The sequence below is a fragment of the Musca domestica genome, unplaced genomic scaffold, assembly GCF_030504385.1.
Source record: "Musca domestica strain aabys unplaced genomic scaffold, Musca_domestica.polishedcontigs.V.1.1 43, whole genome shotgun sequence".
Lineage (NCBI taxonomy): Eukaryota > Metazoa > Arthropoda > Insecta > Diptera > Muscidae > Musca > Musca domestica.
Window position 1 is genome coordinate 6,178,478 of NW_026712332.1, and position 72,089 is coordinate 6,250,566.

The 72,089-nt window shown below is 34.2% G+C and overlaps 2 protein-coding genes across 2 annotated transcripts; both read right to left on the reverse strand.

Moving 5' to 3' along the window:
- Positions 1 to 6,435: 6,435 nt before the first annotated feature.
- Positions 6,436 to 20,795, reverse strand: LOC131804423 (uncharacterized). The gene is given in 13 exon segments (XM_059127279.1): positions 6,436 to 7,006; positions 7,070 to 8,302; positions 8,360 to 8,475; positions 8,538 to 10,976; positions 10,979 to 11,041; positions 11,044 to 11,076; positions 11,132 to 12,403; positions 12,463 to 13,603; positions 15,612 to 16,859; positions 16,931 to 17,049; positions 17,113 to 18,366; positions 19,235 to 20,369; positions 20,432 to 20,795. Coding segments are annotated over 13 exon segments (10,650 nt in total). The 5' UTR covers positions 20,705 to 20,795; the 3' UTR covers positions 6,436 to 6,682.
- On the reverse strand, positions 20,743 to 42,006 carry LOC131804369 (uncharacterized). Its single transcript, XM_059127201.1, has 3 exons — positions 41,667 to 42,006; positions 20,795 to 21,465; positions 20,743 to 20,748 (listed from the first exon to the last, which is right to left on the reverse strand). The coding sequence occupies exons 1-3, from the start codon at positions 41,734 to 41,736 to the stop codon at positions 20,743 to 20,745; spliced, it is 747 nt and encodes a 248-aa protein (XP_058983184.1). The 5' UTR covers positions 41,737 to 42,006.
- Between the last annotated feature and the right edge of the window lie 30,083 nt (positions 42,007 to 72,089).

Below are 72,089 nucleotides of genomic sequence, written 5' to 3' on the forward strand. Positions count from 1 at the left end.
ATCTCAGAAATTTTTTCGAATTCGAAAAAAATTTCGGCACAATTGAGCACAAACCTAGCACAATTCAGCACAACTTCTTTTTTCGAAATTCGAAAATTGCAATTCCAACGGACACCACATTGTTCCACGATATCGAAAGAAAATTTTGTGCGAACGAAAAGCTAGTCATTCACTTCGTATCAGAATGCGTTCAAATAACATCCGTTCGTTCTTTCGCATAGACTTACTTGACTCAGTGTTGCTAAATATACCTTTGAAAAAATTAATCGCGAAATTATGAAAAGCGCCAAAATGACAGATTTAAACGCGAAAAAGCTGCAAAAATGCAACCATACGTAAGCTGGCTCTGCCTGAACTGACAGTTCAGTTGTAAACAAAAAATTGTAAAAAAAAAAACAAACAAAATAACTTTCCGAGATTCCAGTAATTGGTTAATTTATTTGTGTTTAAAAAAAACTATTTCTGTTGCCCTATATTTTATGGATGATGTGAAAAAGCCTCCTGCTTCCAAATATTGACAGGGTTATAAAAACCCATATCATATTCGAGATTCGCCTTCCATTAGTAGAACTTCAGCAGAATGATTATTCAACTTGATTCCCGTACCCATGCTGCTATCCGGTCGATTTATTCCATATCATTGAAACCACCTATATTGGCAGCCAACCTCCATCGGGAGCAGTTCATATTGCTAACAGCAGAAGCAATGCAGATGCATATATACCACAACTGACATTTTTAATGGTAATAACCACGCGAAGTTTAGCAAGGGCGATCGGTCACATGAATGCCAAGTGAGCTCCCTATTGAATAAAATATCAGAAGCTTGTGACTTGCAGTCAACCATCCATCACAAAACTTGAAGACAAATGACCCAAAAGAATCAATGGATGTTTACTTTAGCCAATTTAACTGAATTGTCGTTTGTTTGTGGCACAAAATTACACACCTGGAAGTGCAAGGGGCTGCAACGTTAGAGATTGGGCCAGATTACAAAAACAAAACAATAATGTCTACACCATATCTCAGACTTATGCCACTGGATTACATAATATTATCCAATAGCCTGGTCTGGTTCACAACCAGCTGCGTAAAACCAGTGAAATCGGAAGCTTTCAACAACTAATGAAATCGACAGCCATTTACCATCATACCACCAGCTATCTAGCTCTTTATGTTGGATTTGGAATAGCCATATAAATCACAGTCAAGTCTTCGCCACTACCACAGCTTCCAAAAACATCAACCCAACATCTAAACCCCGGCAGTCAGTATCATTATCATACGTCATTGACCAGACAGTTTCTGAACGTTCGCCGTTCAACGTGGGGGAGAATATTCAAACGAACATATTTTTTGCATATACATTTTCTGCTTTTGTTGAATAGTTTTATTCTTTTTTAATATGTAACTGACCTATATAATTATTGTTTATTTTAAGCAGGTCAATAACCTAAACAAAGAAACACCTCGATTGGTTTCACATTGCATGGGTTATTGGCTGAAGTAAATTAAGCGTTTATTTACATTTACCAGCGACCCAATGGATTTTTGTGTATGTTCGTATCGGCTATTCTTTTCAGACATCCTGCAGCAAGATGTGGGGCGAACGTCGTACCATATGTTAACATATTCAACATGTTATATTCGAGTTCTTGTATGGGTGTTTCTCATACGATTAGCTGATATTTGCGATCCTTTTGTAGGTAGTCTAAAACGCAACAACATTGCAAACAGATCTCCTTGAATTCTGGGACCTAATTGCAAATATCATTGAGTGACCACCCATGTAATGACTTGCAAGACGCGTCGACACAAACCTAAGCTTTGTTGTTCTGCTATTTGTGTTCTGGATGTAGTAATGATCACCACGCACCTCTCTTGGTTGTATTTTCGTCATATGTCCAAGATCGTCGTACTCCTTCATAAATTGAGCATATGAAGACTTGCATTCTTAGATAAGCGACGCTCCAATGCAAAGAATCTGGAGGCTGCAAAAATTTAAGGATTCGGATATTGTTCATAAAAGATGCTATATTTTTGCGCAACAGTGTTGTTTGGTTACATTACCGGTGGCTGCATAAATAACATCATAAAAAATGATGTACATATTAGACACATATGCACACACACATGCACATATATGCAGCCACTGGTAAATTCCCTTTAGAAAAAAAGAGTAGTACCGCAGTGCTGCTCGAGTACTCGCCAAGCGATACCGACCACTCGCTCTTCATTTCCCCGTTAACGGTAAGAGCTGCTGACTTTTACACTGGACTGTCGTGTGAAAATCAGTACTCGCGTTTGCAGCGCTTTGTGAGGGGTGAGCGACTGCTGAATTTTGCATCAGTCGCCATTGAAAAAAGTAACTGAACATACTGCACGAACGTAATTATTCGCATTGCCATTGCGAATAATTAAAAGAACGAAAGACAGATTTGTTTTCATTCAGCTATTTTATTTCAAAACAATATTAAATTACAAAATAGAATTTAAGTAAAATATATAATTTCAAAAAAAGGCAGGAGACACGTATTTTGTTAGCGCCCTTTTTTGTCTTCCCAGTAACGTTTCTAACTTAGAGGTACGTCAAGTCCTTCTTCTTTTAGAATTGTCAACAGTTTTTCAACACAATTTTTAGTGGTTTGGTATCGATGTACCACATTTTAAGTTTATCTGTAAACTTGGAAGTTTGCACAATATTTAAAAAATCTTCTGCTGTATTATTTTCGCAGGTGACGCTGCTTTCACAAATATTTTTTTCCACTCTTCTACTTTTTCCACATTAAATAGTATTTGTTCATAAATAGCTTTTTATTTTAATACTCTGCGTTCAAAGGTACGCTTTTTAATTTTTTACATACACTTTCTTTTCTTTTTCACTTAAAACAAATATTTTACTTGCAAGTCCACACAATGCACAAAACACAAATCACAAATAAGCATAATCAGATGCTGACAGTGTTACCAATATATGCGATTATAAAAAAACTGTGCAGCACTTGCGAGTAGTCAAGCAGTACTCGCCGCCTACAACCATTGATACTACTGACTTTTACATAAGTGTAGCACCACTCGCAGTTCATCAATACCTCCACTGTTTTCTGCAGGGTCCAATGCTGAATTCAAATAAATAAGCATCGTCACCAGCCAAACAGGTTGCTGTGACGATGCAAATTGGAGTTAGAACAGTTCAGTCTCGAATTTAAAAGCGCGTACGCAAGTTTCCCCCCCGAGTGAACAGTGCCCAAAAACAGAGAAAAAAAAAACAAAGTGTCAAAAAAAACATCATACAAAAAACATAAAACATTGTACAAAAAAAGTAAAAATTAATTGAACAAAAAAAAAAACCTAAAACTAAACAAAAATTGTGAACGAAACAAATTGATTTTTAAAAATAGAAATAAAACAATACGAAAAAACATAAATAAAAACAACATCTTTAATTAAAGAAAAAATAAAAAAAAGTGAAATACGAAACAGATATCTTCTCAGGACCGTCTGAAAACGGTAATCGCACCACAAACGACCATACTCATTCACTGTTGTATTTTGGTTGAAACGATTTTCACACTGTTCTTCAGCTATTGTCAACTTCTGATCCACCCTAGCTAAGAAATCTTCAATATAGGAAGCTCTTTGCATATTCGAATTTCTTGTGATGGAATAAGATTAAAGCAGGACTCTGCTCCAAGTAGTACGTCAATTCTTGTCGTTTGATTAAAGCGGGGATCTGCTAGCTTGATGTTTTCAGGAATTGGTCATAATGTAATGTCGATGCCAGTGCTTATTTGCGGTGACACTATTTTTGGTAACACAAAAGCTTCTAGACGTGTTCTGAATTTGCTTGTCAGCGACTGAAGTTCCACGCTGACTCTATTGTTTGTTCTTGATCTTCCGCCAACGCCATCGATACAGGAAGATACTTGAATGGGTTCGATACCCAACCTCTGCACAAGTCGTTCTGACACAAGATAAATCTGTGAGTCGGAATCCAGAATTGCCTTGAACTCATAGGTTCTTCCATTATTGGCCTTGAAAGCACCCGTGCGGTAGCAGTATGTCAATTCGCCGATGCCACTATTAGGGGTCTCTTAGCTGACACTACTGCTGACTGGTTTTCAGCTTGTGACCTCGTGGAAATATAAAAAAGTGTATTGTGTTTTTGTTGATACTTTCTGCACATCCCATTTGTACATGTTTTGCTTTATCCTTAAAGCAATTCAAACACATCTTTTTTCTAGAAACCCATTTCTGTCTTTCGGACTCTGTCATTGCCAAGGACTGCTTGCAATAATATAGGGGGTGATTACCGTTGCACATACGGTTCGTTGTTGAATCAACCGAAGCTGCTGGTATATCGTTGGAGTTCTTTGATATCCACAATCGACTGCTCATAGTCTTGTCCATCCTCTTTGTTAGGATGTGGGTTAAGGGTGAATCCTATTCTTTCGGTTTTATTCCAGGACCCCCAGTGCCAATAACGATTCATGAACACTGTCGTAATTCGCCTCAGTTAACTCGAGGTGCCTCATGAACTTCTCGGCTTCCCCAGTCACGTTGGACTTGAGATACCACATTTTTTGCTATTGTGGCAAGATCTGCTCGTTGATCATGTTCCAGATTATTCTGGCTCTTGAAATTTGCTGCTTTTTTTGCGAAAGTAGTTTCCTCCTTTCACCAGTAAAAGTGTCAAATACCTTACCACTGGTGGGGAAGTTTGATTGATTCTGGCCAGGATTACGTCGGGGTCACTAAAATAAATGTTTATTAATGTAAAGAAAGGTAGATATACACAACACTTGAATTGTGTATGTTTACAAGTTCTTGCAATCTACAAAGAATATTATTTTTGCTTGCTATTTACACATTTTGGATGTCACTAAAACTAGCATTAAATGTAAAGTAAGCATAATTTACTTGAGCCAATAATGTATGCAATGTGAAACCAAACATTTCTTTTTTATTTAGGTTATTGGCCTGCTTAAAATAAACAATAATTGTATATGCTGTTATATGCTGGCATATAATAAAACTATTAAATAAAATACTAAAAAAGGATACTTGAAACGGTTTTAAAATGTCAATAAACTGAATCAAACTGACATACGCAAAAAATAAGAATTAAGACCTTTCTGTAATCTAATATTTCTTAACGAAATATTTCAATAAACACAAAATCTACGTGTGAAATTAGTAGTTACTTTCTTCAATATGCCCATTTTGGCGACTGCCTTTATATCGAAGTATTCTAATTAATTGACCGATACTACAAATGTTTCGCAGGTAACGTTTGCTTCTAGAGTAATATTCTAACAAGAATTTGCAGCGTTTATATTAAAGAAATATTTTTAAAGAAAGCAAATGCTTTTATTATTACAGTTTGTTTTTTTTTTGTGAAATTCAATTGTCAGAATGTCTTTATAGTTTCTATAACAACAACGTTGTTATTATAAAATGTCAGTTGTTGTAGCTGGTGTATACTCCTTATAAATACACCTTGGGTGTATATATAGGAAAGGCAACACATTCTTTAAACTTTCTGCAAGATTTTGACATTGAATTTTTTATCTATTGCTGTCAACCAGACTACTGACGCTTATGATACAATAGGTTTAATTACGCTTCTATACAGCCAGAAAGCATTTTTAAATTCAGTGTCACAAATGGGTCCGAACTACCATAAATCCGCTAGGAAATCGTTAACATACCGAATATCCAAAAATACCATCCGCGGTAGACCTCGTTACGAACTCTTAACATCAAATTGTAAAAAAATGAGCTATTCGAAAAAATGGATCGATAAACCTCATTTTCCATACTAACCGACCTATCGTGATTTTAACAGACAGATGGACATCTTTAAGTCGACTAAAAATTCAAACTGGTTATGAATATATATACTTGGTGAGCTCTACGATGAATATTTAGAGGTGTTTCAAACTGAATGACCAATTTATATGGTGGAGATATAGAAAATATTCAACTGTGTTGATAATGTTAAAATTTTCAGATAAAGCAGAAAACATTAATGAATAGTATACAATTTATAAAGCCAAATTAAATAAAGGAAATGCAATTAGTTCTTTTGCTTATATCAATACACAGTAATGTGATTTGGTTCAAATCTATTCAAAAATAAAAAAAAGTATAAATGTATCATGAATAAAGCTGTGTGATCGGGTTGATTTGTGTTCGTAATTCTGAGAACAAATAAAGATGTTCGAAACTATCGGATAAGTCATGTTTCCATTTAAACTCTTCCAAGTGTGGAGAAGAGCATCGCATTTTTTATAATACTTCATCTTAACATGTTCAAATGTTATGAAAAAGGTTGTTTCAAGATTTATTTGAACTCGTGCAAAAGAACCAGTGAAATAATTACCTACGTGTAACCACTTCCAAATGTATTTATCAGGTATATATTCCTATGCGTGCTTTTATGGTTTATACCGAATGAATTATATAGGCATAACTTCAGATTTATTGACTTTTTAGTAGGATTCGTTATTAAAGTTCGTGCAAACTTTTAAAATTTTACTTTCGTTTCGAATTAAAATATTATATTTGTTATGGTAGAAAAGTTGTAAAAACATGAGTAAAACATTTTCAAAACTCTGGAATTAACACTTAAGATTTAATATTTAAATTTAGTATCGATTTTGCATCAATACGCGTTTAGTTATTTCCTGTTCACTATTAAAGACACAACTGCTAAGAGCAGCGTTAGAGGTAAGCTTTGAGTGACCAGCGATCCCGAACCCTTTAATTCTCCAGTATTACAATTGTTAGAATTGCAAGATTCACAGTAGTCACTATCATCTTTTTCACATGTAACTTGAGATGCGCAGCCACGAGTGACTATGCCATCATCCGAGAGCGTCGATACACAACTATCGTTTACTACATAGATAGGACATATAAGAGGATTATTTGGATTGGAAATACAATCCTTGTCAGCGACTGAATTGCAGATATGACAGGATCGTCTATTGGTTGGGAAAATCTATGTAAAGAAATTGCAATTTATGAGAATGAATTGGAAAGTGTATTTTAAGAATGTTATTACCTCATTGTTACATTTGGAGCCAGAGCAGACTACACACGTACCAGCAGCCACGCATGACTGTTCATCTTCGCTTAAACTGCTGAGACAACCTCTGATAGTATGCCCATCAGAATTGATGTGAGTCATGCACTGGCTTTTTGGTGCCAAGCAAGTTTGAGTGGTATTTATGTGTGTAGGGTTCTGACTGCAGCTTGGAGTCTTGCTGGAGTCGCAGACAAGACACTCACTTTCAGTGGGTAAACGTGATAATTCATTACATTCTAGACCTTCGCATTTATGCAGTTTGTTTTGAGCCTCCCATTGTGCCAAATCACTCGCATTTTGTGCAGAGGCGCAGCCTAGCAAATCAACCTTGCCGCTTTCATATTTAGCAAAACAGTAGTCCTGTTTGCTATAAATTTCACAATATTGTCCTGTACTACTGGTGCATGAAGTTCCGGTGCATGTGTGACACTTCAAGCGATCAAGAGGGAACACAAATTTGTTGCAATTGGCATTTGAGCAACTGACGCACTCACTGTTTTCGGATTCATTGCATTCGTTTTGAACCCTCAATTCTTTATCATCTAAGCATGAGCGTATAACACGTTGATCTAGCATTGCAACCATACACTTTTTGTAACATATTCTTGAAGCAAAACCAGAACCACTTGGATTTATTGTGCAGAGCGAATCTTTGAAGGAATCGCAGAATGCACATTCAACATAATCTTCTATACTCCATGCCACATTGCACTCGTTCGACTTGCACTTGAAACATAAATCTGGATTCTGACGACAGTATAAGTCTCTGTAATCTTCAACATCATCCGAACATCCACGTCGATCAACTTCCCCATTGGATTTGAAAACAGTCATACAGTCTTGATTATAATTTCGACTGGAGCACGTTTTCGTTGAACCAAGAGAATTAAGACATTGTTGCCCTTCACATGTAAAACAGCGAAGAGGGAGAGATTGCCAAACGCCATGGTAGCCGTCGTCCACTTGGTTAACTAAATCAATTGAATTACATTCAGAGCTGAAGCATGATCGACAGGTGGAACTATCTCCCGAGTCACAATAGAGATTACTACTGCAACCACGAACTGTTACATTTCCCTTTAGAGCTGTTATGCAGGATTCGGACTCACTCACTATTGGACAAGGTGATTTTGACGTTGGGAATGATTCACAATTGGATTCTTCCTCTGATGTGCACGTGAAGCATTGTTGACGATTGACGGGGAATATCTTTAGGTACAAAATATTATTAATAAACGGTGACTTTTTGTTTAAACGTACACTTACATCTCGATTACACCCATCCCCACTGCAAACTCCGCAGTTTTCATCGTTACCTAAAACACAAGCAGTAAACTCATCATCTGGTAAATCCGCCAAACAACCTCTCTCCGTGTGGCCACCTGCGTTTTTAAAAGATAATAAAATCAATGCGTACATAAAGGTAACCCACCACCATACTTACTTTCAGTTAATATCGAGAAACATCCAGTATAGGGCAGCATGTTGCATGACTTGAAGGATGCAATTTCTACTGGGTTGACAGCACAGGATATGTCTTCACCTGAATCGCATATAGCACATTTTTGTGCTTTCGAAATAGTGTCGAGTGAATTGCAATTGGGGCCATTGCACACGGAAACTCGTTTAGTTTTAATTATATTTTCCAACGGCTGGTTGCGGAATGAGCTCACGCATCCCATTTCAGATATGCTGTTTGTGTTGTCAAATTTAATAAAGCATTGATCAAATTCTTTGTATAGTGGACATAATTGAATAACTGGTTCCACGCAGTTCTCTCCCTCGCAAGTGTAACATGTAAAACGTTTTTCTGGAACATTGTCCACATTGCATTTTTCCCCAGTACAAGCTTTGCATGTTGCATCGTTGCCAGATGAGCATTCAAGTTGATCGGAAAGTTCTTTGTCGTTCAAACACGTCCGTATTAAATCGTAAGATGGGTTATGAGAACTATCCGAAGGATACAGGGCTGTCATGCAGCCATCTTGGCATTTTCTAACTTTATGGTCTGGGCTTAAGGGTTTAAATATGCAATCGAGATTTTTGTTAGAGTCGCAATAAATACATTCGGTGAATTCTGATTGGGACTTCGCAGAATTACATTCATTTGATTTGCAACTTAAACATTTGTCTTCATTTGCATCACAGTATGTTCCGTATTCACTTTCGACTATATCTGCGCAACCACGTCGAACAACTTTACCACTGTTATCGAAAACAGTCATACAGTCCTGTTCATTATTTAAATCGCAGAAAAGAGACTTTGTGGTTTCAGAAGAATTACATTCTGATCCTGTGCATTCAAGGCAAGTCAATGGAAGGTCTTGCCACTTTCCATAATTGTCGTCTTGTTTCTTAGCCAAATTTATTGTATTACATCCTTCACCGGAACATTTGATACATTTTCTGGGGTTTGTTGCGTCACATACCAAGGAAGAACTACATCCGCGATAAGTAAAACCGTTGCGGAATACAGTCACGCAAGTGTCATCGTTATTATGTAGTGGACATAAGCCAAGGTTATCGGGGGCATTCTCGCAACTAGGATCAATTGAGGAATCACAAATGTGGCACTTAAGTCGGTCTTCGGGGAAGATCTTGCTATTGCATTTATCTCCAATGCACTTTTCGCAGACCTTCGATGTACCATCTAAGCAGGTCATGAATTCTTCATCATATAAATTAGACAAGCAACCGCGTTCGGTTTCACCATCTGGTAAAACACGAGAGTAGCATTCCGTGAAAGGCAAGGCTGCGCATGTCGTATAGCCTGTAATTTCAGATGGATTGACAGCGCAGTTTTTATCAGTACGCGAGTTGCATAGATTACAAACATGAGCAGTAGGCAAGCTATTGATGTGGTTACAAGTCGGACCCTCACAAATGTGAAGACGCTTTTGTTTCAGCAAATTATCTGCATCTTCATTGCTAAATTCACTGCGACAACCTAGAGCAACAATGGATTGTTTTTCGTCAAAGAGAACGTAACACTTGTCATCAGGGCGATATGTTGGACATTGCTGGATTTTAGGATCCTGACAAGAATCGCCTTCACAGATGTAGCAACTATATCTCGTCTGAGGCATATCGATGGTATTGCATTTTTCAGTTTCACATACTTGACAGTAGTCCTTGTTGCCAGCTGCACAACTATCCCTGTCGTCAATATCCATATCATCGTAGCAAGATCTTACTAGACCATACGATGGATTGGCCTCCTGATATAGTGGATACAGAGCTGACATACAATATTTGTAGCATTTTCGGGTTTTTTCTATACTACCGATATTATTAGAACAGTCTGGACCAGAGTCGGTATCACAGACCAAGCATTCGATGTACTCGTCCAAACTATTAGCAACGTTGCAGCCATTCGAATTACAAGCCATACAATTGCCTGGATTGGCTTCGCAATATGATCCCTGATCTTCTTCCACCACGTCACTGCAACCTCTCTGAATGACTTTGCCATCATTGCTGAATACTGTCATACAATTTTGGAAGGGATTGTTTAAACATGATCGGAAATCTCCCTTACTGAAACATTCCTCTTCTCCTTTGCAGGAGTAGCAGGTGATTGGCAAGTCTTGCCACCGCCCAGGTTCACCATTCTCACTGTTTCTTTCTAAATTTACGGTATTGCAACCGTCGGTGTCACAAGTTCGACATGTGCGTTTATTCTCGGGATCATCACATTTCATTGTAGATGAGCATCCTCTAGTAGTAATACCATTTCGGAAATTCGTTACACAAGAGTCGTTTTCGTCATATAGAGGACAAACTTTATTGTTATCCGGGGATGAAGCACAAAGTGGATCTATAGCCGAACTACATTGTTGACATTTCCTGCGATTTGTGGGATATATATCAATTTCATTGCATTGTCTCCCACACAAGTTTCACACAAATTATCAGTGCCCATTAGACAGCCGAAAAATATATCATTTGAAGCGATCCCAAACAACCACGTTCGGTATGACCATCTAAAAATTGTTTTGTTAACTTTTTTTAAGCACTACGTATTACAATTACACTTACAGTTATTAACACGAGTTACGCATTCGGTGTATGGTAATGAAGAGCAGCGTTCCATATTTCCAACCAAATTGGGATTAGTAGCACAGAGGGAATTATTTTCTGAAGAACATACGGAACAATACTTAGGCGAAGGAATGGAATGTGGGGAGTTGCATCCCTTTTCGTTGCATAGTAACATTTTCTTTTGTTTTAGCAGTTCAGTCACAACTTCCGCTTCAAATTCACTACGACATCCCATGCTAATAATAGAGTTTTCTTCGTTGAAAAGAATATAGCATTGATCGTTAGGGTGATACGCATTACATTGTTTAATGTCCATATCTTCGCAATCATTATCGAGACATGTATAGCATTCGAAGCGATCCTCGGGAAAACTCATTGTATTACATCGTGATCCGCTGCAAGCTTTGCAGAACTGTTTTTGATCATTGGAGCAAGCATCTCTATCATCTAAATCCAAATCATCCAAACATGTACGAGCTAATTCATAAGCAGGATCACTACTACTTGATCGGGGGTACAATGCTACCATGCAATCGCCGTGACACTTACGTGTCCTAATCTTTTTCTCGTCGAATGCTGTAGAACAATTTGCATCTAATGCAGAATCACAAAAGTAACAATCTGTGAAGTCATCCAAAGAATTACCGGTGTTACACCCATTCGATTTACAGTTTAAGCAGCGGTCTGGATATTGATCGCAGAAATCACCGTGGGAAATACTGATTGTGTCACTACATCCACGCTTTTCTACGGAGCCATTAAGTCCGAAGACAGTGGTACAAGTTTGTAAATTGTTGCCTTCGCATACGTTTATTATACCATTTCCATCAGCACATTCCAGCCCTTCGCAGGCATAGCAATTAAGTGGCAATCCTTGCCATTTTCCTGGTGTTCCCACGGACAATCCCAACAAATTAACTGTGTTGCAATTATCGGTCGCATTACATATTCGACAAGTTTCCCGACTGCTAGTGTCACAAGTGAAATCTGATGCGCAACCTCGTAGAGTACGATCCCCTTCTAGTTTAGTAACACAGCTGTCATTCTCCCGGTATAGCACACATGTTTGAGCGAATTGGATGGCGTTGTCCTCGCAAGCAGAAAAAAGTGAGGAGTCACACTGAATACAACTTCGGCGCTCTTCGGGGAAGATTGCGCTGTTACAATCATTTGAACTGCAAATTTTACATTTTGTGCTGACGCCACTGGTGCAATCGTTAAATAATTCTTCATCCACATCTGAGAGACATCCTCGACGTGTAACACCGTCTGCGAAAGAGATGTTAAACAGATTATTATTAGCGATATCCACAATTTATTAATATTACCTTCGTCAACAGCCATATAACATTCTGTGTTAGGGTATAAATGACAGACGGTGGCTGTTGTCGTTGAAGGACTTGAGGCACAGTCCGGGTCATTGTCGGAACTGCACCATCTGCACGATGGAGGTTGTGGTAAGTTAAGAACATCGTTACAATTATCTCCTTCACACAATAATAAATTGCGACGATTCGACGATATGAATGAGTTATCCAAGTCGCTAGCGCATCCCATACCTTGTATATTGCTTTCCTCATCGAACAACGTAAAGCATTTATCGTTTTCACGATAAGATGTGCATTGAGCGGAAATGTATTCCTCACATTCATTTCCGTGGCATACGTTGCATTTAAGCCGCGTCTCTGGAACGTTATTGCACTTGTCTTCGCTGCAAGATTTACAATTGGCTCTAATGCCCGACTGACATTGTTCACGGTCATCCAAATCGAGATCATCTAGACAACTTCTAGACAATTCATACGCTGGGTTATCTTCGTTGGTACGTGGATATAATGCTGTCATACAGTTCTTGTGACAAGAACGAGTATGTGTTTTAGTTTCAGGATAGAAAATACAGTCGGAATCTACGCTGCCGTCACAGAAAATACAGTCGACATAATCGTTGATGCTGATGGCTGTATTGCATCCACTGGATTTGCAGAACTTGCACAGTGAAGGATTTTTGTCGCAGTAACTAAGTCTTTCGCTATTGTAAATAACATCGGAGCAACCGCGTTGTATCACTGTACCATTAGCAGCGAATACAGTTGCGCAATTTTGTTTGTTGTTATTTTCGCACTTTCCAATTACTCCTAAACTTAAAGTTTGGCATTCCCAACCTTCACAGCTATAACAGTTAATTGGGACACCTTGCCATTTTCCGGGATATCCGATGTTGCTGCTAGCCAAATCAACCACGTTGCAATTGTCCGATTCAAAGCATTGGCGACAATATTGTTTGTCGTCATCATTACATTGAAATTCTGTGCTGCAACCCCGGTATGTATGACCATTTACTAATTTTGTTGTGCAAAATTGATCACTATCATAAATAGGGCAGACTGATGCAGAATCCGGCAAACTTTCACATTCTGGGTCATCTTTGGTGTTACAACGGTGGCAACGACGACGGTCTGGAGGGAAAACCTAAATGAACCACAAGTACTATGAGATATATGCTTCAATATTGTAGGATTTGCAAATAATTTTTTACTAATTGACCAGTTCAGTCCAATAAATATATGTTAACGAAAATGATTAGCAGAGTAAGCAATCCTAGTTAATTTTAAGATACCTAAAAGTAAAATTAAATAAACTAATATTTTTGTCCTGGGGAGATTTATTTCACAAGCAGGCATTTCAAATAACTTTGAATATAATTAATTTTAACCAGTAAGGAAAAGTCAAAAGTCGGTCGTGCCGACTATACGATACCCTACACCATTATGCCTATTTAGTAGAATTCCCGTAACAAAATAATTTATTTAAAGTAGATCATACCAGCTATCAACATTTGGATTTAGAGCAGTTATAGTTTGGTTTCAGGGAGTCATATCCAATTCTGAATCGATTTTCGCTAAATTTGACGGAGACATATCAAAATCTTAGCCGATCTCGATAAAATTCGGCGAATGCATTTCCAAGCTCTATAAGATATCTGGTATTAAATATCATTGTTGTCGAATGCATATTACGAATGTGAGGGACTTAAATGCCAAATAGGATGAAACATATATATGGAAGCTATAACTATATCTGAACCGATTTTCTCCAAATTTGATGCACTTGCTTCTAGACTTAATTCAGTCGCATGTACTAAAATTCAGGATTTTTACACAGATTTTGGCCATTTGGTGCACAATTGATTTAAGTATATATGGGACCTATATCCAAATTTGAACTGATCTTGATAAAATTTGGCAGAGGTATTTCTGGGCTGTATCTGATATATTGTACCAAATAACATTGTTATCGAATTCATATTACGAATGTGAGGGACGTAAACACCAAATCGGATGAAACATATATATGGGAGCTATGGATATATCTGAACCAATTTACACCAAACTTAAGCAGTGCATTTGTTCACAAGAATACATGGATGGACGGTCGGTTGGACTGACATGCATAAATCGAATCAGAAAGTGATTCTATGACGATATGGGTCTATCTCGCTTCCTTCTCCATGTTACAAGCAAATGCACAAAGATATAATACCTTTACCACTATGTGGGTTAGGGTATAAAAAGTACAAAATTTGGTTTAAAACGGCATTGACAACGTACAGTGCTTTGCTAGACATAGTCAATTGTAAGCAATTTTTATAAAATAAACCTTCAACAAAGCATAACTTGTAGAACTTTAAGACATATACAATTCCTGGTACTAGAAAAACTACAATTGTGCGCAAATGCAAAGCTGTATTGAATATGTTACATGTATGGGAGCTTTACCTATATCTGAATCGATTTGGTCCACACTAGGTAGACTCGAAAAAGGATAGGATATATTATACATATTGTGTCCATGGGGCCTTAAATATCAAATCGGATGAAACTTCAATTTCAATAGGATTAGCCATTGAGACGAAGAAGTAAAATATGCAAGATTTTCAATATGAAATAAATAAAAATAAATTAAATGGAATAATGGCCTAAATCGACTCAGAATTCGATTTTATGGATATCACTATAACGAACCATGGGACTATCGCGTATCGTAAAAAAACAAGTTAAGTCCTTTAAATAACCTCCATAATTTGGAAAGCAACACTTTTGAATATAAAATTATCAGTTCCGAGATCTAGTATCATAATGAACTATTTTTGGCTTATAAAAATAAATGGATAGACATGCCTAATGCGGCTCAGAATGCGATTTTATGGAGATCACTAAAAGGAACCATGGGTTTATCACGTGCCCATTGTCATATTAAAAAAAAACTAGTTAAATCCCTTAAATAGCCCCCACCATGTGGAAAGTACCTTTTTTCCTACCTCCCGTTATTCTAATTTTAATAATTTGAGTCGCAGTTTTGAATGGAATTGTTTAAAATTTTGGTAATAGAAGATTGTGATGTATACCACTTTTTATGACAGAACATTAGCTATACAGCGTTAAATTTAGCGGAACATAGAAAATCCTTGGAAAATTACCTGTATATTACACCGATCACTCTCACAGGTACTGCATTTGTTGTAATTTCCGCTGAGACAACTAATCATGTCAGAATAGCTAAGACTGGTTACACACCCACGTTCCGTTGAACCATCGTTATTAATTTTAGTATAGCATTGAGTATTTGGTCTAGAAGTACATTGAGTAATTGATGGCACATTTTGTGGCATTAAAGCACAATCGGGGTCATCATTTGAATTACATTCGGCACACATGGTTGTTTTGGGTATATTTTCGTAACCATTGCAGTTATTTGAGTTGCAAGTATATAAACGATGAATGTTGTTTGATACAAAACTATCGTCTAAATCACTGACACAACCCATTTGTACGACGTCACTTTTATCATCAAAGAGAATAAAACACTGGTCTTTTGGTTTATATTTGGGGCAATAACCGACATTCGCATCTACACAATTCTCACCAATACAAGCGTAGCAGGAAAGTCGAGACTCGGGAATAATTTCAACATTGCAAGCGGAGCCAGAACAAGATTTGCACTCGCTATCTAACCCAGATGCGCAAACATCCTGGTCGGATATGTCTTTGTCGTCCAAACATGATCGTACAACTCCATAAACTGAGCTATTTGCAATTGGATACAAAGCTGTCATACAGGCACCATTGCATTTTCGTCGTCTTGCCACAACTTCGGGATTGAGGGCGCATTTGTTATTGCTTTCTGAATCACAATAAATGCAATCGTTATATTCGAATAGAGAGGTGGCGTTATTACATAAATTAGAATTGCAGTTAAAGCAGTTTTCGTGGTTGACGTCGCAATAAGGACCTTGTTCTTCTTCAACAGAGCCGCTACATCCTCGTTTAATAACTTCACCGTTGTTGTTGAAAACCGTCATACAATGTTCTTTGCCATTGCAAATCTCTTGAGAATACCCCGTTTTACATTCGTCCACATTGGAACATGTCAAGCAAGTCAGTGGTAGATTTTGCCATACTCCAGGTTTCGCGTCAGACTTGCGCATTAAGTTGACCGTATTACAATCGTTTCCATCACATTTCTGGCAATTAGTCGGATCAGACTCGTCGCATGGAATTTGAGAACTACAACCACGTACCGTGAATCCATTATCATCAATAATGGTTACACAGCTGTCATTTGGAATGTATCTCAAACACACTTCCGACGAGTCTGGCATAGTTTCACATGTCGTGGAGTCAGCTGACGAACAAATATGGCAAGTTGTGCGACCATTGGGATATATCTAAATAAAATACAGTTATAAATTAATGGCTTGAGGAAATAATTATCAGGAATATGGCAACGTTTTTCTACCATGTTATTGCACTTGTCGCCAACGCAGGACAGGCATTCCACATCGTTTTTGTTGTACAAACAGTTGTAAAACTCTTCGTTTTCCAAATTTGAGAGACATCCACGTTCAGTGTGACCGCCTGCAGGGCAAGAAAAAATAAACATATTACAAATAATTGTGTCATATGGGTAGACGAACTTACTCTGTAAAATGCGGGAGTAACAGTGGGAATAAGGCAGTGAATTGCATGTCGTATACGACACAACATGTTCTGGATTGGTTGAACATTCGGTATCTGACAAGGAATTGCACAAAGTACAGGACTGCGACTGTGGTAAATTATCAATGTGGTTACAATTATCATCGTCACACAACCATAAAAGTTTTGCTGTCACAAGAGTCACTACTTCTGAAGGATCGTATTTGCTCTTACAGCCTAGTTCGATAACGGAACCACTCTCATCGAACTGCACGAAGCACTGATCGTTGTTCATAACCGATCGGCATAACTGAGCTTGAGCATTTTGGCATTCATTTCCTATACATTGATAGCAAGACTTATGCAAACCCACTTGGTCTTTGTTGCAGTTTTCCTCTGAACAAGATTTACATTGGGGATCCTCTTTGGCCTCACAGCTTAGGCGGTCATCTAAATTTTTATCATCCAGGCAAGTTCGCATAAGCTCATATACTGGGACGTCGTCTTTGGTGCGCGGATAAAGTGCTGTCATACAACCCCCTTGGCATTTCCGTGTACGTGTTATGTTATTTGCATTAAAAGTACATTCAACATCACTCTGGCTATCACAAAAAATGCAATTTATATAATCAAGTTCTTTCTTTGCAGTGTTACAACCCGTAGATTTACAGTCGTAACATACATTTCCAGCCTCCGTACAAACATGATCAACAATGTCGCTACATCCACGTTGAATTACATTACCTTCGGTGTTGAAAACCACAGTGCATGTTTGATGAATGTTATTTGTGCAAACGTTCAAGTTTCCGATGGATTGTTGACATTCTTCGGTGCCGTTGCAGTGATAACATGTTAACGGGAGGTCAGCGAATACTCCTACTTTTCCAATGTCCTCATTGGCTAAATTTATATCATTGCATCCAAATTCAGAACACTGTCGACAGTTCTTTCTATTGAGTCCATCGCAATTTAGTTCTGTAGCACAATCGCGGCGTGTTACGCCATCAACCCATTGTGTGACACAGGCATCATTCTTAACAAAAAGTGGACACGGTTGAACGGAATTAGGCTCACCTTCACAATTGACATCGATTAACGAATTACAACGGTGGCATTGTTGTCTGCTGGATGGATATATGTTTTTGTTGCATTCATTTTCAGCACAGATTCTGCAATTGGAATCGGGATCGCCAGTGTTACAGGCAACGAATATTTCAGTGGGCAAGTTGTAAATGCACCCACGTTCAGTATGACCATCTGTAAAAAAGCAAATAAAGAAGGGCTATAGGCGGCTGAACCGACCTTGCAATATCCAACACCAATACATACAAAGAAAGATTTTGATATACCACATGTAAGGAGTAACTATGTTTACTAACCATCAACGGCCGGACTGTGGTATATACGCCGACCCTCTCGCTTTTGGGCGGGATTTCAATAGTTTTTCTTTTAACTGGTTACAGTTAAATATCTATTGGCTACTAACATAAAGGACTCTTTATTCAGCGAAAATAATGTTGTAATTAGTTTAAGGCTTTTGGTGAGATTTTCTCATCTCATATCTGGGGACGTGTCAAAAAAAATTAAAAAATATACCCATACAAATACTTTTGTATAACATTTTGATAGAGGAAGATATACTGTGACACATATTATGAAATTTCATAGTTCAAAATTATTATTTATCTACGTATATCCCAGTGTACACTTGATTTAACTTTTAGAATGATTTTTAAAATATGATATACACACAATAATACCCTGTAATAAACATAACTTTTCCAGCATTCGACGACTGAGTTTAATAACATCTCTTACATTTTTCGAGATATAGTCACATTATTGTTGTAAAGATAATAAAGTAATTAAGACAATCCAATATACAATTTCTAAGCTTCTGTCTGCCAAAAATTAGGTAAATATGTTAATGGAATAGATTAATTTAGAAGATATGACATCCAGAAAATAATTGTTAAAAACGGCCTGAATCGATTAGGTATGGTATGAGATAAGTCTAACGCCCATTTTTTGTACCAGTTTAAACTTATAATACCCTCCTCACATAGTGGTGTAAAACTAAAGCCATTTAGAGTGTATTTTAGATATTTTCTACAATGGTACTTACCATCGCGTATTCGAGTATAGCATTCTGTGTATGGATAGTTCTGGCACCTATCTTTGGTAGTTACTTGGGATGGGTCCGTAGCACATCTCACATCATTTTCCGAATTACAAGCATAACAAAATCTGGCTTCAGGAAGTTTATCGTATTCATTACAATTATCGCCGTCACAAATAAAGTATTGCTTGATATCGGCTAAGATGTCAGTGATTGTTAATTCACTGCGACATCCCATTTTGACAACACTGTGGGTAACATTATCGAAATACATGTAACATTGATCGTCTGCGGCATAACCTTCGCACGGTTTTGACACTTGGGCATTACAGTTATTACCTTCGCAGTGATTACAGGAAAGACGACCAGTCTCTGGTAAAATTGCAGTATTGCACTTTTCGTCAGAACAGACTAGACAGTTATTCTCTTCAGTGCAACTTTCCCTATTGTCTGGTTCAATGTCTTCCAAACAAGTCCGTACAAAATCGTAAACTTTTGGATTGGATTTGCGAGGATAAAGAGAGGAAATACAACCGAGGGTGCATTTTCTTGTAGATGTAACGGCATCGGGATTAAATAAACATTGGGAGTTATTTGAAGCATCGCAGTACAGACACAATTGATTAGTAAATGGGTCTGTCATATCGTTACAACCATTCGATTTGCAATTAAAACAAAGATCTGGATTATCATTGCAATGCGAAAGGTATTCTTCTAAAACAAGGTTTTCACAGCCACGACGAATAACTTCTCCTTTGATATTAAAAATCGTCATACAGTCCTGGTAAGGATCACCTTCACATTTTCTGGGATTACGGACACCGGTTTTGCACTCGTCTCCAACACATGTGTTGCAGTTGAGAGGTAGGTCCTGGAAGACACCATATATTTCTTCTACACGTTTCATTAAATTGGCTGTATTACAATTATTTCCAACACATATTTCACAGCCCTTTGAGTCCTCTACGCACGTGAACTCTGATCGACAACCACGTTTTGTTACGCCATTTTCGTAGCTAGCAACACAAGCATCATTGTCACTGTACGAGGGACATACCGAAGAGGTGGCAGGAGAAGTGTGACAAGCTGCATCAGAATTCGAGTTGCATCGATGGCAACGCAGACGATCCTCAGGAATAATCTGAAAGTAAGAACATAGCGATGAGTTTTATGCCTTATAACGAATTAGGAAACATTTATTACCTCTTCATTGCAGTTGTTGCCCTCGCAGATCTGGCATTTGTCATCTGAGCCGATTAAGCAGTTGTAGAATTCATCCCCTACTAAATCTGAAAGACATCCGCGCTCCGTGGCTATTCCATTTATACGTTGGTAGCATTGAGTGTAGGGCATTGTAATACATTTTTTCGGGGCGGTTATTGCCGCTGGATTTGTAGCGCACGCCTCAGCATTCACGGACGAACAATTGCTGCATTCAAAAGTTTTGGGTAAATGTTCAAATCCATTACAATTCATCCCATCACAAATGTACAAAGCTTTTTGCTTTACAAGATCTATAACTGCTTCTTCGGAATCGAAGTCTGACAAGCAACCCAGTTCGATTGCGTCATTGTTACCCTCCTCAAAACGCATAAAACAATGATCGTCTTCTTTATACTTGGGACACTCTTCACGAACGGGATCCTCACAATCATCGCCGGAACAGCGGTAACACGAATGCCTTACTTCGGGCATAATATTGACGTTACAATGAGGTTGATTACATGTATGACACATACGATCATTTCCATTTAAGCATGCTTTTTGATCATCAATGTCGCGATCATTTAAGCAGGACCTCACCAAACTGTAGCTGGGGTTGTCAGTCTTACTTGTAGGATAAAGAGCTGTCATGCAATTTCCAAAACATAAGGTTCTTGCAATGATATCGGCAGGGTTTAATGCACAGTTCTTGTCCAAACTTGAGTCGCAAGCCACACACTCTATGAATCCGTCCATAGATGTTGCCTCATTACAGGCAGAAGATGAACAAGTAGGGCATCTGTCTGGGTTTTTGCTGCAGTAGCTGCCGTTTTGAGAGGAAATAATTTTATCGCTACATCCTCTCTGATTTACTATCCCTTTTTCACTGAAAACTATTACACATGTTTGGTCATCATTATTCTCACATTTTTGGATGACACCGTTGCCAAGCGCACATTCATCTTCACTATCGCAAGTGTAGCAATTAATGGGACCGTCATGCCAAATATTAGACCGCACGTTGGTTGAGTTTACTGAAATATTATAGTCGGTATAAATATTTTAGCGAAGATGATGAAATGTTATTGATGGGTGAAACATAGCAACAATTGTGGCTATTACCAGAAAATGGTTTTGGAAATCGTACTCTTCAAGATGAAGTTTGAATGGGGATATCTATATTAAGGTGAATATGTGAGCAGTAAACAATAGTGAAGGTTATTTTTTTTAATGCAAAATGTTGGTTTTTTGTGCTTATCAACTTTATTTTCACTATAATATCTCTGCCCCTATTCGATTATAGATATAAAAACAATTGTCTATCTATTAATAGTTAAAACAATTAATTGCCAGTCGATAATTTATACTACTGAATACACCATGTAAACATTCTATTGATAACTATAAGACTTAACAATGTAAACAAAGAATTTTTTTAGTTATAATTTTTGTGAGCTAACGATTCCAGTTTTCAAGACACAGATTTCTATATATACTTTTTATAACAGCAAGATAATGATGGTAAAAAATGTGGAAACTGAGTTTCACAATTCCATAGTTTGCCCACTTTTAAAATATTTCCATTATTTTGCTGGAAGGAAGTGTTAAATATTTTATTAGAATTTTGAAGGAAATCGCTGAATAGTTTCACATGTTTTGAGAGATATGTTTATTTACAATTTGGACCCTTTTTAGGACGGATAATTAGAAGGCGTTAGTCCTAAATCTCATATTCACATTAGATATATATTTTATGAAATAAGATACACGAAGTTTGAAGAAAATCGCTGACTTATTACCCAAGATATGATGCATACACATAATTATTTGAAATGTAGACCCTTGAGGACTTTTTTAAAAGAATCGGATTATTATTTTATTATTTTCTAACATGTAAATTATTTTCTTACAAAATGTTGACCTTTTGTGGGAACGGTACCAGAAGAAGACTGATATTATCCATCTGGGAAATGGATCTAAGTAGCAAGTTTGGAGCAAATCGGATAGTATCTTTGAGAGTTATCGTGTTCACCATCTGGTAAGGCAGACAAACAAGTAAAAGGAAGAATGCTGCTAGGTCGACTCCTGAATTTTAAGGTTCTGAAATGAATTTCGTCCAAAGAGACTCAGGGTCCAAAACCGTTATTTAATTAAAACACATTTTGGTGTGATATATATTTGATATATATCCTCTAATTGTTTTAAAAAAGGTAAGAGGTTTTTTGGTTGAACAACGTCATATAGAGGCGGAAGAGGTGATGCATGTTTTTTAAATGTTGGCATTTTGAAGCCGACAGTGCATTAACTATAAAATTAGCGATTTTATGTTAGTTGACATTTATATACAGTGCGTGCTGTGCACAGTTCAAAAATAAGGTAACATAGGTTTATAAGTGTTAGGGACCCCAAAAAGTATGTAAAAGAACAGAAATTGTTATCGAATTAATTATGTACATTTGCAAATACGATAGAAGTCTCCATATTCTATATAGGTCTTTGAAACTTTTTAAAGGCCTATATGTTATTCTTGGGATTATTCATGCTTCAAAAATTATATATTTGTGCTCATTTAAATATAGCTCTCTTATAATATTATCTCCTAATATTCTTCGACCAATTATGCTCTAATTTGATGATTTCAGTACAGTTAAATCTAGTCCTTTAATACTGGTTCCACCCATACACCCGATTTTAGGTATTGTGAAGGTTTTAAAAGTATTTTCGAGGTTATAAATCTTTTGTCAAAAAACTGCAGCAAAAGACCAATTTATGATTTGTTTCCTATGCACCAGTACCTCTTTATATTCGTTATATTATCGTACTTAATTGCATTTTCAAACCACTATTACTATACTATACTATTATCTTAGCAACATTTACGTATTTTTTAGAAGACCATGTTGTAAAGTATTTAGTTTTGTCAAACTCAATATAAAAGTTCTTTAGGATCTTGAGTGTTTTCTATGCTTTGAGCTAGATTATTTTCTAATCAAAATTCATTTTTTAGCATGACAACCATATAACGGCATGTGTAAAAAATGCAAAATATGCAAATTTGCGATCTTTCTACAGTCTTTTTTTCATATTTTTCTTTCGAAAAACCTTTCTACTGTCATAACTAATAGCCGAAAGAAAATTTGAGTCAAATCGGCTAGCCGTTCTCAATTTTTATACATATAGATTTAATGAAATATGCGTGGCCAGTTCCTCTTTCCAAATAGGTATTTAGGGTTGGAGGGAGAGTCAAAAGTACCACGTATACTAACATTGAAGTATATATCTTCATTATTTTGGCGAATATAAAGATTTTAATTAAAATGGGCGTAAAAGTGGGTATTTTTAATTTTTCTTAGTATTACGAATGAAAGTTTTGTCAGATACTAATAAATGGGCGTAAAAGTGGGTATTTTTAATTTTTCTTAGTATTATGAAAGAAAGTTTTGTCAGATACCACGCTTATAACTCAAGAACCGTGAAAAAACAACAACAACCAACTTCAGAATGCTGCTATTTTGCCATAGAGAGTTTTCCAGAAAAAATGTTTTTCGTGATGGAATTCAAGCGTGATAGTGCGATTTTTTATATTTGGCTGATACTGACAGCGTAGACCGACGTCAAGGAAGTGGACGGAAGAAAACAGAACTTGATAGAAACCCTCGTCGCAGTGGCCGAAAAATGGCTCGTGAGCTGAACATATCGCAATATTCCATTCGACAAATATTGAATTTCCAACAAGTAAAAAACATTTAGTTCGGCGGGAACGAACTTTTAATACCCTCCACCTTACGGTAAAGGAAACATTTTTATATAAAAGTACCTGAATTCAAGCGTGTTTCACTTTAAAATTCGTATTCCAGTAAGATCGTTTGAATAAACCATAAAGTGAGTCAAAAAACCATAATGTGAGTCAGGCCGTTATATGGGGCAATACCAAAACGCGAACCTCTATAGACAATTTTATACTTCTAGGATTATCATCTATCTTCTAAAATACCAAATTTGAAACAATTATGTGAGTAAATGTGCCTAGGATTATCAAAATATCGAATATCGCTGGGTATCGTTATATGTGCGCTATAGAAAACGTGGAACTAAACATTCAATGTTACCAGGATCTTGGTCACATTTTTCAATTGATTTTGCCCTTATTTGGCATCTAGCTCCTGGTAGAAGTCCTTTTCGCGGAAACTTCAATGTCAATGTTTCGAAGTAGGGCTCATATAAAAGTACCTCCTGATTTTACCTTTTTCGAGGGTTTTGATTATATTTTCGAATCGATTTGACTTAAAATGTGTGTTTATGCTACTTTTGGGGTAGTGAACCATCTTACATGGGTCTACATCAATGTATACTTTTTAATATATATCCTATATTATTTATTATTATTTAGGTTTTTAAACTAAAACCTCTTACTGAAAAATAGGATGAGGTTTTTTGAAAGACGTATTTATTTCTATTTAGTTGAGTCATCATTTATAAAAAAATTGTGCAAGATTTGTGAATTATTATGCTTTAAAGACTAAAACTACGGACCGGCAACGCGGACTGGGCCCGCTTATATATATATATATATATATATATATATATATATATATATATATATATATATATATATATATATATATATATATATATATATATATATATATATATATACTAGCTGGCCCGGTCCGCGTTGCCGGCCTGTAGTTTTTGTCTATTATGCATATTTGTCAATCATAATTATTCACAGATTTTCACGATTAAAAGTGTTTTAAAATACCTATACCCATATTTAAGCCGTGAGTATGGTAAAAATCGTAGCACCATTTCCAGTCAAATGAGCAGTAATTTTGAATTTAATGTTTTTTGTACACCTCATAATTGAGTGCTGAATGATTTGAGAATAGCCAAAGTTAATTACTTTTTTGAACCCATTAGCACCTCAGATTGTGCATTAGAGTCCTCATAAATTTGTCCGCCAAAAGGTGGATTTGAGGGGGTACTATTACATTGAAAAAATTCTAAAATTTGTAGATATATTGAAATTTTTGTGTAAGATATTCTCCCCCCAAATACACATTTTTAGCCAAACCCTTACAAATATGGTAAAATCAGGAAGTGCCTTTTTATAGCACTACTCCGAAACATCGACCTACATTGAAAACTTTATTCTACCCCTTATAATCCAAGATGACAAATAGAGGCCAAATCAAAAATATAGCAGAACAACATAGCATGTCATAGCATTTCGCGTGATTTAAATAATTAAAAATAGTTTTATCCACCTCATAATTGAGGGCAGAATTATTTTAGAATAGTCAAATATAATTACTATTTTACACCCATTACCGTAAGATGGGAATTAATTTTATTTGCAATTTAAATTGTATGTTGGAGACCCCATAAAGTCCATATTTTTCATCATAGTATAAATCAATGACGATTCAACAAATATTCGGTCCCGTGCTACTTTCTTATATTTGTAATTTGTTCATGTTTCCACAATTTATTTCATATAGATGTACATCCCAAATCTACGTTCACAACCAATATTCTCTTGGGGGTTACAAATTAAATAAAATACAAAATTTTCTTTTCTGACCACACATTAGATGTGAAAGTGGACTTGGGGATACTCCAATGTGGGGATTTTACTTAAATAAATTCCTATGTGGCAATTATCTGTGTGATGGTTCCCTACACCAGGGTAACATAAATACAATTTTTTAGCCAAATAAATTGATGAATGTGGTCAAGACCAATATGGGCCCAACTCTGAAAAAAATCAAATTTTATACAAAGAGGTTCTCTACCCCCTTAGAAACAAAGATGCCAAATAAGGGCCAAAAAATGAAAAAACTGGCCAAGACCCCAAAAATAGGTTAAATCATACGATGGTTATATAAATATGAAATCGGGTTGTACCCTTATCCGTGAGTTATGATCGCTATCATGACCTGCAAAAGCAATTTAAGGTATCTTGAATATTTGGGAAGAATTTCTGGAAGGATATAAATCCTTTTTTACTAAAAGTCCCATTCGCTCTACAATTTTGAACCATTTAAATTTGGTATTTTACAGATTGTACTCCCAAAGAATTTTGCATTTTGAGCTCTCATTGCACGGATTATTGGTACATGAAAGAAGTAGGTCCACGCTTTGAAATGAGCCCCATTAGGCTTTTTCGGTCATTTTTGTTTGTTTAAATGTGTTCGCATCTTCCAGCTGAACCACGATGTAGGCCCTGGAGTTGAAAGGTAGATGTCAGTTAACATCCTATTTCGCACTTACTTATTTTTTTTTTGGTGAAAAATTGTAATAGTGAAAATTATTCTTTAGTTTGTTCAGAAAATCAACTGACTTCAAGATGATAAAACAAATTGAAAAAAATTGTCAAAGGAAGAATAACAAATTGAAAAAATCTTCAACTTGTTCGCTGATTTTTACAGCAAATGTTTAAAGATCCTTACAACGTTTGTCAATAGAATGTACTGTTATTTTAAAATTCGATTCCATTGAATTTTTTTTTTTTCGATTTTTTTCTTGATTTGAGAGTTTTTGCAATGAGATCTCTTTTGTGATTTTTTTTAGAGATTTTGAAAAGTAATTATCTTTTAACTTTGGTGTGACCGCATTAAATTATTTCGATATCATCTATTCCGTTTCGCCACCACATAATTCGGTACTACACTTCCATGTAACCCGCCATCAATTTCAGTTCTCAAGAAATTAGTCAATTAAATAAATTGGTATTAATATTCGAATTCAAAAATAAAATATAAAAAACACTACAAATGTACATTAGAAAAAAGTAAGTCAAAATGGAAAAAAATCATGAAAAATAAAACATTACTATTGTACATTTAAAAAGTCAAAATGAAAATGTTGGTATATCAAATTTTTACGCGGTTTTTTGGATATTATCCTTTTCGGAGAGGAGACAATTCCGAATTTGTATGAATCGTTAAAATCAGTCCAGCGGTTCTTAAGTTATAAGCGTAGTAACTAACACAACTTCCTTTTATATATATATATATATATATATATATATATATATATATATAGGCTAACATTAAAAATTACTCAACAATTTAATTGAGGATACGAATATTACGGGGAAGTATGTTTCTACCTCGAATGGACTAATTTCAACAGAAATGCCACTCAACTTTAAAATATTGCCGTTTCCTACATGCTTGGCATTTCCTGTGAAATAAGTAAATCCGAAGAACAAACCCTTGGGGTATGCATAGCATGTTCCTGCTTTTCTCATGGTCAGCTGTTAATGTCACCTTCACGCGTTGGTAGACCGTGCTCTTTGTTTATTTCCACATTAAAGTATTACATTTTTTTTTAAATTTTTGAATTTGTTTTATTTTTTTTACACCAACATATATTGGCATATAAAATTTTGAATGCATATAAAATAGTATATATATATATATATATATATATATATAAATAGCTTGCGAACGGAATGAAATACGTGGACGAAATTTTACTTAAATTAGGTTTAGGGATGTACCCCATGTAACTGTATCGGCAGATTAAAGGTGTTTTGAAGTTCCATTTCCCATGAAAGAAAATTACCTATAAGTGATACCTTCCAATTTTCGCTATTTCTTGATTTTTCCAACGGAACTATCTCACTGGTATTTGGAGTCTTCAAAATGCACCCCTTTTCTGACAGCTAATTAAATGTACAGGTCCATGCTTTCATGTTAAAAAGTTCGGCCGGCCTCTGCTCAGCTTTCTTATTTGTTTTACCCAATGATTTGAGTATTAAATCTTAGTGTGTGGTATAATTTTCTTTAATCCCTGCTCGATTTTATTTTGCTTCTGGCCAAATCTTATGAACTCAGCCTTGTTCGTGTCCATCCACAAAAATGGCAAAGACCTAAAATGGTAAAGACTAGACTAAATGCATTTTGAGCAAATGGTTTGTTTCTACAATACATAGAGTATAATAACATGGCAGAGACATGTTATTATAAAAACCACAATTACAGAAAAGAATAACAACTAAAAATTTGAAAAATTCAATAGTTTGGCCTTAAAATTTTATTCCAAAGACTTTCCAAAAATGTACATATTGCCTCAGCGGTTTAAATCAGTTAACATTTGTAGCTATGTTTTTATGATATCGTAACAACAGACATATTTTCACAGGGTTGCCATATTTTGACTCTGTCTTGTCCTTTCTTTACACTTCTATGTCTTTGAAAATGGCAGAAATATATATACATATTTTGTGATATATTTGTATACCTAACATTAATTAAATACATTTTGTTTTATATAATAGTGACACAGTCTGCGTACTGCAGACGTAATTCATGTTGCTCTGGAGTTTCTGAAGTTCGTAGTTTTCAATTTTTTTCTCTACGAAGTCCTGCAGTTTCTTTGCAAACGAACATTCACTGATTTTACACTATATTTAGAGATAGAAGGCTTCATAGGAGGAATAACTATTCATTACATTTTTATTACTATCAGATATAAATAAAACGTTGTACATCAAGAAATTAATTTAAACAGATTTTTAAATAAAAAACCACTTGTATAATTTTGATGTAATTTCTTTATTTGGAAAAAAAAAACGCGAAACTTACGCTTTGGGCAATTATTTTATTACAAACTTCACATAAGTTAATGTCGGATCTACACATAGCCTATATTAACCTATTTTAAGACAATTTCTGATATCATATACTCGTCCATAAAATGAAGTAGGGAATATAAATCATTCAATTGGGGAATCTCACACAGTCTCTAATTGTTATTACATACGTTAATTGATGAGTGGGCACACTAAACCCTGTAGCACTTTGTGTTCATTGGCACCAATTTGTTTACGTAGTGCATTGTCAAAGTCTTCGATACCAAATGATATGAATGTATCTAAACTTCATAACAGTCCTTAGTTTTTCAAACTTGAGGAGGTCGTTAATTAAACCCACCATACTACGTTAAGTTTGAGAAAGCTATTGTTGAAGTTAGGCCTTGCAAGTTTAAAGACCATATCACATATGGTTTCTTCAATACAAATGTTTTAAGAAATTGCAAGTGGTCGCCGTATCGTCTACAAATTATTAAATCGATACCTTCATTAGTTGTGTGGGAGGTACAGTGCCCTCTTCGAGTTTCTACAAAAGCAATATCCTATCTATAGAACAAACCGTTTCAGACACCCGAATTGGGTCATATCTTTATTATGATGTAAAAAAACGGAATGGATCATGTGCAAAGCCTATAAAACCTGCGCGGATCAAACTAGGCTTAAATGAAAGGTCTCTCCAAATACTTTCAGCCCATATATAGGTTATAGACCAAAACCGTTTTAGAGACCCAAATTGGACCCATCCAGATAATAAGAAGGTCCTAACAGATTGAAACACTGTGCAAAGCCTATAAAACCTGCGCGGATCAAACTAGGCCTAAATGAAAGGTCTCTCCGAGCACTTTCAGCCCATATATAGGTTATAGTCCAAAACCGTTTCAGAGACCCAAATTGGACCCATCCAGATAATAAGAAGGTCCTAACAGAATGAACCACTGTGCAAAGCCTATAAAACCAACATTTATACGTCCCCAACTTAATTCTTATACCAAAAGTCTCATAATTGTACTAAATATAATGTTCGTTCATATTTAAGATGGAAACTTAAAACATTGGTCAGAATTTAATATTATTCCAAAGATTATTGATATTTAAAACGGTGTATATTGGTCCTCGTTTAGGTATAACTCTCATATAATGTTATCTCCTAAAACTCTTCGACCAAATAAGCCATAATTTGATATTTAAGGTTTTCAGTATTGAAATATATTTTGAAGGTTCCAAAAGCCCTTTCGACGATATTAATACTACTGCCACAAAATTTTCAATAAAAGTGTACTATTCTGTTTACTTTAACCTATTTCGAGGTTTTGATTAAATTTTCGAATCGATTTGACTTAAAATGTGTGTTTAGGCTACTTTGGGGGGTAGAGAACCATCTTACATGGGCTTATTATAAACAGTTAATGTATACTTTTGCTATATTATTCAGGTTTTTAACTCTCAAACTAAAACCTCTTACTGAAAAATAGGATCAGGTTTTTGAAAGACGTATTTATTCCTATTTAATCGAGTCATCATTTATACTAAAATTGTGCAACTCATGTGAGCCAGATTTGTGAATTATTATGCTTTAAAGATTAAAACTACGGGCCGGCAACGCGGACTGGGCCAGCTAGCTAAAAACCAACTTCCAATTTTTTAAATTTCGCGACTTTTCTGGAGGAAATAACCGAAAGAAATTTTAAGTTTAATCGGCCAAGTCATTCTTTCTTAATGAGTTTCGATAATTTTTACGCCACTTTTATATATCTAGACACAATGTATATTCTTGATCAGCGTAAAATGTTAACCATAACCGTCTCATAAGAGAGTTTGAACTAAAAAATTTGTGAAACCCCTTACAGGTACATATTCGTTGTTTTGATGGAACAGTTTCAAATTTCGCATATACAGGCATGTCTCGGGAACGAATTCTGAACTAAAGTGGTTTTAATTCCGTACTAAGCTTCATCAGAAAACGAAATTTTTATTTTCGGATTTCAACAACTTTGAATTTTCCAAGTGAAATTGTATTTTCATGGGTACTTATAACATTAAAATATCTTCAAGTAAAAGAAAACAGTTAAATTTGAACTTTTTATACCCTTTACCATTTGGCAAGTAACTCAGTAAAAATATGACTGTAAATGTCGAAATTCCAGTATTCGAGGGGTATGGGTATGGTCACTTCTGTTATGAGGAACATCCAATCCAAATTTTAAACAATTCTGTAAAAAAATTGGCTTTAGTCATATAGATACCGAATATCCTAATTTATTTTTTTTAAATAATGAGCAAATTTTATTTAAAATAATTAGCAATCGAAGAAGCAAAATAGTAACATATAGTCACTTCATTTTTTTTTTCTTTAAAAGCAATTTTTTCTTATTTATTTGTGAAAACAAAACAATCTGAACTTACGAATGGTAAATTGAAGCAAAGATAAAAATATAACAAAACAATTGAAAAAACTGCTTAGTTCGGCCCTCCACAATTAGGAAAAATGTAAAAAAAACTACCGAAATATACCACTCAAATGAAAACCGTTATATGGGGCTATATGAAAACGTTGACCTGAATGAGTTTTTTTTCAAAGGCTGTAGTATCGATTCCGACCTTCAAATTCGAAATTTGAAACAATTCCGGTTAATAATGTCGATAATATCATCAAAATACTGAATAAAGAATGGAACCGTTATATTGGGGGTTTACGAAGACCTGCATTGCTCAAAATTTTAGCCTTCCATCTTAATTCGTTCGAATGATTTCACTAGATTACAACGGACCGACAGACGGACCTCGCTATCATGAATCATGATCCAGAATAAAGTATTTCGAAGAGTTACAAACGGAATTATAAAGCTAATATACCCTCCATAGAATGGTAGAGGGTATAACAAGTCAAAAAAGGGTTTTTGTGCAAAAATGTAAGTATCTTGAAATATGTATTTTAAAATGTTTATTAACGTTCAAATCATTCATTTCATTTCTTTCATTTCTTTAATGTTATCATATTTACACTGAATAATGAGATTTTCGTAGTTTACAAAATCGATCGGAATCTGAAGAAGCTGAAACAAATCGATCGATTTTTAATTACGGAATTCAAACCATTCCGATTAGATTTTGTGACACGCCTGATAATCTGTATAATAAAAGTACCTCCTTATGTTCTGTACTTTGAGGAGTTAGAAAGCTTTTTTTCAATGAAATTGTCTAAAATTTTTATTTAAAGTTCACCATGGGTTTTACAGGCTCCGCCATCATTCGAAAGGTTTTCTCCTGTTGTAGAATGTGTGCGTACAGATTTTGGAAGAAGAGAAGCACCGTCAGTTTCGTATGTACACAACCAAAATTGGAGTTCATGAAACCTGTACACACACATATTGAAAAGCCGAAGCACCCAAAACAAGTAACGGAATTTGTGGGGTACCGCCAAAGTTAAGTTTTATGCCGACAAGTTAAGTTAAGTTTTATAAGACAATTGACCTTTAAAGAACAATATTTGGTGAGATGCAGTTGCCGACAATCGATAGTGTGCTTAAAAATTGGACCGATCGTGTGAGCTACCGCATTGCCAACCGACACAGCCACTTGATTCAAATTATTTTCACTTACAGACCATGTGGATTGAACTTTCAAATAAAAAATAAATTTGAGAAAATATTCTGTAGGAAAAGCAAACATTTACCATTACTTTGATCATATTAGATATGTTTTGATGATTTTCAACATTCTGTTACGATATTCTTTGCAAAAAAGAAAATATTATTTGATGTTCGAATACCAAGTCTGGACAAAACTATATATGAAAGGCTACAAATGTTCGGATCAGCGCTCTTCCAAAATAACTTATATGCTGAATATGACCATATATCATGTCTTATTTTAAATTCTATATCTACCAGTTGTAGAAATTAATCTTATTGCAACATACAGGGTGAGTTGAAAAAACTGCAACCACTCGTCCGACAACTGTTAAAATTATTGCAGTGACAGCCCATTATATTGTTTACAAGCGTACGTTTCAGAATTTTCTTTAAAGCACTTCAGCATTTAAGTGTGAATCTCGTACCATCACTCGTGACCGTGATACTGGTAGCGTAGCCCGACGTCAAGGATGTGAACGGAAGAAAATATCACAGCAACATTAGCAGAAATGGTTCGAAAAGTAAAACAGGGATTTGATCGAAATCCGCGTCGCAGTGGCCGAAAAATGGCTCGTGAGCTGAATATATTGCAATATTCCATTCGGCAAATATTGAAAAATGAGCTCGGGGTAAAGCCATTGAAATTCCAAAAAGTGCAAGAACTTACACCGCAACCGAATGAAAATACACTCGAAAGAGCTAAAGAGTTGCTTCGCCTGGCCGAAGGTGGTTAACTGCCGAATTTGGTTTTCTCCGATGAGAAAACATTCGTTGTCCAGCAGTTTGTAAACAAACAAAATGATCGTGTTTACTTACCAAAGAGGTCATCTGAAAATGTGCACCTTCGGTTGGTGATGGCCGCCAAAACAGCCGATGGTCACTCTCCTCTCGTATTAATCGACCGTGGCGTCGGAATAAATGCCGAATATTATCGCAAAAATATTCTGGAGGGTGTATTAAAGCCTTGGGCACGCAAACATTTTGGCTGCAGACCTTGGACATTCCAACAGGACTAAGCACAATTGCATTCAGCACGCGCCTCCAAAGAATGGCTACAAAATAAGGTTCCTCGCTTCATTTTCAGCGCACAATGGTAACCAAAATCTCCGGATACGAATCCGTTGGACTATTGTGTCTGGTGTATTCTGGAAAGCAAGGTTGGCACTAAAAAATACCAGAGTGTCGATCACCTCAAGGAAGCGTTTCGCCGGGAATGGGCCAAAATACCGCAGACAATCTTTCGGGCAGCGTCTGGCGGTTTCATTGGCCGTTTGAAGGCCATAAATCGTGCAAAGGTAAACAATTCGAACAAATCTAAACATATTCTATATTTGATGCTATTTCCAACATTTGCTGCTTTCATACAATACAATTTATAAAAAAATGTATAAATAATGTCGTTTAACTTTGTTGCAGTTTTTTTATCTTACCCTGTATATCAAATTATTGTGAAAATATGTTATCAGGTTAAATCAGATAAGATATAAGTAGGTGATTTTATTATCATTTTGTGACAAAATAAAAGTAATAAAACTGGTAAAATGGTTGCGATAGCATTAATATTCACTATTAATATTTGTAATATATATATATATATATATATATATATATATATATATATATATATATATATATATATATATATATATATATATATATATATATATATGTACAATGTTTTAGAACCCATTACAAAATACACCTAGTTCATTTTAAAATCCTTCAAAAAATGTGGTCAAAATCGTGAAATTAACTGATATCCAAAGCATGTCACAAGAATAAATTCGGTACGAAAGTGATTTTAGTTTCGTATTTAGCTTCTTCAGTTGATGTCAAGCAAAAATTGATTCCAGATCTATAACGATTAATTCAACGGAATAATATCATCTGATCTTTAAATCTGAACTAAATACATTAATTGCAAACTTCACCATACATAGCATGGAGGGTACATTAAGTTCGTCATTTCGTTTGTAACTCATCGAAATTATCATTTTAGACCCAACAAAATATATATATTCTTGATCAGCGTAAAATTCTAAGACGATTTAGCCCTGTCCGTCTGTTGTAATCATGCTACAGTCAAAACGAATTAGCGTATGAAACTAAAATTTTGCACATATCTGTCTTTTGTCTGCAGACGGGGCAAGTTCGAAGATGGGCTATATCGGACCACGATATCGTGTATCCCCATATAACGGTACCCCCATATTCGGTATTTTGATGATTTTAGCAACATTTTTCAATGGAATTGTCTGAAATTCCACGCAAGGAGTTGCTTCTGCTCACTTTATCCCTTAGAAGTGAATCATCTACATAGGTCTACGATATCGTATAGCCCCCATAAAGCGGTACTCCCGATATTCGGTATTTTGATGATTTTAGCCACATTTTTCAGAGGAATTGTCTGGAATTCTGCACAAGGAGTTCTTTGTCAGGACTTTATCCCTTGGAAGAGAAATATCTATATAGGTCCACGATATCGTATAGCCCCCGTATAACGGTACCCCCCGATATTCTGTGTTTTGATGATTTTAGCCACAGTTTTCAACGGAATTGTCTGAAATTCTGCACAAGGAGTTCTTTGTCAGCACTTTACCCCCTGAAAGGGAATTGTCTATACAGGTCCACGATATCGTATATCCCCCATATAACAGTACCCCCCGATATGCGGTATTTTGATGATTTTAGCCACATTTTTTAACGGAATTGTCTATATCCATAAAACGGTACCCCCAGTATTCGGTATTTTAAAGATTTTAGCCACATTTTTTTACGAAATTGTCTGAAATTCTGCACAAGGAGTTATTTGTGAGTACTTTACCCCCAGACATAGATTTGTCTATAGGTCTACAATATCGTATATCACCCATATATTTGCACCTTCCGATATTAGGTATTTTAAAGATTTTAACAGAATTTTTAATAGATTTTATTTTTTGAAAATGTCCTAACTCGTTCCAAATGGAGGAGGGTATTCAAAGTTCGGTCCGGTCCAACTTACTGTTATTTACTTGTTTTTACAAACGTTCGTCATACCTTGATTTAGGTGTTTAAATAAAGAAATATTGACCACGCCTACTTCTATGCCCACTATTTCCATTTATCGAAAATCCTTATATATATATATATATATTGTTAAAATTTAAAATTGTTAAAAATTCAACTTCCTAACGCACTCACTCAAAATCCTAACGTACTTTTAAATTGCTATGCTATGCCAAATGGGTAACCAATAGCTTACAGTTATTGTCGGTATGGATTTCACAACACTGACTTCTTTATATGTCAAATTACAGTTCATTCGGTAGTATAAAAAACTTAACGAAAAGGATGTCTTTCAATCATCCTAGGAATATTGTGTTATGGTTCATAGATTAACCTAAATATTGCACCTTAATTGCGAACTAAATACCTTACAATATGGGCTTCTAAAATTAATGAATTCAAAATTACCCTTGAGTTGGAAAATGTTGCTAAGACCTTTGTATTATACTAATAATTGAGGTTTGGAAATGTAATTGAGTACGATGATATAACGAATATAAAGATAATTTTGGTCTTCTTTCAAACTAAATTTTATGTGATTCGTTTTATTCGATTTTTCTAGAAATTCTTTTTTTATGCCAAAGGGCAATCCGTTCAGCTGTCTTGAGATATAAGCGATCTAACTAACATCCCCTTCTTTGGTACATGCCATATTTTGGATACAAGCATCAATGTAAAGGTCCAACGTAACCTTCTTGTGTTTTTGGGGTTTCGCTGGAATTAAAAATATTCGCGGTATTTTGGTGATTTTAGCGTCTTCATTCACCAAAATTGTTTCAAATTACGTAGTTAGAGTTCGTAATGGGAACTACAGTCTGTGACAGAACATTTTCTATGCTGGTCCAGGTCTTCGTATAGGCCCCTATATTCGGTATTTTGATGAGTTAAGGTACAATACCCACCGAAATTGTTTGAGATGTCGTATTTGAGTTAACATGAACAAAAGTTAACATGAACAGCCGAACATACATAGCTAGATCGACGTAACTCGGCAAGATAGGAAGATCCGTATATGTTTGCTATGTCTTGGACCAACATTTCCAGGTGTTACATTCTTTTTGGCCCAATCAAAACTTTTACAACACTGTTGGGGGTATAACATAGTGTTGTATGTTATAATAATCAAATAATCGAAACGTTTTAAGTAATTTCATAAAACAGGATGTTGAAAGACATATTTGTTCAATAATATGATGAAGTATATTTAGGTTTATATGCAAAAGGTACTGTTTCCTAAACAAGAAATTTCAAAAATGAATTGAACAAAATATTAAGCACTTGCATTAATTTTTATGTAGAACTTGCTAAAAAATTGACCCAAAAAGAGTAATGAAGACGATAGCCGACTCGTTGTTAGTTATTTTTGGAGATTTTGCAACTTTTAAGAAAATAAAGGACAATCTTTAGAATCCGAGCTAGGGAGTTAAACTTTCTAAATTTTGAAGAAATTTTTAAAATGTTTGTAGATCACCTTCGAAATATTGGAATGAAAAATAAAGAATGACATCAAGCTTGATTATTTATTATTTTTTATACACAACTGAATTTGTTTTCCTATCCTTTCTTTTCCTTTTCCCACTGTTATTTTGTTATAAGTCAAAAATGTGTTTTAATTTAATAATTTTTAAGTTTCCGAGTTTTTGCCGATTATGCCGATTTTTTTCTGCAAAATTTTATTGGCAATCCCGCCGCCGTATCATTTGCTCTTTGATATTGCTTGATTGATAACAAAAACAGAAGCAGGCAACGGAAAGTAATTTTTCTTGAAATTTTTTTCTCCCTCTCTTTAGCTATTTGCTTTGTTTCTTCTTGAACTTAAGTTCTTAGATAAGCATTGAAAAATTCAAGCAAATTCAAACCCTAGCCCTGGTTATGAAAACATTGTGTAATTAAATTAATTTCATTTATCTTTTACGACAGAGGAATGAAATTAAATAAAGATCTTTAGGTACGCGGGTTTCGATTGGATACACTTAATAAATTTCACTTTCCTAGAAAGTTTGGAAACGAAAAACTTGTAATCGCATAAAAACTTAATCAAAATTATCAATGATAATACTACTGTTTACTCAAATAAATATTTCTAGAATAAAGGAAAGACACATTTACTTGTATAGAGATATTACGGGGTTCCGTTTGCAAATGGTAACACTTATAGATTTTTGCACTTTTTAACATAAAATACTTTCAGATTTATGAAATCCACTCGATCTCAAATATCAATTCCATAGCGAATACTTCAAATAAAATCGATTGATATCCAGATTCACGTGACGTATATGCGATGGAATTGACATTTAAAATGGAATGGATTTAGTAGTATAAACACGCTCATAGGCACTGCGTTAAAAAATACAATATTTTTTAGATGTAGTTGGTTTATGCTGATTATATAATAAAAGAATGTACTATATACAGGGCGAGATGAAAAAATTGCAAACAACATCAGACTGCTGTAATACCTAAGCCACTCGTCCGACAGCTGTTAAAATTATTCCGGTGACAGCTCATTATATTGTTTACAAGCGTACAAAAGCTTTTTGGTGAGAATTTTCCAGAAAAAAGTTTTTCGTGATGAAATTCAAGCGTGATAGTGTGATTGGCTGGGAAATCGCAAGTGGCTATCGTCAGAGCACTCCAGCATTTAAATATGAATAAATCTTTTGTGTCTCGTACCATCGTTCGTTACCGTGATACTGGTAGTGAGCCCGACGTCAAGGAAGTGGACGAAAGAAAACAGCAACATCAGCAGAAATGGTTCGAATAGTAAAGAAGCGACTTGATCGAAATACTCCATTCGGAAATGTTGAAAAATGAGCTCGGGGTAAAGCCATTGAAATTTCAAAAACGAATTTGGTTTTCTCCGATGAGAAAATATTCGTTGTCCAGCAGTTTGTAAATAAACAAAATGACCGTGTTTACTTGCCAAAGAGGTCATCTGAAAATGTGCACCTTAGGCTGGCCACCAGAACTCAAGCGCCGGCCATGGTGATGGTGTGGACCGCCTAACAGCTGAAGGTCGCTCTCGGCTCGTATTAATCGACCGTGGCATTAGAATAAATGCCGAATATTATAGCGAAAATATTCTGGAGGGTGTAATAAATCCAAATAAATCCAAACGCAAGTATTTTGGCAGCAGAACTTGGACATTCCAACAGGACTCGGAACCATCCCACTCAGCACACCCCACCTAAGAATGGTTACAAAATGAAGTTCCCCGCTTCATTTCCAGCCCTCAATGGTCACCACGAACTCCGGATACCAATCCGTTGGACTATTGTGTGTGGAGTATCACTAAAAAATACCAAAGTGTCGATCACCTCAAGCAAGCGCTTCGGCGGGAATGGGCCGAAATATCGCTGAGCAACATTCGGGCAGCGTGTTTGAAGGCTATAATTCCTGCCAAAGGTGACCAATTCGAACAAATCTAAAATTTTTCTAAAATTCGATGCTATTTCCGACATTTTCAATTCATTCAATAAAATTAAAAAAATGTAAAAATTATGGCATTTGACTTTGTTGCAGTTTTTTTTTATTTCACCCTGTAGTCGTAGGCTGGATTTTGGCCTTATTTGCATCCTAATATATCTGTTAAAATGCTGTTGTGTGTTTTGTGGCTTTAAATCGAACTAGAAACCTAACAATTGCACAAAATCCAAACATCATTTATTGTGTTCCTCCCCTTTTTAAAGGTAAAACTGTTTAGCCAATCATTGCAATAAACAATGAGTCATTAAAAAACACATTAGACATTGTGGATTTTTTATACGAACTTATTATTTTTTCCTTTCATAAAATGACATTTGGACTATCACATGCAAAGTGCAAAGTCATACGCAATGATGTGTATGTAATACAAGTAAAATTGCAACTTACTTTTAATACCCCCCACCATTTGGAAGGAACTTCAAAATTTAAAAAAAATCGTCGAAAAATACCGGCTAAGTGTAAACCGTTTTATGGGGGACATACGAAGATTAGGACATGACATTTTTTTTGCCATAGGTTTTAGCACCCAATATATCTTGGAATACGAAACTTGAAACAATTCCCGCAAAAAATGTCACTAAAATTATCAAAATACCGTATATTGGGAGTTACCGTTATATATTCACCAACACGGTCCATTAACGAACTTAACCTGCTTATTGGCAAAATACACGTGTTTGCAAAATGTTAGCCTTCTATCTCAATTCGTTCGAAAGATAGCGTGATGGTTGGGTCTAACATGAGTGTTTTGAGGAAGTTTAAACGGAATGACAATATTAAAATAACATCCACAGTAAGGGCCATGTCGGTCAACCTTTTAATATAGCCCCTATATAACGGTATCTCTCAATATACGGTATTATGATGATTTTAGTGACATTATAGAGCGGACTCGTATCAAACTACGTTTTGAAAAATGTTAATGGACACTAATACCTATGACAAAAATTACTTATTCAGGTCCACGTCTTTTTATAGCTCCTATATAATAATATCTACCGACATTCGTTATTTTTTGGTTTTAGAGACATTATAGAACAGAATTGTTTCATGGTATTTAATACTCGTAATGGGTACTACACACACAGACCCACGTCTTCGTATGGGCCCCATAAATCGGTACCTCCCAAGATTCGGTATTTTCATGATTTTAGCGTTATTATTCAAAGATTGTTTCAAAGATGAAGTTAATGTGTACTACAACTTATGACAAAAAATTGCCTATGCGCGTCCACGCCTTCCTATAGCCCTTATATATACCTTATACCTCCCGACATTCGGTATTTTTATGATTTTAAAGATTTTATTAACCGGAATTGTTTAAAATTTCGTATTTAAAATTCATAATGGATACGACAACTTAGCCGTTTAGCCCATATATAACAGTACTTCCCTTTATTGGTATTTTGATGATATTCACCGGAATTCTTTCAAATTTCGTATTTTAATTTTGGAATCGGTACTACAGCCAATGACAAAAAATTACTTATGAAGGTCTCGTCTTCGTATATCCCCCATATAACGATTTTTATTTAGTATTTTTCGACGAACATTTTTTTAAATTTTTGCAAATTCTTTCCAAATGGTGGAGGGTATTAAAAGCTCTGCTCGGCCGAACTTAGCTGCTTTTATACTTGCTCTTTTTATAAATATAACTTTATCTTTCAATCAAATTTTCGTAAACGGAACGGTTGCATAATAAAATCTGATGAATATTTCAAATAATTAGTTACCTTCATATGATATTTTTTTCAACTCAGAAAATTTAAAAGCGACACAGATTTGTTTATTCTAATCACTCAAAAATATCGGCTTAAATAATTTTCTGGAATGTTAAGTTACTCACTATCATATTGTACTTTTACGTCTTAATTAAAAAAAGCGAAATCAGAAAGTTAAGAAGGCAGTTAATAAAGTAATTCACTAATAATTCGCGAAAGAACTAACTGAGAAATTTTACTGGAAATGAAACAAATACATACCTACTAATATGATTTTTTTTTCAACCACATTTGCTCACTTTACAATTCAATCTGTTAATCAGCTGGTCATTATTGGGGACGTTATTAATGGAACATCGACCATATTACCTTAGCCTTACTGTTAAAATTATTGCAATTTTAAAAGTGACAATTGAAAAGTGCTAATACAAATTTTAGGATATTTACAATCTAAAAGAAGTTTTTCACTGTAATTCTTTCTGTTATTTTGGTTACCTTCAATGAAAAATGTGATTGTTCAATTTTATAGTCTTTTCCTTGAATATAAGATTCTCTTTTTAACATACATTTATGTATAAGTAAGAAACTTCACGCCAATTTTTTAATTAAATATATTCACATGTTTGCTGTTTTAATGTCTACTTGGTTGACTTTTAGTGTCTTATAAATTGTTTTGATATTTTCACTCGCCACTTTTTCAGACATTTATATTTATTGTCCTTTTTTATTTAATCTTCACCTACCGATTTCAGTATTCACATATATCACTAGAATTCCTACCGCGAGTAAAAGAGGACTTTTTCGGGACAACATGTTGTCCAAAAAAAATCGCACGGATTATACGCGCTCCAAATATTGTGTTTGACTAATTGGTGCGATCAAAGTGGTTGCCTTTATATAGACTTGGTACGAAACAATAGGAAACATAATAAACGTATATTCATATACAAATTATTAGTTTATTGTACGAAATCCAAAATGTGTAGTTGCTAGTACGTTAAGCTTGATAAAATTAGTCCGTCCACACATTCTGTATTGGCCATGTTTTTATTTATGACCGTCGAAGTGCCAGCAATTTATTCCTGATCGTTGCGATTAGAGTTATCGCTCGCTTGGTTGCTCGTTTTATGACTTTCTTCCAATCGATATAATATTGTTAATTTCGGACATAAAATAATGAACCTTTCTCGTCAAATAATGCAGAAGGAAAACAAAATTTTCGCATTCGATTTCTTATCAAACGAGTTGATACTGCGATTAGATTTCAAATGTGAGTATAGGAATATTTTTCACAGTTTCTGTGTATTTAATTGTTGTTTGTAACAAATCAGTAATTGCAACTTGTAACAACCTCCACCATTTTTCCCCCTAAAATGTTTCGTCATTGAATGATTATGATTATATTGTTGATATCAAAACTTGAAGTACGTACTATTTTTGTATACTCCAATTTTTGATCAAGAAATATTTCTTATAAAGATAAAGCAAAATATTAGGTTAATAGGTAGGTGGAACGTAACATATTACACATATATATTTACTAATAAGCTGAAGCTAGTATGATACAATTGATTGCATAGTTTGTATTATTTCAGAATTTTAATCAAATGGAACAAACATCTAATCTAATGACGAATATGGGAATATGGGGAAGTCCAAGTACTTGGATAGTCACAGTTGTCATAAATTACTATTATAAGGTATATAGCTTTTGTTATTAAGTTTGCAACATTCAACAGGTAGAGTGAAAAATGGTTCCAAATAGAATATTTGAATTTATTATGTAACGACGTACTCAGGCCAATTCATTAACAATAACATGTATACATTACATTGCAAATAAATTTAAATAAATGTTAGCTTATTTCGATTCATTTATTTTGTAAATTCATGGTTCTTAAACATATTTTACTTCCTTTAGAAGAAGTCACTTCAATAATCCAATGTACTCTTGGACCAAAGTGATAAACTCGTTATATCAATATAAAATATTTGTAAGTTCATATAAATATATGTTTATTAAATGACACTCTCCGCGTCGCACAGAACAAAATGCCTCATAGTAGTAATTTACTAATGGGAATTTATTGAAAACATATAAATTAAAAGGAATTTTGGTATTAATACGTCAAAATAAGAGGATTTAAGTCCTACAATTGTAGATAATCGCTATTTTGTTTATAATTAATTAATCATATTACGATCAACTATTTAAAAATTAAAAGCATCGGTTGCTACAAGAGTATATTGCCGATAGGGAAAGTTTAGTCGGAACCAACAACACTTTGTTTCTATATTGTCAAGTTAAATGTTAACAATACGTTAAGTTGAACCGTGCGAACATTTTATAACCGTCCAAACAGACGAAGAAGACCTTTAAAAATAAAATTATACGGACTCAGTATTCTAACCTACTTCATTTTAAACTGCAAATCCCAGCGAAATTGGTTGGAGAATTTGTTAAAAAAATCAAACCTTGAATTGGTAATATTGTGAGTTTCAAGTACCAAATTTGAAACAATTATATTGAAAATGTGGCAAAAATTATGAAAAAAAATATGAATCGGGAAAAAAGATTTTTTTTCGAAAAAATCTGAGAGAATTGTAATTTTGGAATTTCGAAAAAATTAAAGTTGTGGTGAGTCGTACTCGGTTTGTGCCCATTTGCCAAATTATAAATGGGCACAAACCGAGTACGACTTTATTTTTTTTCGAAATTCGAAAATTGCAATTCTCTCAGATTTTTTCGAAAAAAAATCTTTTTCGAATATCTTAGAAATTTTATCAAATTTCGAAAGAAAATTTCGGCACAATTGAGCACAATTCAGCACAACTTTCCTTTTTTCGAAATTCGATATATATATATATATATATATATATATATATATATATATATATATATATATATATATATACTGCGTTTCTAATGGTTTTGTCTTTTACGCATTAAAGTAGTGCAATATATGTTTTTTAATTTTTAAATTTGTTTTTTTTTTTTTTTTGAAATCGTAAATAAAATTTTGAATGCATATAAAATCAAAAGGTGTAGCGAAGCGCACCGGGTTCAACTAGTATATATATATATATATATATATATGTATATATATATGTATACAAATGTATATATATATATATATATATATATATATATATATATATATATATATATTTACTTTTATACCAAATTCCGCCACACCTTCCATATTTCATTGAAATTGGTGCGTCAAATATGTGAAATCGGCCGAGAATATATATATATATATATGGGAGCTATATCCAAATCTTAGCGTATTTGAATATAATTTGTTAAATTTATTTTTGTGCCAAATTAAGTCACTCATGCCGAATTTCATTGGAATCGGAAATCCGTATCGTGTTTTGCGCATCAAATATGTGAAATCGGCGGAAAATATATATGGGAGCTATATCCAAATCTGAACCGGTTTTAATATAATTTGTCTAATTTACTTTTCTAGTCAAAATCCCGTTACATATTCCAAGTTCCTTTGGAATCGAACATACATATCGTGTATGGTGCATAAATACATGCAATCGGTCGAAAATATATATGAGAGCTATATCCAAATCTGAACCGATTTTTATATAATTTGACAAATGTACATTCGTTTTAATTTCCGCTACACATTCCAAATTTTATTGAAATTAGAGATACATAGCGTGTTTGGTGCATCAAATACATGAAATCGGTCGAAAATATATATGGGAGCTATATCTAAATCTGAACCGATTTCAATATAATTTGACAAACTAATTTTTGCTCCCAATTCCGTTACTTATTTTAAATTTCATTAAAATTAGAAATACATGTCGTGTTTGGTGCACCAAATACATGAAATCGGCCGAAAATGTATATGGGAGCTATATCCAAATCTGAGCCGATTTCAATATAATTTGAGAAATCAATTTTTTAGATGAAATCCATCATACGTTTCAAATTTCCTTGAAATTGGGGATACATAGCGTGTTTGGTGCATCAAATGCTTGAAATCGGCCGAAAATATATATGGGAGCTATATCCAAATCTGAACCGATTTCAATATAATTTGACAAATTTATTTTCGGATCAAATCCCGTCACACATTCCAAATTTCATTGGAATCGAACATTCATATCGTGTTTGAGGCATCAAATTAACAAAATCGGTCGAAAATATATATGGGAGCTATATCCGAATCTGAACCGATTACAATATAATTTGGCAAACTTATTTTTGTTCCAAATTCCGTTACGCATTCCAAATTTGAAGACTATATCTGTAATCGATCAAGTGGAATTTCAAAAATGTATATAGCCTATGTTACTTTCAGGCGATGTTGCAGTATACATCGAAATGTTCAGGAAAATCTGTTCAGCGGTTTTCGAGGCCATAAACAACAAACAAACAAACATACAAACATTTTCCTCTTTTTTTTTGTAAGGGCCCGTATTTTAAGTAAGGGACCATATATATATATATATATATATATATATATATATATATATAAATTTCAAATATATATATATATATATATATATATATATATATATATATATATATATATATATATATATATATATATATATATATATATATATATATATACTAGCTGGCCAGGTCCGCGTTGCCGGCCCGTAGTTTTTGTCTATTATGCATATATTCCCAAGCATAATTATTCACAGATATGACTGATATAAGTGTTCACGTACAGGTCGATTTAAAGTGTTTTAAAATACCTGTACCCATTTTTAACCAGTGGGCTTCAATATTTAAACCGTGGGCTTCAACTGTGTGGATGTGCTATACAAATCTATTAAAAAGTATATATCAATCTTATCGCCATATAAGGAATCAAATTAATTTTTAATATGGAAAAATCGTAGCAAAATCTTCCAGTCAAATGAGCAGTAATTTGGAATTTGCTGTATTTTGTATACTACATAATTGAGGGCTGAATGATTTAAGAATAGCCAAAGTTAATTACTTTTTTAAACCCATTAGCAACTTAGATTGTGCATTAGAGTCCTCATAAGTCCCCCTAACCATGTCAGTCTGTTTGTCCGCCAAAAGGTGGACTTGAGAGGGTATTATAACATGGATAAAAATTCTAAAATTTGTAGATATGTTGAAATTTTAGTGTAAGATTTTCACCCCCCTAATACGCATTATTAGCCAAATTCTTTGAAATGTGGTTAAATTAGGAGGTACCTTCTTTATATGGGCACTACTCCGAAATATCGACCTACATTGAAAACTTTCTTCTACCCCTTATAATCCAAGATGACAAATAGAGGCCAAATCAAAAATATAGCAGAACAATATAGCATGTCATAGCATTTCGCGTGATTTAAATAAGTAAAAATAGTTTTATCCACCTCATAATTGAGGGCAGAATGATAAGATGGGAATTAATTTTATTTGCCATTTAAATTGTAAGTTGGAGACCCCTTAAAGTCCATATTTTCATCATAGGATAATTCAATGATGATTAAACAAATATTCGGTCCCGTGCTACTTTCTTATATTTGTAATTTCTTCATGTTTCCACAATTTATTTCATATGGATGCACATCCCAAATCTACGTTCCCAACCAATATTCTCTTGGGGGTTAAAAATTCAATAGAATACAAAATTTTCTTTTCTGACCACACATTAGATGTGAAAGTGGACTTGGGGATACTCCAATGTGGGGACTTTACTTAAATAAATTCCTATGTGGCAATTATCTGTATGATGGTTCCCTACCCCAGGGTGGCATAAATAAAATTTTTTAGCCAAATCAATTGATGAATTTGGTCAATACCAATATGGGCCCTACTCTGAAAATTTCAAATTTTATGCGAAGAGGTTATCTACCCCCTTAGAAACAAAAATGTCAAATAAGGGCCAAAAAATGAAAAAAGTGGCCGGCCAAGACCCCAAAAATAACTTAAATCATAGATGGTTATATAAATATGAAATCGGGTTGTTCCCTTATCCATGAGTTATGATCGATATAAAGACCTGCAAAAGTGATTTTAGGTATTTTGAATGTTTGGGAAGAATTTCTGGAAGGATATAAAACCTTTTCTTACTAAAAGTCCCATTCGCTCTACTATTTTGCACCTTTTATTTCAATATTGGTATATTACTTATTATTCTCCCAAAGAATTTTGCATTTTGAGCTCTCATTGGACGGATCATTGTCACGCTTTGAAATGAGCCCCATTAAGCTTTTTCGGTCATTTTTGTTTGTTTAAATGTGTTCGCATCTTTCAGCTAACCCACGATGTAGGCCCTGGAGTTGAAAGGTAGATGTCAGTTAACATCCTATTTCGCACTTATTTAATTTTTTTAGTGAAAAATTATTCTTTATTTTGTTCACAAAAAATCCACTGAATTCAATATGATAATACAAATTGAAAAAAAAAAAAAAATTGACAAAAAAAAAGAATAACAAATTGAAAAAGTCTTCAACTTTTTCGCTGATTTTTTACAGCAAATGTTTTAAGATCCTTCCTTACAAAGTTTGTCAATAGAATGTACTATTACTTTAAAATTCGATTCCATTGAAAATGTTTTTTTGATTTTTGCAATGAGATCTCTTTTTCATGATTTTTCAGCGATTTAGAAAAAGTAATTATCTTTTAACTTTGGTGTGACCGCGTTAAATTATTTCGATATCATCTATTCCGTTTCGCCACCACATAATTTGCTACTACACTTCCATGTAACCCGCCATCAATTTCAGTTCTCAAGAAATCAAGTCAATTAAATAAATTGGTATAAATATTCGAATTCAAAAATAAAATATAAAAAAAACACTACAAATGTACATTAGAAAAAAGTAAGTCAAAATGGAAAAAAAATCATGCAAAATAAAACATTACTATTGTACATTTGAAAAGTCAAAATGAAAATGTTAATATATCACATTTTTACGCGATTTTTTTGGATATTATCCTTTTCGGAGAGTAGACAACTCCGAATTTGTGTGAATCGTTAAAATTAATCCAGCGGTTCTTAAGTTATAAGCGTAGTAACTAACACAACTTACATTTATATATATAGATATATATATATATAATGGATGTAAAATAGTAATCATATTTGACTATTCTGAAATCATTCTGCCCTCAATTATGAGGTGGATAAAACTATTTTTACTTATTTAAATCATGCGAAATACTATGACATGCTATGTTGTTTGCTATATTTTTGATTTGGCCTCTATTTGTCATCTTGGATTATAAGGGCTAGAAGAATGTTTTCAATGTAGGTCGATGTTTCGGAGTAGTGCCCATATAAAGGTACCTCCTGATTTTACCATATTTGAAAGGGTTTGGCTAAAAATGTGTATTTGGGGGGTGAAAATCTTACACAAAAATTTCAACATATGTATAAATTTTAGACTTTTCTCCATGTAATAGTACCCCCTCAAGTCCACCTTTTGGCGGACAAACAGACGGGCATGGTTAGGGGTACTTGTGAGGACTCTAATGCACAAGGTGTTAATGAGTTTAAAAAGTAATTAACTTTGGCTATTCTTAAATTATTCAGACCTCAATTATGAGGTGTACAAAATACAGTAAATTCGAAATTTCTGCTCATTTGACTGGAAAATTTTGCTACGATTTTTACCACACTAAAAATTAAATTGATCCCTTACATAAAATACGGGCCCTTACAAAAAAAAAAAAGAGGAAAATGTTTGTATGTTTGTTTGTTTGTTGTTTATGGTCTCGAAAACCGCTGAACAGATTTTCTGAACATTTCGATGTATACTGCAACATCGCCTGAAAGTAACATAGGCTATATACATTTTTGAAATTCCACTTGATCGATTACAGATATAGTCTTCAAATTTGGAATGCGTAACGGAATTTGGAACAAAAATAAGTTTGCCAAATTATATTGTAATCGGTTCAGATTCGGATATAGCTCCCATATATATTTTCGACCGATTTTGTTAATTTGATGCCTCAAACACGATATGAATGTTCGATTCCAATGAAATTTGGAATGTGTGACGGGATTTGATCCGAAAATAAATTTGTCAAATTATATTGAAATCGGTTCAGATTTGGATATAGCTCCCATATATATTTTCGGCCGATTTCAAGCATTTGATGCACCAAACACGCTATGTATCCCCAATTTCAAGGAAATTTGAAACGTATGATGGATTTCATCTAAAAAATTGATTTCTCAAATTATATTGAAATCGGCTCAGATTTGGATATAGCTCCCATATACATTTTCGGCCGATTTCATGTATTTGGTGCACCAAACACGACATGTATTTCTAATTTTAATGAAATTTAAAATAAGTAACGGAATTGGGAGCAAAAATTAGTTTGTCAAATTATATTGAAATCGGTTCAGATTTAGATATAGCTCCCATATATATTTTCGACCGATTTCATGTATTTGATGCACCAAACACGCTATGTATCTCTAATTTCAATAAAATTTGGAATGTGTAGCGGAAATTAAAACGAATGTACATTTGTCAAATTATATCAAATTCGGTTCAGATTTGGATATAGCTCTCATATATATTTCGACCGATTGCATGTATTTTATGCACCATACACGATATGTATGTTCGATTCCAAAGGAACTTGGAATATGTAACGGGATTTTGAATAGAAAATAAATTAGACAAATTATATTAAAACCGGTTCAGATTTGGATATAGCTCCCATATATATTTTCCGCCGATTTCACATATTTGATGCGCAAAACACGATACGGATTTCCGATTCCAATGAAATTCGGCATGAGTGACTTAATTTGGTACAAAAATAAATTTAACAAAATATATTCAAATACGCTAAGATTTGGATATAGCTCCCATACATAAAATCGAACATTCATATCGTGTTTGAGGCATCAAATTAACAAAATCGGTCGAAAATATATATGGGAGCTATATCCGAATCTGAACCGATTACAATATAATTTGGCAAACTTATTTTTGTTCCAAATTCCGTTACGCATTCCAAATTTGAAGACTATATCTGTAATCGATCAAGTGGAATTTCAAAAATGTATATAGCCTATGTTACTTTCAGGCGATGTTGCAGTATACATCGAAATGTTCAGGAAAATCTGTTCAGCGGTTTTCGAGGCCATAAACAACAAACAACAAACATACAAACATTTTCCTCTTTTTTTTTTGTAAGGGCACGTATTTTATGTAAGGGACCATATATATATATATATATATATATATATATATATATATATATATATATATATGGTCCCTTACATAAAATACGGGCCCTTACAAAAAAAAAAAAAGAGGAAAATGTTTGTATGTTTGTTTGTTTGTTGTTTATGGTCTCGAAAACCGCTGAACAGATTTTCCTGAACATTTCGATGTATACTGCAACATCGCCTGAAAGTAACATAGGCTATATACATTTTTGAAATTCCACTTGATCGATTACAGATATAGTTTTCAAATTTGGAATGCGTAACGGAATTTGGAACAAAAATAAGTTTGCCAAATTATATTGTAATCGGTTCAGATTCGGATATAGCTCCCATATATATTTTCGACCGATTTTGTTAATTTGATGCCTCAAACACGATATGAATGTTCGATTTTATGTATGGGAGCTATATCCAAATCTTAGCGTATTTGAATATAATTTGTTAAATTTATTTTTGTGCCAAATTAAGTCACTCATGCCGAATTTCATTGGAATCGGAAATCCGTATCGTGTTTTGCGCACCAAATATGTGAAATCGGCGGAAAATATATATGGGAGCTATATCCAAATCTGAACCGGTTTTAATATAATTTGTCTAATTTATTTTCTAGTCAAAATCCCGTTACATATTCCAAGTTCCTTTGGAATCGAACATACATATCGTGTATGGTGCATAAAATACATGCAATCGGTCGAAAATATATATGAGAGCTATATCCAAATCTGAACCGATTTTGATATAATTTGACAAATGTACATTCGTTTTAATTTCCGCTACACATTCCAAATTTTATTGAAATTAGAGATACATAGCGTGTTTGGTGCATCAAATACATGAAATCGGTCGAAAATATATATGGGAGCTATATCTAAATCTGAACCGATTTCAATATAATTTGACAAACTAATTTTTGCTCCCAATTCCGTTACTTATTTTAAATTTCATTAAAATTAGAAATACATGTCGTGTTTGGTGCACCAAATACATGAAATCGGCCGAAAATGTATATGGGAGCTATATCCAAATCTGAGCCGATTTCAATATAATTTGAGAAATCAATTTTTTAGATGAAATCCATCATACGTTTCAAATTTCCTTGAAATTGGGGATACATAGCGTGTTTGGTGCATCAAATGCTTGAAATCGGCCGAAAATATATATGGGAGCTATATCCAAATCTGAACCGATTTCAATATAATTTGAAAAATTTATTTTCGGATCAAATCCCGTCACACATTCCAAATTTCATTGGAATCGAACATTCATATCGTGTTTGAGGCATCAAATTAACAAAATCGGTCGAAAATATATATGGGAGCTATATCCGAATCTGAACCGATTACAATATAATTTGGCAAACTTATTTTGTTCCAAATTCCGTTACGCATTCCAAATTTGAAGACTATATCTGTAATCGATCAAGTGGAATTTCAAAAATGTATATAGCCTATGTTACTTTCAGGCGATGTTGCAGTATACATCGAAATCTGTTCAGCGGTTTTCGAGGCCATAAACAACAAACAAACAAACATACAAACATTTTCCTCTTTTTTTTTGTAAGGGCCCGTATTTTATGTAAGGGACCATATATATATATATATATATATATATATATATATATATATATATATATATATATATATATATATATATATATATATATATATATATATATATATATGGTCCCTTACATAAAATACGGGCCCTTACAAAAAAAAAAAAGAGGAAAATGTTTGTATGTTTGTTTGTTTGTTGTTTATGGTCTCGAAAACCGCTGAACAGATTTTCCTGAACATTTCGATGTATACTGCAACATCGCCTGAAAGTAACATAGGCTATATACATTTTTGAAATTCCACTTGATCGATTACAGATATAGTCTTCAAATTTGGAATGCGTAACGGAATTTGGAACAAAAATAAGTTTGCCAAATTATATTGTAATCGGTTCAGATTCGGATATAGCTCCCATATATATTTTCGACCGATTTTGTTAATTTGATGCCTCAAACACGATATGTACAAAATACTTTGTACATACTTTTGAGTGAGATTGAGGCGCTGGGAAAATCCAACAATTAAAAATAAATATTTCCAAATTATCAGTTTCCCAGCGGTCATAAAATATCACATGTGTAGAATTAAGTGATCTTGTGCGCTGTCGCATACGATAATGTGTAAGATAATAAAGGTCATGACCCACACACACAGTATCGATGCGTACAGTGGATAGCCAAGACCACTTGAATGAAGGGACAAGCACCCATGCAATGTTTCTTTTAAATCTAATAATAGATAAGAACAATTGTGTGGCTGCGACTAGGTTAAGTTAGATTAGTTTCAGTAGTACGTAAGGAACATATTTTAAAAATAAAAGTAGAATTGAGCCAAGAGCCAAAAAAAAAAAAAAAAAAAAAAAAAAAAAAAAAAAAAAAAAAACATATGGTCAATCGAGCCTTCACTTTTTTATAAAGTGGAAATAACTAGCGGCCGTAAAAAAATTGTAGGAGTTTTCCCCCACCAGTGGTAAGAGACTCACTACAAGCAGAAATAGATATTCTCCAGAAATAGAGGAGAATTTCTACAAAAAACAAAGTCCGTTAAGGCATTTTAAATATAAGACCATAGGGGCATTTTGAAATAGCCGAAGGGACTAATTTGAATAAAAAAGCCATAGGGGCAAAATAAAAAAAAAAAGCCATAGGGGCAAAATAAAAAAAAGCCATAGGGGCAAAAACAAAAAAAAAAAGCCATAGGGGCAAAAATAAAAATAAAACGAAAAGAGGACAACAGAAGTCCCAAATAAAAAAAAATATATATACATAGTTTTGAAAAGAGGACAAAGAGTCCCATCTAAAAAATTTTAAATTCATTCAAAAATGTTCAAAGACATAGAAGAAGCTGTCACCACTTTGGCAGACTATTTCGAGGTGTTAACGTCGACGTCAACCTTTGAAAAAGTGAAACACGTCGAGGCATGGAAAGTACTGGTAGAAAATACATATTACCAGTTACGACGGTACTTGAGGATATACCAAAAATATCTTCCAAGCCATATGAATGCATTACCATGTGAGGTGGATATGTGTTTACTGTCGGCAATGAAACTTCTAACAACTCGGAGTCGGAAATCCACAGATATGTACATCGATGATGAAATCGAAGAGTCGATGAAACCTCCATTAGGATGGATGCTCTCCGTAAAATGTGACTATTCAACTTGGGAAGAACAATTGGAAGAAAGCAGACAATTAAACTACGTAGAAAAAAAGGAAGATTACGACAGAGAATTGGAAGATGGTTTGCACGGACAAATGCGAGCCTATGAACACAATTTACAATCTCTGCAGGGGCAAGTAATCAAACTGCGTTCTCAAATAAAAATCGAAGTTGAAAAAAGTGAACGGATATTGAGAAATGCGAAGGCCCACGAAAAATATCTGCTCGCCCAACATGAAGAAAACATGCGGGCCAAGGATGAAGAATTGGAAGAGAAATATCGTGTTCATAAAGGTCAAGTGCGACATCTGGAAACCAAGTTAGAAAATATGAATGAAAAATTAGCTAGTTTGGAAGGAGCGCGGCAAGTCGTCGAAGCTGAGAGAGATGACCTGCCCAAACAACTGACAAATTTAAGAGAGGGACTTAATGCTGATAATCTAAAACAGATTCGCTGCTTAGAAGGTAATATTGTGAAGTTTTTCCCGCCGGCAAGTCCTCAATTTGAGGAACAAGATGATGGAGGAAATTCAGAGGTCGAATCCGCCCCCACCAATGAAGCACTCGGTGAAGAACGAATGGATTTTTACGATGACAACGAAAAGATTGATAATGGGGACTACCTAAATATACATTTGGTAAGAGAAGAAATAAATAATCTTGTTGCAGAAGAGACAAAAGAAGGAAAGCCGTTATGCACAAAAGGCCCCAACATTTACGGCGAATATAATTATTACGACAACGATTCTAACGGAAAAGAACGCATCGAAGAAGTGGGAAAAGCCGAACAAATTTCTCTGGCTCCGGTTCCGAAAGAAATCAATAGCAAACCGTCAATGGCCATTAAAACAGAAGACGACAAACCGAAACTTACCATAAAACCATTGCCAATACTTTTCTACAGTGATGATGACAGTCTGCAACGATGGACTATCAAATCGGCAGCATGGACAATGAAGCCGGCAGATAAAGGTGGCGGTATCGACAAGAGAGACTGGGCAAAGAAATGGAGTCGTTTCCTGAAAGCGGTTACTTAACGAGACATTCATATTATTTTACATAGTATATACATGTTTATATATAGATTATATTTCATATTGTTATATTTGAATATTTCGTGCCAATCATTTTATAAAAAAAAAAAAATACAGTCCACTATAAAAATATACACATTTAAGCCGCCCGGGAGAATGTACAAAATACTTTGTACATACTTTTGAGTGAGATTGAGGCGCTGGGAAAATCCAACAATTAAAAATAAATATTTCCAAATTATCAGTTTCCCAGCGGTCATAAAATATCACATGTGTAGAATTAAGTGATCTTGTGCGCTGTCGCATACGATAATGTGTAAGATAATAAAGGTCATGACCCACACACACAGTATCGATGCGTACAGTGGATAGCCAAGACCACTTGAATGAAGGGACAAGCACCCATGCAATGTTTCTTTTAAATCTAATAATAGATAAGAACAATTGTGTGGCTGCGACTAGGTTAAGTTAGATTAGTTTCAGTAGTACGTAAGGAACATATTTTAAAAATAAAATTAGAATTGAACCAACAGCCATACGATACGGTCGTGTTTTCTCTTCTCCCGCTTACACGATATGAATGTTCGATTTTATGTATGGGAGCTATATCCAAATCTTAGCGTATTTGAATATATTTTGTTAAATTTATTTTTGTACCAAATTAAGTCACTCATGCCGAATTTCATTGGAATCGGAAATCCGTATCGTGTTTTGCGCACCAAATATGTGAAATCGGCGGAAAATATATATGGGAGCTATATCCAAATCTGAACCGGTTTTAATATAATTTGTCTAATTTATTTTCTAGTCAAAATCCCGTTACATATTCCAAGTTCCTTTGGAATCGAACATACATATCGTGTATGGTGCATAAAATACATGCAATCGGTCGAAAATATATATGAGAGCTATATCCAAATCTGAACCGATTTTGATATAATTTGACAAATGTACATTCGTTTTAATTTCCGCTACACATTCCAAATTTTATTGAAATTAGAGATACATAGCGTGTTTGGTGCATCAAATACATGAAATCGGTCGAAAATATATATGGGAGCTATATCTAAATCTGAACCGATTTCAATATAATTTGACAAACTAATTTTTGCTCCCAATTCCGTTACTTATTTTAAATTTCATTAAAATTAGAAATACATGTCGTGTTTGGTGCACCAAATACATGAAATCGGCCGAAAATGTATATGGGAGCTATATCCAAATCTGAGCCGATTTCAATATAATTTGAGAAATCAATTTTTTAGATGAAATCCATCATACGTTTCAAATTTCCTTGAAATTGGGGATACATAGCGTGTTTGGTGCATCAAATGCTTGAAATCGGCCGAAAATATATATGGGAGCTATATCCAAATCTGAACCGATTTCAATATAATTTGAAAAATTTATTTTCGGATCAAATCCCGTCACACATTCCAAATTTCATTGGAATCGAACATTCATATCGTGTTTGAGGCATCAAATTAACAAAATCGGTCGAAAATATATATGGGAGCTATATCCGAATCTGAACCGATTACAATATAATTTGGCAAACTTATTTTTGTTCCAAATTCCGTTACGCATTCCAAATTTGAAGACTATATCTGTAATCGATCAAGTGGAATTTCAAAAATGTATATAGCCTATGTTACTTTCAGGCGATGTTGCAGTATACATCGAAATCTGTTCAGCGGTTTTCGAGGCCATAAACAACAAACAAACAAACATACAAACATTTTCCTCTTTTTTTTTTGTAAGGGCCCGTATTTTATGTAAGGGACCATATATATATATATATATATATATATATATATATATATATATATATATATGGTCCCTTACATAAAATACGGGCCCTTACAAAAAAAAAAAAGAGGAAAATGTTTGTATGTTTGTTTGTTTGTTGTTTATGGTCTCGAAAACCGCTGAACAGATTTTCCTGAACATTTCGATGTATACTGCAACATCGCCTGAAAGTAACATAGGCTATATACATTTTTGAAATTCCACTTGATCGATTACAGATATAGTCTTCAAATTTGGAATGCGTAACGGAATTTGGAACAAAAATAAGTTTGCCAAATTATATTGTAATCGGTTCAGATTCGGATATAGCTCCCATATATATTTTCGACCGATTTTGTTAATTTGATGCCTCAAACACGATATGAATGTTCGATTTTATGTATGGGAGCTATATCCAAATCTTAGCGTATTTGAATATATTTTGTTAAATTTATTTTTGTACCAAATTAAGTCACTCATGCCGAATTTCATTGGAATCGGAAATCCGTATCGTGTTTTGCGCATCAAATATGTGAAATCGGCGGAAAATATATATGGGAGCTATATCCAAATCTGAACCGGTTTTAATATAATTTGTCTAATTTATTTTCTATTCAAAATCCCGTTACATATTCCAAGTTCCTTTGGAATCGAACATACATATCGTGTATGGTGCATAAAATACATGCAATCGGTCGAAATATATATGAGAGCTATATCCAAATCTGAACCGAATTTGATATAATTTGACAAATGTACATTCGTTTTAATTTCCGCTACACATTCCAAATTTTATTGAAATTAGAGATACATAGCGTGTTTGGTGCATCAAATACATGAAATCGGTCGAAAATATATATGGGAGCTATATCTAAATCTGAACCGATTTCAATATAATTTGACAAACTAATTTTTGCTCCCAATTCCGTTACTTATTTTAAATTTCATTAAAATTAGAAATACATGTCGTGTTTGGTGCACCAAATACATGAAATCGGCCGAAAATGTATATGGGAGCTATATCCAAATCTGAGCCGATTTCAATATAATTTGAGAAATCAATTTTTTAGATGAAATCCATCATACGTTTCAAATTTCCTTGAAATTGGGGATACATAGCGTGTTTGGTGCATCAAATGCTTGAAATCGGCCGAAAATATATATGGGAGCTATATCCAAATCTGAACCGATTTCAATATAATTTGACAAATTTATTTTCGGATCAAATCCCGTCACACATTCCAAATTTCATTGGAATCGAACATTCATATCGTGTTTGAGGCATCAAATTAACAAAATCGGTCGAAAATATATATGGGAGCTATATCCGAATCTGAACCGATTACAATATAATTTGGCAAACTTATTTTTGTTCCAAATTCCGTTACGCATTCCAAATTTTGAAGACTATATCTGTAATCGATCAAGTGGAATTTCAAAAATGTATATAGCCTATGTTACTTTCAGGCGATGTTGCAGTATACATCGAAATGTTCAGGAAAATCTGTTCAGCGGTTTTCGAGACCATAAACAACAAACAAACAAACATACAAACATTTTCCTCTTTTTTTTTTGTAAGGGCCCGTATTTTATGTCAGGGATCAATTTAATTTTTAGTGTGGTAAAAATCGTAGCAAAATTTTCCAGTCAAATGAGCAGAAATTTCGAATTTACTGTATTTTGTACACCTCATAATTGAGGTCTGAATAATTTAAGAATAGCCAAAGTTAATTACTTTTTAAACTCATTAACACCTTGTGCATTAGAGTCCTCACAAGTACCCCTAACCATGCCCGTCTGTTTGTCCGCCAAAAGGTGGACTTGAGGGGGTACTATTACATGGAGAAAAGTCTAAAATTTATACATATGTTGAAATTTTTGTGTAAGATTTTCACCCCCCAAATACACATTTTTAGCCAAACCCTTTCAAATATGGTAAAATCAGGAGGTACCTTTATATGGGCACTACTCCGAAACATCGACCTACATTGAAAACATTCTTCTAGCCCTTATAATCCAAGATGACAAATAGAGGCCAAATCAAAAATATAGCAAACAACATAGCATGTCATAGTATTTCGCATGATTTAAATAAGTAAAAATAGTTTTATCCACCTCATAATTGAGGGCAGAATGATTTCAGAATAGTCAAATATGATTACTATTTTACATCCATTGCCGTAAGATGGGAATTAATTTTATTTGCCATTTAAATTGTAAGTTGGAGACCCCATAAAGTCCATATTTTTCATCATAGTATAATTCAATGACAATTCAACAAATATTCGGTCCCGTGCTACTTTCTTATATTTGTAATTTGTTCATGTTTTCACAATTTATTTCATATAGATGTACATCGCAAATCTACGTTCCCAACCAATATTCTCTAGGGGGTTACAAATTCAATAGAATACAAAATTGTCTTTTCTGACCACACATTCGATTTGAAAGTGGACTTGGGAATAATCCAATATAATGGTTCCAATGTATGATGTTTCCCTACACCAGGGTAGCATAAATACAATTTTTTAGCCAAATCAATTGATAACTGTGGTCAAGACCAATATGGGCCCTACTCTGAAAATTTTAAATTTTATGCGAAGAGGTTCTCTACCCCCTTAGAAACAAAGATGCCAAATAAGGGCCAAAAATGAAAAATGTGACCAAGACCCCAAAAATAGCTTAAACCATACGATGCTTATATAAATATGAAATCAGATTGTACCCTTATCCGTGAGTTATGATCGATATCGTGACCTGCAAAAGCGATTTAAAGTATGTTGAATGTTTGGGAAGAATTTCTGGAAGGATAGAAATCCTTTTCTTAATAAAAGTCCCATTCGCTCTACTATTTTGCACCCTTCATATTTGGTATTTTACTGATTGTACTCCCAAAGAATTTTGCATTTTGAGCATTCATTGGACGGATTATTTTCACATGAAAGAAGTAGGTCCACGCTTTGAAATGAGCCTCATTAGGCTTTTTCGGTCATTTTTGTTTGTTTGAATGTGTTTGCATCTTCCAGCTGAAGCACGATGTAGGTCCTGGAGTTGAAAGCTAGATCCCAAGACATGAAAGATCGCCATTTAACATCATATTGCACCAAGATGCCAGTCCGAAATTGTAGGCCCTGGAGTTGAAAGTTAGATGTCAGATAACATCGTTTTTCGAATTTATTTAATTTTTTTTTGTGAAAAGTTGTATGTAGTGAAAAATTATTCTTTATTTTGTTCACAAGAAATCCACTGAATTCAATTCGATTATACAAATTGAAAAAAATTGACAAAAGAAGAATAACAAATTGAAAAAAATCTTCAACTTGTTCGCTGATTTTTTACAGCAAATGTTCAAAGATCCTCACAAAGTTTGTCAATAGAGTGCACAATTGTTTTAAAATTAGATTCCACTGAATTTTTTTTTCGATTTTTTCCGGATTAGAGAATTTTTGCAATGAGATCTCTTTTTCGTGATTTTTTAGCGATTTTGAAAAAGTAATTGCCTTTTAACTTTGGTGTGACCGCGTTAAATTATTTCGATATTATCTATTTGTAAATTATGTCATGTTCCTGACACAATTACTGACTGAATGAATCCCAATTTCACATTTCGGAGTTTATTTCATATAGACGTACATCCCAAATCTGAGATCCCAACCAAATTTCTCTGGAGAATTGCAAATTCAATAGGATACAAAATGTTCTTTGCAGACCATTGGTTAGGAAGGTGGAATTGGATGTACACATAATGTGGGGACTATTGTAATGTTTCGATAAATTAATGCATGTGAACTACCCTTGTATTGATCACCTGTAGCTAGGCTAAGTTGATCAGCTGATTAACAGCTGTAGTTTTAAGGATTGTTATTGTTATTTTAAGGATATATTAAGAAAACAAAATCTAGGATTAAGTACCGTTATGTTTTATATATAAGGACGATGAAATTGAAAATAAAGTTCAGAAGTTAGAAAGAGCCTAAACCGGCTTTAAAACTTCAGTAAAATAAAAAAATCAAAAAGCTCTTTTTATTGAGCTGGAAATCGCTGGCAACTAGTTGTGCCTTCGAAAAATTTAAAAACATCTTTTTCTGCCAAGTGGCGTTTGTAAGCGCCGGCCAACAAATTGAGGCAGCAAATCCTGCCATGACGCATTACCCCAAGGTCCTAAGAGGTTGACACTGGAGGAATATTTCAAGCGCCAACAGCAGATTAAAGAAGAAAAGCTGACGCGGATTCCCCCTACTGAAAAGCCTAAACACCGCAGAGGAGGCAGAATTGTACGCCTGCGTCGACAATTGGCAGCCCTCAAAGAAGCTGTGAATGCAGATCCTCCACCATCTTGGCAAAAAGCCACACAAATTTGGCTACAAATAGATGCTGTGGAAGCTCAAATGCGATGTAAAAGTTCAGAAAACACCCACATTGAAAAATAAAATCACATAAACAAAAATTTTTCCAAATTTCTTTTTATTTTTTATTTGATATGCAAACATTATTCCTTTTTAAGAAGGAGAAGAATACAACAGATGAAACATCACAGGAATAATTACAAAAAGCAAAACATAAAATTTACACAAGAAATGCGAACAATGTATCACAAAAATATAAAATAAAAATTTATTTCACACACAAAGCACTATAAAATATTTAAATTTCACATTTTTATTAATTTTCAAAAAAAAAAAAAAAAAAAAACACAAGATTACACCACGAATTTACAAAATATAGATCAAAACAAAATGAAATGATGATTATTGTTAACCGATTGATAAATAATTAGTTTAAAAGTAATTGGTAACCATCATTGTAAAAATACTACTTTTGCAAAAAAATTCAGCAATGGTCACAGCAATAATCGCAATAACTATCAAGGAAACAACAATGAGAATGCAGAATATAAAATATACACGGAAATGTGAAATACAATAACGGTAAAAACGGCAGAATCAAGCATACGGAAGACAGAAATTATAAGGCTTTTCCATGTACATGTCAACAGGGAAACTCAGATGGCCGGATGATGGAAGAATTCATCCAGGAGGCCCAAAATTAAGGATATTTAATGTAACTTTGATGACAAACGCTTTTATTTCGTTGAATTCTAAGGGAAAGCGTTTAACGTTCTTAATAGATACCGGAGCTGATATCTCCAAAACAAATACTGCAAGATTAACTGGCATAACTAAAGAAGCTATTCAATGTATTGGGACTACAGAACTTATGCTAGAAATTGAAGGAGAGACATTGCGTCATGATTTTTACGTAGTCTCAGATGATTTTCCCATACATACAGATGGAATTATTGGTCGAGATATTTTAGCAAAATATTACTGCAAAATAGACTTTGAAACACACACCATAACATTTAATATTAATAATAGAGAGACTGTAGTGCCAATGAATGCAAGGCCGGTTCAGCAAAAGCAGTTGTTAATACCTGCAAGATCGGAAACGATATTACCACTTGATATGAAAGTAGATGAGGATAGCATAATACTCAATAAGGAAATATCTGAAGCAGTCTTTCTAGCAAATTGTTTAGTTCCTGCTAATGGTGAAGTGAGTGTTAAGGTGTTAAATACTACTGATGAAGACGTAAAGTTAAGAGAACTGAATTGCCAATTCAACTCATTAAAAAATTACCATATATATTACTCTAAAGCTACAAAAGAAAAAAATTATAAAAGGCTTTCGACATTACTTGATGGATTAGACATCGGCACAAATGATCCATACGCTATACAATCAATTCGTACAATTCTTGAAGAATTTCAAGATATTTTTCATTTGCCTGGGGAGCCGTTAAGTGTGAACAATTTTTACACTCAAAAATACAAATAACAGATTCCTTACCAGTATACATAAAAAATTATAGACTTCCGCAGACGCAGTTGGAAGAAATAAATAAACAAGTCGATCAGTTACTACGAGATGATGTAATCGAACCATCTGTTAGTCCATATAATTCACCACTTTTAGTAGTACCAAAAAAGTCAAAGGATGATAAGAAAAAATGGCGATTAGTAGTGGATTTCCGTAAGCTGAATAACAAAATTGTGAATGATAAGTTTCCGTTAACTAGAATTGAAGATATATTAGATCGCCTAGGAAGAGCAAAGTATTTTTCCACATTGGATATGACGAGTTCTTTCCATCAGATTAATTTACAAACGGACTCGCGCCCGGTGACGGCATTCTCAACAACGAATGGTCACTATCAATTTTTATATGTGGACGACATAATCGTTTTTGGCTCTGCACTGAGAGATCACAACGACAATTTGTGCAACGTTTTTAAAAGATTGCGAAAATTTAACTTATAGTTAAATGCTATGAAGTGCAGTTTTCTACAACCTGAAGTGGTTTACCTGGGACATCTCATATCCGATAAAGGTGTAAGAACTGATCCAGCCAAGGATAGTGCGATATCCCGTACCTACAAACGCAGATGAAGTGAGGAGATATTGCAGACAAAGCAAGGAGTTTGAATGCACTTCTGAAAAAGAACAACAAATTTGAATGGAGACCTGAGTGCCAAAAAGCTTTTGAAACTTTAAAAAATTGTTTACTGAAACCAATAATATTACAATATCCAGATTTTTCAAAGCCTTTCGTGCTAACAACGGACACATCTAATTATGCGTTGGGAGCAGTGTTATCCCAAGGAGAAATAGGAAACGACTTGCCTATTTCCTACGCTAGCGCTACACTCTCGACACACGATTTGAAGAAACCAGTTATCGAAAAAGAAATTCTTGCTATACACTGGGGAATTCATTTCTTTAGACCATATTTATATGGAAGAAAGTTTATTGTTGTTACTGACCACAGACCGTTAGTATCACTTTTTTCACATCGGAATCCATCCTCAAAGATGACAAGGATGCGCATGGATCTCAGTGATTACGATTTTGAGATCGCTTATAAAAAGGGAAGATGAACACAAATGCTGACGCATTGTCCAGAATAAAACTCAACAGCGATTCTTTGAAGGCTTTAATTCCCACGACACCCGAACGAGACCATAAAATTCTTGCTATTACCAGGCGCAAACAAAAACTTTTAAGCAACAAAAACTCAAACAATAAAATTATAGATGATGACAGCCCTCATCCAAAGCCTGATCAACTTTTGATTTGGGAATGTACATCACTCACAGATATAAAAAATATAAGAAAACTTAAGTTTACACTACTCAAAGAAAAGAAGAAACCAGCAATTGAGATTGGAAAAGACATAATAACTGTGAGTTACAGCGATAATCCAATGAACATAGATTTGTCTTTGGAGAAACTGTTAACAAAAACCAATAAAAAAGGAATAAAAGAGCTAGCAATGAACAAAAATGATGAAATATTCAAACCCATGGCCATGGAAGAGTTCAAAACATTACTGAACAAATTACAGAAAGAACGAAACACAAATTTACAAATAATTATATACCGAGATCTTCAAAGGATTAACTGCAAAAATACACAATTAAATTAATATCAGAGTATCATGATTCAACGCATGGAGGACATTAAGGTGTCAGAAAGACAACTTTAAAACTCAAGCAGCGTTAGATTTGGAAAAATATGTCGAAAATGATAAAAGGATATGTTTTAAACTGTCCACAATGTAGAATCAATAAACAAACTACACACACAAAAGAAACAATGACATTAACAGATACACCAGGAACTAGTTTTGCGGTAGTATCAATAGATACAGTAGGTCCACTGAGAATATCAAATGGTTACAGATACATTCTAACAATACAATGTGATTTAACCAAATATATAGTAGCATGTCCTATGACAACAAAAGATGCAAGGACTGTAGCAAAGACTCTTGTAGAGAGGTTTATTTTGATATATGGAAATTTTAAAATACTAAAGTCTGATAATGGTACAGAGTTCTCTAATCAGTTAATGTCTGAGGTATGTCGTTTATTGGAAATAAAACAAATATTTAGCACTCCTTATCACCATGAAACATTGGGTTCGGTAGAGAGAACTCATAGGGTTCTTAATGAATTTCTACTAAATTTTTCAAATAGTGCAGACTGGGACATTTGGATTCCATATTTTTCTTTGGCATACAATACCACACCACATGTTGATACTAAATATTCTCCTTATGAGTTAGTTTTTGGTAAACTGCCATATTTACCCAATGATGAAATTATAAAAGAATCGAAATTTTACAATATTGAAGAATATTCAAATGAAATTAAGCAAAGACTTAGGTTTTCTCTCTGTAAATCTAAGGAATATTTGGAAAAATCTAAAATTAAAAGAATTACTAAAACCGAAACTTCTAATCCACTAACAGTAAATAAAGATGATTTAGTTCTATTAAGATTAATGAATAGAAAAAAAATCAATCACCGTATTTAGGCCCATATAAAGTCATTAGTACTGATGGAATCAATACTGTAAAAGATATAAATGGTAAATTCAAGAAATATCACAATAATTTTTTAAAAAAATGGAGTTATAGTTAATTAATTTATATCGAAAAGAATAATGCAAAATAATTTTTGCAAAAGCAAAAATTATTTTTTTAGGGTAAGGGTGTAATGTTTCGATAAATTAATGCATGAGAACTACCCTTGTATTGATCACCTGTAACTAGGCTAAGTTGATCAGCTGATTAACAGCTGTAGTTTTAAGGATTGTTGTTGTTATTTTTAAGGATATATTAAGAAAACAAAATCTAGGATTAAGTACCGTTATGTTTTATATATAGGGACGATGAAATTGAGAATAAAGTTCAGAAGTTAGAAAGAGTCTAAACCGGCTTTAAAACTTCAGTAAAATTAATAAATCAAAAAGCTCTTTTTATTGAGCTGGAAATCGCTGGCAACTAGTTGTGCCTTCGAAAAATTTAAAAACATATTTTTCTGCCAAGTGGCGTTTGTAAGCGCCGGCAAACAAATTGAGGCAGGGCCCAATTTTCCACACACACATACATGTCTACACAAAAACACCTACAGGTTACAGGCCAACATTACACTATACTTAAATAAATGCCTACGTGGATAATTATCTGTAAGATGGTTGTCTACCTCAAAAAAATATATAAGCAGCCAAGACCACGAAAATAGCTCAAATCATATGATCGTTATACAAAACGTGATCAGTTTTTGCAAGGTTGGTTTCTTCCCAAATTACCAACATTTGCCGAAATTAGTATGAAAATATGGTAAACAAGTAAAATATACTTGAAATACGGGTTGTACCCTTATCTGGGGTTATGACCCATATCATGAGCTACAAAAGCGATTAAGTCCCAATGAATTTTGCATTTTGATCAGGTCCACGTTTTGAAATGAGCCCCATAACGCTTGGTCATTTTTGTTTGTTTAAATGTACTCACATCTTCCAGTCGACAGCTAAATGGCAATTTTAGACATGAAAGATCGCCATTTTACATGGTATTGCACACTATTTCATTTTTATACCCTCCAAAAAAAGTATGGAGGATATATTAAGTTCGTCATTCCGTTTGTAACTCATCGAAATAATCATTTTAGACCCAACAAAGTATATATATTCTTGATCAGCGTAATATTCTAAGACGTTTTAGCCCTGTCCGTCCGTCTGTTGCAATCACGCTACAGTCTAAACGAATTAAGATAAAAAGCTAAAATTTTGCACAGATCTCTCTTTTGTCTGCAGACAGGTCAAGTTCGAAGATGGGCTATATCGGTCCACGATATCGTATAGCCCCCATATAACGGTACCCACATTTTTCAATGAAATTGCCTGAAAATCCACCTTGTGGGTACTTTATACCTCAGCAGAGATTTATCTATATAGGTGCACAATATCGTATAGCCCCCATATAACGGTACCCCCCAATATTCGGTATTTTGATGATTTTACCCACATTTTTCATCGGAATTGTCTGAAAATCCACACAAGAAGTTCCTTGTGGGTACTTTATACCTCGGCAGAGAATTATCTCTATGGGTCCACCATATCGTATGGCGCCCATATAACGGTACCCCCGATATTTGGTATTTTGATGATTTTATCCACATTTTTCAATGGAATGTTGACGTTTTTAGCCATAGTTATCAACGGAATGGTCACAAGGGGTTCTTTGTACACATGGGGTTCTTTGTCAACACTTTACCCCCCGACAGAGAATTCTCTATATAGGTTAACGATAACGTATAGCTCCCATATAACGATACCCCGCGATATTCCGTATTTTGATGATTTTAGCCACATTTACCAATCGTATTGTCTGAAAATCCACACACGGGGTTCTTTGTGAGCACTTTACCCCTGAAACGGAATTGTCTATATAGGTCCACAATATCGTATATCCCCCATATAACGGTACTCCCCTATATTCCGTATTTTGATGATTTAAGCCACTTTTTCCAATGGAATTATCTGAAAATCCACACAAGGAGTTCCCTGTGAGTACTTTACACGCAGACATAGATTTGTCTTTATAGGTTCACAATATCGTATATCCCCCATATCGACACCTTCTTATATTAGACATTTTAAAGATTTTAAAAGAATTTTTAATGGATTTTATTTTTTTTTCAAAATTTTCAAATTCGTTCCAAATGGTGGAGGGTATTCAAAGTTCGGCCCGGCCGAACTTACTGCTTTTAAAAAATTTACACTTCTATATAGGTTGTTAAATTGAAAAAATGTCACGCCAAAAAGATTTTTTTCATTCATATTTTTATTGGTACTTTTTGACGCATTTTTTCCATAGTAAGGAGGGTATATTAAGTTTGTCATTCCGTTTGTAACACCTCGAAATATACATTTTAGTCCCCACAAAGTATATAAATTCCTGATCAGTCTATGTCGATTTAGCAATGTCCGTCGGTCTGTAGGAATCACTCTAGCTTCCGAACGAAAATTTACTCAAATGTGTATTAAGTCTGCATGTAGGTCCACGTCTTCGTATAGCCCCCATATACCGGTACCTCCCGATATGCGGTATTTTGATGATTTTCGGGACATTAATTACCGGAATTGTTTAAAATTTGGTAATTGAAGTTCGTAATTGAAATTGTTTCGTAAGAAAATTATCTGTGCAGATACACGTTTTATAACCCCCATGATGCCTCATTGTATTCGGTATTTTGATGATTTTAGCTACATTATAAACAGATTTTTTTTCAAGTTTCGCTTTGAATATTTTAATAGCTTATGACAAAAGTTGCATATGTAGGTCCATATCGTAGTATAGACCCTAATATACGGCTACATTCGAAAGAATTAGTAATTGAAAAAAGGAAAAAAAAATTGTTCAATGGTAAAATGTTTAAAGGCCCTTACGACGTTAGGCCTTACTATTATTTTTAAATTCGATTCCATTGAAACAATTTTCTCTATTTTTCCAATTTTAGAATTTTTGCATTACGATTTTACTCGATTTTTTTTTTTTGGATTGTATCCTTTTCGCCCAAGAGACAATTTCGAATTTGTCTGAATCGTTAAAATCAGATCACCGGTTCTTGAGTTATAAGCGTAGTAACTAACACAACTTCTTTATATATATAGAAATAGATTAGAAGTATGCGTGGTCAGTTCAGGGTTGGAGGAAAAGTCAACAGTATCTCGTGCAGAAATCTTCATTATGTGGCAAATATAAAGATTTTAGATAAATGAAGATAGGGGGCGTAAAAGTAGGAACACAAATCAAGTGATAAATGTGATCAAGATTTAGGTGGACCCTACTTCGAAATTCATGAGAAGAGGATTTCTACTCCCTTAGAAACAAAACAAGTAAGCAAAGGCTACAGACGAGCGGGGCCGACCGTTGAATACCCTACAACACTATAATAAACGATACAGTTTATATAGGCGAGATTCTCGAAAGAATTCTATATAACGGTACCCACATTTTTCAATGGAATTGTCTGAAAATCCACACAAGTAGTTCCTTGTGGGTACTTTATACCTCAGCAGAGATTTATCTATATAGGTCCACAATATCGTATAGCCCCCATATAACGGTACCCCCCAATATTCGGTATTTTGATGATTTTACCCACATTTTTCATCGGAATTGTCTGAAAATCCACACAAGGAGTTCCTTGTGGGTACTTTATACCTCGGCAGAGAATTATCTATATAGGTCCACCATATCGTATAGCGCCCATATAACGGTACCCCCGATATTCGGTATTTTGATGATTTTATCCACATTTTTCAATGGAATTGTCTGAAATTCCACAAAAGGAGTCCCTGGTGGGCATTTTACCCCCTCAAAAAGAATTGTCTATATATGTCCACGATATCGTATATCCCCCATATAACTGTACCCCCATATATTCGGTATTTTTATGATGTTAGCCACACTTTTCAATGGAATTGTCTTAAAATCCACACAAGTAGTTCCTTGTGAGTACCTCACCCCCTGAGAGAGAATTGTCTATACAGGTCCACGATATCGTATATCCCCCATATAACGGTACCCCCCGATATTCGGTATTTTTATGATTTTACCCACATTTTTCATCGGAATTGTCTGAAAATCCACACAAGGAGTTCGTTGTTGGTACTTTATACCTCGGCAGAGAATTATTTATATAGGTCCACGATATCGTGTAGCCCTCATATTCGGTATTTTGATGTTTTTAGCCATAGTTTTCAACGGAATGGTCACAAGGGGTTCTTTGTACACAAGGCGTTCTTTGTCAGCACTTTACCCCCCAACAGAGAATTCTCTATATAAGTTAACGATAACGTATAGCTCCCATATAACGATACCCCGGGATATTCCGTATTTTGATGATTTTAGCCACATTTACCAATCGTATTGTCTGAAAATCCACACACGGGGTTCTTTGAGAGCACTTTACCCCTGAAACGGAATTGTCTTTATAGGTCCACAATATCGTATATCCCCCATATAACGGTATTCCCCTATATTCCGTATTTTGATGATTTTAGCCACTTTTTCCAATGGAATTATCTGAAAATCCACACAAGGAGTTCCTTGTGAGTACTTTACACGCAGACATAGATTTGTCTTTATAGGTTCACAATATCGTATATCCCCCCATATCGGCACCTTCCTATATTAGATATTTTAAAGATTTTAGAAGAATTTTTAATGGATTTTATTTTTTTTTTTCAAAATTTTCAAATTCGTTCCAAATGGTGGAGGGTATCCAAAGTTCGGCCCGGCGAACTTACTGCTTTTTTACTTGTTGATATTAGTAATTCAGAATTCAAAACAATAAAAAATTTACACTTCTATATAGGTTGTTAAATTGAAAAAATGTCACGCCAAAAAGATTTTTTTCATTCATATTTTTATTGGTAGTTTTTGACGCATTTTTTCCATAGTAAGGAGGGTATATTAAGTTTGTCATTCCGTTTGTAACACCTCGAAATATACATTTTAGACCCCACAAAGTATATAAATTCCTGATCAGCCGAAAATTCTATGTCGATTTAGCAATGTCCGTCGGTCTGTAGGAATCACTCTAGCTTCCGAACGAAAATTTACTCAAATGTGTATTAAGTCTGCATGTAGGTCCACGTCTTCGAATAGCCCCCAAATAACGGTACCTCCCGATATGCGGTATTTTGATGATTTTCGGGACATTAATTACCGGAATTGTTTAAAATTTGGTAATTGAAGTTCGTAATTGATACTACAGTCTATGACAGAAAATTGTCTGGGCAGATACACGTTTTATAACCCCCATGATACCTCATTGTATTCGGTATTTTGATGATTTTAGCTACTTATAAACAGATTTTTTTTCAAGTTTCGCTTTGAATATTTTAATAGCTTATGACAAAAGTTGCATATGCAGGTCCATATCGTAGTATAGACCCTAATATACGGCTACATTCGAAAGAATTAGTAATTGAAAAAAAGAAAAAAAAAAACTTGTTCGATGGTAAAATGTTTAAAGGCCCTTACGATGTTAAGCCTTACTATTATTTTTAAATTCGATTCCATTGAAACAATTTTCTCTATTTTTCCAATTTTAGAATTTTTGCATTACGATAGGCGTTTTTTTTTGGATTTTTTAGCGATGTTGAAAAAGTAGTTATTCTTTAACTTTGGTTTGACCGCGTTAAATTATTTTGATATCATCTATTCTGGTTCTCCACCCCATAATTGGTGTCGCTTTATACTCCCAAAAAACTTCATATCATATTAGAATTCAAACAGAAAAAAACACTACAAATGTACATACGAAAATCTTAAGTCGAAATGGAAAAAAAAATCATGCAGAATAAAACATTACTATTGTACATTTCAAAAGTCAAAATGAAAATTTTGAAATCTTTCATTTTTACGCGATTTTTTGGATTGTATCCTTTTCGCCCAAGAGACAATTTCGAATTTATCTGAATCGTTAAAATCAGATCAGCGGTTCTTGAGTTATAAGCGTAGTAACTAACACAACTTCTTTATATATATATAGATATAGGTTAGAAGTATGCGTGGTCAGTTCAGGGATGGAGGGAAAGTCAACAGTATCTCGTGCAAAAATCTTTACTATCTGGCAAATATAAAGATTTTAGATAAATAAAGATAGGGAGCGTAAAAGTAGGCATGGTCTATATTTTTTCCCTTAAAACCCCAACTCGGGGTATGACGAACGTTTGTATAAAAAATTGTGCAAATCGACAATTGATTTATATCTATATATATAAATGTAAGTTGTGTTAGTTACTACGCTTATAACTTAAGAACCGCTGGATTAATTTTAACGATTCACACAAATTCGGAGTTGTCTACTCTCCGAAAAGGATAATATCCAAAAAAATCGCGTAAAAATGTGATATATTAACATTTTCATTTTGACTTTTCAAATGTACAATAGTAATGTTTTATTTTGCATGATTTTTTTCCATTTTGACTTACTTTTTTCTAATGTACATTTGTAGTGTTTTTTTTATATTTTATTTTTGAATTCGAATATTTATACCAATTTATTTAATTGACTTGATTTCTTGAGAACTGAAATTGATGGCGGGTTACATGGAAGTGTAGTAGCAAATTATGTGGTGGCGAAACGGAATAGATGATATCGAAATAATTTAACGCGGTCACACCAAAGTTAAAAGATAATTACTTTTTCTAAATCGCTGAAAAATCATGAAAAAGAGATCTCATTGCAAAAATCAAAAAAACATTTTCAATGGAATCGAATTTTAAAGTAATAGTACATTCTATTGACAAACTTTGTAAGGAAGGATCTTAAAACATTTGCTGTAAAAAATCAGCGAAAAAGTTGAAGACTTTTTCAATTTGTTATTCTTTTTTTTTGTCAATTTTTTTTTTTTTTTTTCAATTTGTATTATCATATTGAATTCAGTGGATTTTTTGTGAACAAAATAAAGAATAATTTTTCACTAAAAAAATTAAATAAGTGCGAAATAGGATGTTAACTGACATCTACCTTTCAACTCCAGGGCCTACATCGTGGGTTAGCTGAAAGATGCGAACACATTTAAACAAACAAAAATGACCGAAAAAGCTTAATGGGGCTCATTTCAAAGCGTGACAATGATCCGTCCAATGAGAGCTCAAAATGCAAAATTCTTTGGGAGAATAATAAGTAATATACCAATATTGAAATAAAAGGTGCAAAATAGTAGAGCGAATGGGACTTTTAGTAAGAAAAGGTTTTATATCCTTCCAGAAATTCTTCCCAAACATTCAAAATACCTAAAATCACTTTTGCAGGTCTTTATATCGATCATAACTCATGGATAAGGGAACAACCCGATTTCATATTTATATAACCATCTATGATTTAAGTTATTTTTGGGGTCTTGGCCGGCCACTTTTTTCATTTTTTGGCCCTTATTTGACATTTTTGTTTCTAAGGGGGTAGATAACCTCTTCGCATAAAATTTGAAATTTTCAGAGTAGGGCCCATATTGGTATTGACCAAATTCATCAATTGATTTGGCTAAAAAATTTTATTT

Excerpts from the sequence above, each read along its gene's own strand:
- LOC131804369 (XM_059127201.1), bottom strand. The coding sequence starts at position 41,736 with ATGTTGTCCCGAAAAAGTCCTCTTTTACTCGCGGTAGGAATTCTAGTG. Across the intron at positions 21,466-41,666 it reads ATATGTGAATACTGAAATCG|TAAACTCAACCAACGTGCGG; the intron begins GTAGGTGAAGAT and ends ATAATATTTCAG.